The 69378-nt window shown below is 52.0% G+C and overlaps 7 protein-coding genes across 7 annotated transcripts; 5 read left to right on the top strand and 2 right to left on the bottom strand.

Moving 5' to 3' along the window:
• Positions 1 to 6618: 6618 nt before the first annotated feature.
• LOC129200693 (olfactory receptor 14J1-like) lies at positions 6619 to 7688 on the bottom strand (the record flags this gene model as incomplete). The annotated part of the gene is made up of 2 exons (XM_054811970.1): positions 6619 to 6678; positions 7227 to 7688. Coding segments are annotated over 2 exons (522 nt in total), but the record flags the coding sequence as incomplete, so codon positions are not given.
• Positions 7689 to 12386: 4698 nt separating this feature from the next.
• LOC129200694 (olfactory receptor 14J1-like) lies at positions 12387 to 14426 on the top strand. The gene is made up of 2 exons (XM_054811971.1): positions 12387 to 12884; positions 14403 to 14426. Exons 1-2 carry the CDS (start codon positions 12387 to 12389, stop codon positions 14424 to 14426), a joined length of 522 nt encoding a protein of 173 aa, XP_054667946.1.
• Positions 14427 to 21636: 7210 nt separating this feature from the next.
• On the top strand, positions 21637 to 22638 carry LOC129200695 (olfactory receptor 10AG1-like). Its single transcript, XM_054811972.1, has one exon. It carries the CDS (start codon positions 21637 to 21639, stop codon positions 22636 to 22638), a length of 1002 nt encoding a protein of 333 aa, XP_054667947.1.
• Positions 22639 to 32413: 9775 nt separating this feature from the next.
• On the top strand, positions 32414 to 33349 carry LOC129200696 (olfactory receptor 14A16-like). The gene has a single exon (XM_054811973.1). It carries the CDS (start codon positions 32414 to 32416, stop codon positions 33347 to 33349), a length of 936 nt encoding a protein of 311 aa, XP_054667948.1.
• A 7123-nt stretch (positions 33350 to 40472) lies between these two features.
• LOC129200690 (olfactory receptor 14C36-like) lies at positions 40473 to 47133 on the top strand. Its single transcript, XM_054811967.1, has 2 exons — positions 40473 to 41368; positions 47109 to 47133. The coding sequence occupies exons 1-2, from the start codon at positions 40473 to 40475 to the stop codon at positions 47131 to 47133; spliced, it is 921 nt and encodes a 306-aa protein (XP_054667942.1).
• Positions 47134 to 53758: 6625 nt separating this feature from the next.
• Positions 53759 to 54712, bottom strand: LOC129200697 (olfactory receptor 14A16-like). Its single transcript, XM_054811975.1, has one exon. It carries the CDS (start codon positions 54710 to 54712, stop codon positions 53759 to 53761), a length of 954 nt encoding a protein of 317 aa, XP_054667950.1.
• Positions 54713 to 65752: 11040 nt separating this feature from the next.
• Positions 65753 to 66685, top strand: LOC129200699 (olfactory receptor 14J1-like). Its single transcript, XM_054811977.1, has one exon. The coding sequence runs from the start codon at positions 65768 to 65770 to the stop codon at positions 66683 to 66685; it is 918 nt and encodes a 305-aa protein (XP_054667952.1). The 5' UTR covers positions 65753 to 65767.
• Positions 66686 to 69378: the final 2693 nt, after the last annotated feature.

The following is a 69378-nucleotide window of genomic DNA, read 5'->3' on the forward strand; positions in this document are numbered from 1 at the left end:
TATATTTTTTTTTCCTATTTGCAAGCAAAGAAAAGTCAAGCACGATAAAGTTTCGTCGACATTAAAACACACTCTGCACCATATGCTTACTACAAGCTGCCTCTAATGATGTTGCATTTCTCCAAGGGATAATCATATGAGGAATGTTTTAGACAGGTAGGTGCCAAAAGCTAGATATAAACACAGCTAAAGAGTTGCCTAAGAGCAAATTGGACTAGTGTCGTGATTTAATCTGGTCGGCACCTAAACAAACCCCACAGCTGTTCTCTAACTCCCCTTCCTGGGATGGGGGAGAGGACTGAAAATGGAAAAAAGGAAATCTCTATGGGTTGAGATAAAGACAGTTTAATAGGACAGAAAAGGATGATGATGATGTTAGTAATAACAACAATAATAATAATAGACTATACAAAACAAGTGATGAACAGCACAGTTTCTCACCACCTGAAGTCGATGCTCAGCAAGATCCCAACCTGCCCCGTCTCCTGGCAAGCCCCCAGTTCTATATGGAGAATGATGTCATAAGGTATGGAATATCCCTTTGGTCAGTTTGGGTCAGCTGTCCTGGCTGTCTCCCCTCCCAGCTTCTTGGTGCCCCCCAACTTCTCGTTGGCAGGCCATATGAGAAGATGAAAAGTCCTTGACTGCTTGGCAACAACTAAAACCATCAGTGTGTTATCAACAATACTCTCATCCTAAATCCAAAACACAGCACTATCCCAACTGCTAGGAAGAAAATTAACTCCATCCCTGCCGAAACCAGGACAGCTACTTAATCACAGGGCAAGCATTTAACTCCCTGATGTCAAAACAGCAGCTTGGGGTGGGTGACAGGAATGTGAAGGAACAAAGAGTAAGGGGAGGCGAAAACTGGAGCATAATGGAAAAGGCCTTTGTCTAGACAGTCTGCTGGAAAGATGACTTTAGAAATGGTTGTTGTTATCAGGAGAGGTGACAATATAGGAAAGATCAGGGAAATTAAAAACTCCATATAATGGGCAGAGTAGTGATGATGAAGGTACAGGGGAAGATCAATATTTCTTTTGAATATCCCTTTCCAAAGTTCACAGGCTTGGTAGAGGTCTCTTGTGAGTGAGGACGTGCAAAAACTGCACCCGTCTTGGAAAGTGGCCAACATTGCGACGCAGGGAACCCCAGGCTGCACCAGCTCACTTTGGTGAGGAGTGTGCCATCAGGTAGAGTCTTCTCAGGTGACATACCTGGGCACCCAGATGAGAAGAACGTGTCCACGAGCCGTCAGCATGGACTTCCCAGGGTATATCATGCCTCACCAACCTGGTTGCCTTCATGACAAACTAGCTGCAGTTATGCATGAGGCGAGAAGAGGGGCCATCGTTTACGTCAGCTTCAGCAAGACACATGGCATGATCTCCCTCACTATTCTTGCTCCCACGTTAGGCCATTACAGTCTGGAGGGGTAGACAAACAGATGGGCAAAAGACCAGCTGGATGATCAGGCTGGGAGCGCAGTGGTGAAGGGGTCATACCCTACGTGGAGGCCAGTGAGACATCCTGGGGCATCGTGGGGCAGCACAGGGGATGCTCCTGGGCCCTGTGCAGTTTATCACCTGCATCCATGACCTGGAGGAGGCAACTCTCACCACGTGTGTCAATGACACTAAATGGGGGGGGAGGATCGTTCCTGTGCCTTAGCGAAGCCGTTCAGGGGAAACGTGCCAGGCAGAAGGACTGTCCTGTCAGGAACTTCATGACAGAGAAGACAGACAAAGGCCAGGTCCTGCACCTGGGACAGACTGACACCAGCAGTGGCCGGGGCTGAGGAATGCTTGGCTGGGGATCAGCCCTGCCTCAAAGGCCCTGGTGGTGCTGGGGGACAAACGACAACGATCGATCCCACCGTGCGACCTGCTAGCAAAGGCCACTAGCGGTGTCCTGGAGTGTGTGAACTGGAGTGTCAGCAGGAGAGTGAGGGAAGCGACTGTGTCCCCCTGCTTATCGCTCTGTAGACCATCTGTACGCTGCTGTGTCAAGTTTGGGGCCCCCCCTGGGGAGGGGGAGGAGGAGGAGGGAGTGAGCAGCTGTGTGCCTGCTGGGCTGTTGGCCAGTCAAGCCACCCCATGGAGGAAGACGTTGATAACTGGGAGCGAGCGCAGTGGGAGGCCTCCGAGATGCTCAGGGGCTGGAGCACTTGCCTGGGAGGAGAAACTGAGGGGAAGAACCTTGTTCAGCCTGCAGAAGAGGCGGCCTCAGGAACCTCATAGCAGCCTGCCAGTCCCTACGGAGACTTTTTCAGGAAGATGGAGCCAGTCTGGTCACCATGGTGCTCGGCAGGGGGAAAACAGACAAAAGTTAGATGATGGAATAAGGCAGGTTCAGCACAGAGATAAGGAAAATCTTTTTCTCCATGAGGGCATCCAAGCATTGGAACTGGTTTCACAGCAACGTTGTGCCATCTCTGTCCTTGGGTGTTTTCCAGCCCCCAATGGATAAAGTCTTGAGCAACGCTGTCTGACTCCATACCTGATTCTGCTGCATGCAGAAGGCCACAGCAGAGACCTCCTGAAATCCCATTTAAGAGTCTGGAAACCAAAATGATGCAGCAGTTTCTTGTCCTCAAGGTCTGCATTTGATGACAGCAGGGAAAGTTCTCAGGTTCCCTGTGACCATGGAAGCAAGTCAGGTTCTTAGTTTAGTCAGAGCAGCTGCAGCTCTCATGCCTTGCTCCAGGCACTGCTGCTCAGGTGCAGGCCTGCTTGACAGGTATCCCCAAACTGTCCTGACCATTTCCTTTGCTTCACCATTCATTCCCTTGTCACTCCCTTCCCACCTCTCCAGTCCTACTCCTTATCCCCTCCCATGCAAAAAGACAACCCCTTTTATCCATTTCCTCGCAGGCCCTGCACATTCTCCCTTTGAACCCTTATTTGGTGTTTCTGAGGTGGTTAAACGTTGCTTTCTGCCTTGATTAGCAACTACACTACACTAGTACTCTTTTTCTCATCTGTAGTGTCCTGTAGCTACCTGAGTTATCACCTTGTTAGAGGCACCATGACTCAGGATGAACATCAGCACAGGTACTTTCAATGGTGGAGGTTCATTCCAGAGGGACCTCGATACACCTGGGGATTAGGCCAACAGAAACTTGAAGGTTTAGAATGAAAGGTCATCTCATGGTGCTTGACTGAACATGATGACCCTCAGCAGTGAGCATTCTCCAGCTCCTAGGCATGCACACAACATGGAAAAATCTTTTTCATCCCTGATTTGCAGAAGAGATGTCTTCCTTCCTGACATCTTCCCAGGACAAACCTCCTCCTCTTCCCCATACACAGGTACCAGCTGCTTTCATTTCTGGGCTCAGATATGGTTTCAGCATTTACTAAAATCATAAGCCGTCTCCTTGTTTCTCACTGACATCCCTTGACCTTCTCTCTGAGACCTACACATGGACAACCACTGCTGCTCAGGGTTTCTTGCTCTTCAGAAGAGGCCTTCACATTCCTGGTGCTTATTAACTATCTTTCTGGCTCCCTCCAGAGCTCATGGCAAACTTTTGTCTGTAACAGGGCCTTTATGAAATCGTTGTCCTTTTAAGAGCTTCTGTGCATAAAGAATAGCCACAGAAAAGCACCAAATACACCAAAACAGGTGTGGAATGAAGTGCCAGTGAGAAGGAGCTGAGCAACACCCAAGGCTGTGGCTTCCTGGCAAGGAATCTCTGCGGTTTGTCACTTTTTCTCATGAAAGAAACAGGGAAACAGTCTATCCCATAGAGCTCTGCAGAAGGAAGATGGAGCTGTACGTAGCGTGAGGTGATACGAGTGGGATCAGCAGGTAGAGAAGATTTTTGTAGGGAAGTCTTTACAAAGGAGTACCCTGACTTCACCCCAATAGAAAACAGAGACCAGTGCTGATGTGATGGGGAGAAGTGTTCTGGGGTAAGTGCGGATGAGAGAAGTTTGGAGACGTTTGGTTTGAAGAGATTTGAGGTAGTACTTTCCCGGTCTGAGCAGCCTGAGCTTTGGAGCCGAGGAAAAACAAAGAAGCTCTCAAGGATGTTTTGGACTTAGTGGTACTATCGCTGACAGCAGCAACAGGACAGTGCTGTAAGAGAACTCCTTCATATTGTTGCTGGTCAACCAATGCTCTTTAATTTAGGTTTTACTAAATTAGTTCGGAGTGGTTAGCCTCTGGCATGCAATTTTTAGAACAGTGCTTTAAGTTTGCACGGTGTGTTTGGTTTGCGTGGCAGGGTTTTGGTAGTGGGGGGGCTACAGGGGTGGCTTCTGTGAGAAGCTGCTAGAAGCTCCCCCTGTGTCTGATAGAGCCAATGCCAGCCGGCTCTAAGACAGGCCCGCCGCTGGCCAAGGCCAAGCCAATCAGCGCCTCTGTGATAACATATTTAAGAAGTAGAAAAACACTTAGAGAGAGAGAGCTTTTGCAGCCGGAGAGAGGAGTGAGAAGATGTAAGAAACTCTGCAGACACCAAGGTCAGTGCAGATGGAGGGGGAGGAGGAGCTCCAGGCGCCGGAGCAGAGATCCCCCTGCAGCCCGTGGTGAATGCCATGGTGAAGCAGGCTGTCCCCTGCAGCCCATGGAGGAAGGATGAGGGGGTGTAGAGATTCCACCTGCAGCCCATGGAGGACCCCACGCTGGAGCAGGTGGAGGCACCTGAAGGAGGCTGCGGCCTGTGGGAAGCCCACGCTGGAGCAAGTTCCAGGCCGGACCGGTGGACCCGTGAAGAGGGGAGCCCACGCCAGGGCAGGTTTGCTGGCAGGACTTGTGGCCCCGTGGGGGACCCCACGCTGGAGCAGTTTGCTCCTGAAGGTCTGCACCCCATGAGAGGGACTCCATGCTGGAGCAGGGGAACGATGAGAGGAGTCCTCCCCCTGAGGATGAAGAAGCGGCAGAAACACCGTGAGATGAACTGACCGTAACCCCCACTCCCCGTCCCCCTGTGCCGCTGAGGGGGGGAAGGTTGAAGCCGGGAGTGAAGTTGAGCCCGGGAAGATGGGAGGGGTGGGGGGAAGTGTTTTAAGAGTTGATTTTATTTTCTCATTCCTCTACTCTGTTTTGCCTAGTAATAAATTAGATGAATTCCCTCTCTAAGTTTGGTCTGTTTTGCTCGTGCCGATAATTAGTGAGTGATCTCTCCCTGTCCTTATCTCAACCTGTAAGCATTTCGTTATGCCTTTTCTCCCCTGTTTAGTGAATGGGGGGAGTGAGAGAGCGGCTTTGGTGGGCACCTGGCCCCCAGCCAGGCTCAACCCACCACACACGGCAAGGTTTTGGTAGCGGGGGGGCTACAGGGGTGGCTTCTGTGAGAAGCTGCTAGAAGCTTCCCCTCTGTCTAAGAGAGCCAATGCCAGCCGGCTCCGAGATGAACTCACTGCTGGCCAAGGCCAAGCCAATCAGTGACGATGGTAGCACCTCTGGGATTACATATTTAAGAAAGAAAAAAAAAACCCAAACCAACAAAAAACCCCCAAAAACCAAAACAGAAGCAATTTTTGCAGTGAGAGAGATTGCAAATACATAAAAAAAAAAGAACCCTGCAGACACCCGGGTCAGTGCAGAAGGAGGGGCAGGAGGTGCTCCAGGCACCAGAGCAGAGATTCCCCTGCAGCCCTTGTAGAAGACCATGGTGAGACAAGCTTTTCCCCTGCAGCCCATGGAGGTTGATGGTGGAGCAGATATCCACCTGCAGCCCCTGGAGGACCCCACAGTGGGGCAGGTGGAGACACCTGAAGGAGGCTGCGACCCCATGGGAAGCCCGCGCTGGCTCAAACTCCTTACAGGACCTGTGGCCTCGTGAGGAGAGGAGCCCATGCCGGAGCAGGTTTTCTGTCAGGACTTGTGACCCCGTGGGGGACCCACGCTGGAGCAGTCTGCTCCTGAAGGTCTGCACCCCATGGAAGGGACCCACGCTGGAGCAGTCTGCTCCTGAAGGTCTGCACCCCATGGAAGGGACCCACGCTGGAGCAGTTCGTGAAGAACTGAAGCTTGTGGGAAGGACTCCCATTGAAGAAGTTCACGGAGGACTGTCTGCTTCGAGAGGAACCGCACACCAGAGCAGGGGAAGAGTGTGAGGAGTCCTGCCCCTGAGGAGGAAGGAGCGGTAGAGACAACCTGTGATTAACTGATCATCAACCCCCATTCCTCGTACCTCTGTGCTGCACGCGGGGAGGAGATAGAGCAATCGGGAGTGAAGTTAAGCCTGGGAAGAAGGGAGAGGTGGGGGGAAGGTGTTTTTAAAATTAGGGTTTCTTTCTCATTCCTCGACTCTGGTTTGATTGGTCAAAAATTAGATTAATTTTCCCGAGTTGAGTCTGTTTTGCCCATTATGGTAATTCCTGAGTGATCTCTCCCTGTCCTTATCTCGACCCACGAGCCTTTCCATGTATTTTCTCTCCCCTGTCCATCTGAGGAAGGGAGTGACAGAGTGGCTTTTGGTGGGTACCTGATGTCCAGCCAGGGCCAACCCACCCCAGTCTCTCACTGCTAACTCCTCCTTTCTGCACTCTTCCCCATTCTTCCTACACTCAGCCCCAACCAGGTCCAATGTGTGGCTTCAGAGGCAGCCTTGCTCCAGGGTCTGCCAGGGTCTGGGCCAGAAGAGAGCCCAGGCAGAGCTGGTCATTTCCATGATACAGGCTCTGAGCCCAGCAGGATGGTGGAGATGGCCTCGTAGCAAGACTAACCCATAAACGTGGGGTGAGCAGCCAGTGCTGGAAATGGCTGATGAGAGAGGCTGGGGGGTGATGAATTCCCTGGGACACCTTCCTGTTCAATCCATGCCACCAAAGGCACAGACTGACCTCCTCTCTCCTGCGCCTGAATGTCTTAGCTCCCAACCATGAGTCCTGGCTCTGTACGATCCTGCAGATCCAAAAAGGTCTTGGAGGAAGAATCTCAAAAAAAAAGATAAAACAAGGAGCTGCAGGGCCCTTTTTATTTGTTTAAACACACAGAGAGCAGGGATCTTCATTTACACAGCCACTCAGAAAAGAAAAGAAAAGCAGACAGTAAATGAGAAAGGGGATGACAACATCATTACAAGTAAAACACTACCACCAGTAGCAAAAATTACAGCTTACAGGCTGGGTCGGTAATAAGTTACATAATAAATGCTATGCAGAAGAAGGTGGGCAGTTTATTGGATCGGAATAACATCCGGTCATCAGTTTCCACACTGCATCCCTGAGCTCCTGGTTCCTCATGCTGTAGATGAGGGGGTTCATGGCTGGAGGTACCACCGAGTACAGAACTGACACCACCAGGTCCAGAGAAGGGGAGGAGACAGACGGGGGCTTCAGGTCAGCAAACGTGCCAGAGCTGATAAACAGGGAGACCACGGCCAGGTGAGGGAGGCACGTGGAAAAGGCTTTGTGCCGTCCCTGCTCAGAGGGGATCCTCAGCACAGCCCTGAAGATCTGCACATAGGACACCACAATGAAAACAAAACACCCAAATGCTAAACAGGCACTAACCACAATTAGCCCAACTTCCCTGAGGTAGGCATCTGAGCAGGAGAGCTTGAGGATCTGGGGGATTTCACAGAAGAACTGGTCCACAGCATTGCCGTGGCAGAGGGGTAGGGAAAATGTATTGGCCGTGTGCAGCAGAGCAGTGAGAAACCCACTGCCCCAGGCAGCTGCTGCCATGTGGGCACAAGCTCTGCTGCCCAGGAGGGTCCCGTAGTGCAGGGGTTTGCAGATGGCAATGTAGCGGTCATAGGCCATGACGGTGAGAAGAAAATACTCTGCTGAAATGAAAAAAAGAAACAGAAAGAGCTGTGCAGCACATCCTGCACAGGAGATGGCCCTGGTGTCCCAGAGGGAATTGGCCATGGCTTTGGGGAGAGTGGTGGAGATGCAGCCCAAGTCAAGGAGGGAGAGGTTGAAGAGGAAGAAGTACATGGGGGTGTGGAGGTGGTGGTCACAGGCTATGGCGGTGATGATGAGGCCGTTTCCCAGGAGCGCAGCCAGGTAGATGCCCAGGAAGAGCCCGAAGTGCAAGAGCTGCAGCTCCCGTGTGTCTGCGAATGCCAGGAGGAGGAACTGGGTGATGGAGCTGCTGTTGGACATTTGTTCACTCTGGGCTTGGGGAACTGTTGAAAGACGACATTGACAAGTCAGGGCAGACTTCTTTGAGCCAGTCCTACGCTGTTTCTCAAAAAAATCCCCTCAAAATTGCTTCTCTTTTTTGGGAGGGAACTTTGTTCAATTCCTTTTTCTGAGCTCACCTTTGTGCTGCTGAGTGAGGGCACCTTCCCTGAAGGGGCAGAAATCCTCATCTTTCACCTTGTTCTCAGCCTGGACACTGGTGAGCCCTGAGGGACAAAAGGGCTCCCTGATCCCTAATGCAGCGTCAGGAGAGCTGGTCTGCCCACAAGTGACCTGATGGTCACCACGCAGGTGCCCTGTGCTAATTATACACCTCTCTCCGTTGGAGGATGATCTCACACACAATGGACTTGAAAGAGAAACTGGACTTGAGAGCTTGGAAGAGTCCCGTTTCAAAGTCCATTTCTCACAACTCTTCTCTCTTTCTCTAAGCAGCTGAGCAGAGAGTGATGCCGAGGGGTGGCCTGGCTCTCTGCTCCCTGGAGTTGTCCCTGCCGGGAGCCGTTTCTCTGTCTCCAAGTCTCCTCCCTGTCAGTGCTCACAGACCCCATCCCACCTGCTCTGTGCTCAGCTCTGCCCTGAAGACACCTCCTGGCAGCAGGGTTCTGCCCAGGGCACCTCCCTGTTAGCAGCTCCACAGGAGTAGGTCAGAGAAGCACTGATGCTGCAAGCAAAGGTGATGGTGGTGCTGTCTGCTGGTAGAGGAGTGGGTGAAGGCACTTAGGAGGCTTCTGGCAGCTGTGTTGATCCCTCAGTGTAAGGGTTCAGGAGTCTCGGTGACTTCTTCCAACTTGACAGCTCCTCTCCCCTTTCCCTTAGGAGACAGCTGAGAAGGTAGTCCCTGCCTTGACCTTCCTCTTGAAATGCTGCTTCTCCCGATGTCCAGAGTGTGATTTTGAGCAGCCCTGCCCACACAGCACCGTCTCACCACCAAAAGGACCCTACCCTGCCCTGTCTTTCCACCCACAGCTTCTCCCCACAGCACCATGGGGATCTCCCCAGGCAGGCTGAGTGCTGACCTTGGCAAGGACTCTGCTCTGAAGGACAGCCCTGGGCACCCCTGGCTGCACGCCCACCTTCACACCTCTGCAGCTCTCCCTCTCATGCCCTGTCCCTCTGATGGTGCAGCAGGGAAGCCCTGCTCTGGAGCACGTCCTCCTCCTCCTATAGAAGAGAGAGATCCCATAGGCTGTGGGCTATTTCAGCTTTAGGAGATCCCTCCACGAACTGCATCTGCATTTCTCTGCACCCAGAGCCTTACCTTGTCAAGGGCTGTGATGATTTCTCCTCTTCTGAGCTCTCAGCATCCTCCCAGCCCCTTCTGCCTTTAACCTCTCTCTCACTACACTTGACTGCCATCACTGTCTGCAGGCAGTGCCCTCAATCCTGCTGCTCTTTGCAGAGGAGCTGCTCCTGAGCAGAGCTGTCTCTCTGCAGCACTGCCTGCTCACCATGAGCTCCCTCCGTCCCAGGAGCCCAGCCCAGCTCAGCAGCAGAGCATCAGCCCAAGGTGGCATGTTCTCTGCCCTCCCAGGCTCCCTGGAGATGTCCCTGGGGCTCCCAGAGCTTACAGCTCTTGAAAGGCAGCAGGACCTCTCCTGGGGTAGACTCAGGCTGAAGTAATCACTATCTGGACTCTGAACACTGGAAAGACTGATTTTAGAAGTGGCATTTGTCCTGCCATGGATTTGACCTCTATGGCAGGTGTAAATGTTCCCCTCCCTTTACCCTTCTCCCTGTCCCATTGCCAGGCAGGACAGCGCAGCAGTGACAGGCAGGGATCATTCCCCCCTTCCACGGAGGGCAGGGATTCAGCTGAGTACATCAGGCTTCTCCTCTCTGCTGAGTAGCCTGGAGAGCGGAGTGGGGTTGAGCTCTCCCTCATGCACCCCACAGACTCACAGGAGGTAGGATTCCTCTTGCTTCAGCTCCGTGGGCACAAAATAGGTGCCTGCAGGCCAGCTCCTTCCCTGAGCTCCCACGGGGATCCATGGCGATGAAGGGTGGCAGGCAGCTGGTCACACACAAACAGCTGGTGGCATCTGAGGTGCCAGGGGTACTCCAAGACTCGTGGATGTGTTTGTGGGCTCTGATGGAGCACACCTGGGACACCCACACCTGCCTGAGCATCAGCTGTGGGGTCTTGGGGACGGGTCCCTTGGTCGCCTCAGCTTACACCAGATGTTTAGGGCATCTGAAAGCCTGCGTCATGGTTTAACCCACGCAGCTAAAGTAACCACACAGCTGGTTGCTCACTCTCCCCTAGTGGGATGGGGGAGAGAATCAAAAAGAGACAAAAAAGGTAAAATATGGGTGTTGAGAAAAAGACAGTTTTATAGGACAGAAAAGGAAGGGAAAAAAATACAATAACAAACAAACCAAGTGATGCACAGCACAATTGCTCACCAACCGAAGCCGATATTCAGTTAGTCCTCAAGCCGAACTCCCTCCTGGCTCACTCCTCAGTTATACATGGAGCATGATGTCATAGGGTATGGAATATCGTTTGGGTCAGCTGTCCTGGCTCTGTCCCTTCCCAGCTTGTTGGGCACCCCACCTTCTCGTTGGCAGGCCAGCATGAGAAGCTGAAAAGTCCTTGACTGCCTGGCAACAACTAAAACCATCCGTGTGTTACCAACATTGTTCTCATCCTAAATCCCAAACACAGCACTATCCCAGCTGCTACGAAGAAAATTAACTCTGTCTCAGCCAAAACCAGGACAGTCCATGGGACTCACATTTCCGTGGTGGCTGCTGCACTTTCAGCTGACCAAATGGAGGAGTGCGCCAGAAGGAGGGTCAGATCTTTCTGTAGGCGCTCTCCAGTGCACTCACTAGAGCTCAGCTCACTGCCAAACTCAGGCCCAAGCACATCCCTGCGTTGCAGGCACCTACATGATTTCAAGGAAATAATTGCAGTGGGGGATGGGCAGACACAGCATGGCCTCCCAAAGGGGTCGGGTGTGCCAGAACCTGAATGCCAGCATCACGGCAAGATTGCAAGGTCCACCTTGTCTATGCACCCAGGTGTGCCGCATGACTGGGAGGCACAACACACCAGGGTCTCCACTCATGTCGCTATGCTCTCAGCCCCTAATGGTCCTCCTCTCCATTGTCCTCTACCCCCCTCCCTGATGATATGAAGAAAAGCCATGCCACTGATGTCCACGGTCTGGCTGGATTGCAAGCTGACCTCACCCAGGGCCTTTCTCAGTGGTACCTTGTGTTCCTGGAGATTGGCACAAGGTGCTGCAGAGTCATCTCAGTCAGCAAATTCACAGATTCACAGATTCACAGATTGGTCGGGGTTGGAAGGGACCTCTGGAGATCAGCTAGTCCAACCCAACGGCTAAAGCAGGATCACTTAGAGCAGGTTGCACAGGATTGCGTCCAGGTGGGTTTTGAATTTCTCCAGAGAAGGAGACTCCACAACCTCTCTGGGCAGCCTCTTCCAGTGCTCGGTCACTCTCAAAGTGAAGATGTTTTTCCTCATATTCAGGTGGAACTTGCTGTGTTCCAGTTTGTGCCCGTTGCCCCTTGTCCTGGCACTGGGCACCATTGAAAAGAGACTGGCCCATCCTCTTGACATCCACCCTTTAGATATTTAGAAGCACTGATCAGATCCCCGGCAGCTCCCGGCAGCACCAGGCCGCACGCTGCTGCAGCGCCCCGGGGCAGCTCAGTCTGGGCAGTACAGGAGCAATTCCACCTCAAATGCACGACACGTTTTGCATTTGGGGTATCACATGTATTCTATCTGTTTCAACACTGTGAAACTGTCTCAGTGAAAGGCCTTTGGGGGCTCCGACTAGCAAACGATGACTTTGATATGTGGCTATATAGTTAATCCTTTAGACATAAACTGTTGGTCAAGTCTGGGCCTAAGACTGGACCCAGCTGAATAAGGGAAACTAATTAGTGTAGAACAATTTTAAAACAGAATATATAGTTTGGCAACACTTGAGTCAGGCCCCACAAACTCAGGCTTCGCCTGTCTCATGCTCCAGTACGAAAGAAAACAATTAGTAAAAGAGTTGGAATGTAGAAACAGGACAAGAGAAGCCGTAAATTAGGGAACAGTCCTTAGGTATGAACTAGAAAAAGACACAAAGTTTGAGGCATCCTCATAAAGGGGGCCCAATATGCCAACAAGCCTGGGACCATCTGGGCAGGACAGATAACAAGGTTGCTGAGCTTACAAAAAAGAGAAAAAGAAGGTCACCCAACTGTGTACACTGAAGAAGAGGAGAAGAGGGGAACTATTGTCCCCTCACCATCATGTCCTACAACCACTACGTTGCCATCTGCAAACCCCTGCACTACGGGACCCTCCTGGGCAGCAGAGCTTGTGCCCACATGGCAGCAGCTGCCTGGGGCAGTGGGTTTCTCACTGCTCTGCTGCACACGGCCAATACATTTTCCCTACCCCTCTGCCACGACAATGCTGTGGACCAGTTCTTCTGTGAAATCCCCCAGATCCTCAAGCTCTCCTGCTCAGATGCCTACCTCAGGGAAGCTGGGCTAATTGTGGTTAGTGCCTGTTTAGCATTTGGGTGTTTTGTTTTTATCGTGGTGTCCTATGTGCAGATCTTCAGGGCCGTGCTGAGGATCCCCTCTGAGCAGGGACGGCACAAAGCCTTTTCCACGTGCCTCCCTCACCTGGCCGTGGTCTCCCTGTTTATCAGCACTGGCATATTTGCCTACCTGAAGCCCCCCTCCATGTCCTCCCCATCCCTGGATCTGGTAATGGCAGTTCTTTACTCAGTGGTGCCTCCAGCCATGAACCCCCTCATCTACAGCATGAAGAACCAGGAGCTCAAGGATCCAGTGTGGAAACTGAGGACGGGATGATTTTCAGAAGCAATAAACTGTTCATCATCATCTCCATATCACTCATAATGTAACTCATTGCAGCCCCAACCTGTCTTCTGAAGTTTTTGTTGCTTTTGTTTTGGGGGGGATTTCGGTTTTTTTCTTTTGTTTTACTGATGATAATGTGGTCCACAAAGCAATGTCATTATTCATCCCTCTTCTGCATCAGGATCTACCTTTCCTGTGTGATCCAGAGAGTGTGTTAATGAGAAGCAAGACTGTCTGTACATTTAAAGAAATCAAAGGACCCTGCAGTGACTGGTTTGTTTGAGATCCTTCCTGAGAGACCTTTCTGGAGCTGCAGGTCAGTGCCTGTGTGCACAGGTGGAGGGGAAAAGAGTCCCAGCACAGGAGCACTGCCAAGCAGCACCAGCGCTTGGTCTTTCCTGAGCTGCTCTCTTTTCACTTCCACACTCTCTTTCTGAGCTCTTGTTTTGGTGCAAGGCCTGAGAGCACTGGCAGCTTGGTCAGAGTCCTGCTGCGTGGCAGTCCTGTGATCATAGGCAGGGACAGGCAATGGGCACTACTTTGACAGAGTTTGCCCCCATAACAGTGTTTCCGTCAGACAAGGGGACCTCCTGAGGCAGTGCCTGAAGGCGTAGGTCTTCCTTCAAAGTGGCTGTCCAGAACAAGCTCAAGAAAGTGCCCTGGTGAGGAAAACACCAGTGAACAGACCAAGTGTTTGAATGTGTGGGGTGGGGGAACGCACACAGCAGTGTCCTCGCACAGCCAGTCCTCCTGGGATAGCCTTGAAGGACCAGCAGAGCAGGGTCTGGTCTGTGCCTGTGGTCACTGGACACCCCAAGGAAAGTGCCCCAGGGCAATCATCACAGGCCAGCCCCTTGCAACCACCATTCCCAACACTGGCTTCTCACTCCAGCTCAGAGAGGTGGTTTGTCCCTCCTGTTCAGAAGGAGGACACTGCATGACTAGGTCAGAAGTTCACGTCTGCATTTTACAGACGAGATAGAAGCATGCACATCATGTGCATGTGGGGAGATGAACCTGAGTGAGCATGAATGCCATCAGCTCTCCCTTAGAGGTGCCATGAAGGCTTGTGGGACAGACAGTGTCTTGAGGTCACTTCACTGTGAGAGTAACTTCCCCTGGGAAACCACCTGAATGCAGCACTGGGATGGGCTTCCTTGGACCTAAGTCCCGGTGTCCATTCCTCATGCCGTGGGGCATCTCAGATGAGTGCAGGGCAGGGCGACACACTGCAGGGCTGAGGTGCCTCCCAGCCTCCTCCCGGAGTGGCAACAAGAGGCCAGAGAGACACTGTGACTGCTGCGATGCACTGCCTCTGTGTCTGCAAGGGAAGGACTCGTGGCTCTGAACACCCCTGTGTATATGAGGAGTCAATGAGGCCAACTCAGGTGCGGACATCTCACAGGGCCTTGACGTTTCTATTTGTGACTGCAGGAACAACCCCCAACTTCCCCTTGAGATTCCTCTCACCCGCCTTGGACAGGCTCATTGCAAATACTCCTGTCTGCTCGCGTCACCCTTTCTGGATTGTGCCCTCAAACGTGTCAGAGCAATCAGAGAGGTTTTGGGATCCTCAGAAAAGGCAGACATCAAACATTTCTTCAAGAAGGGCAAGGAGGAGGACTGGGAGAATTACAGGCTGGTCAACCTCACCTTAGTCCCTGAGAAGGTGATGGGCCAAATACACCTGCAGGGATTTACAGGCACTTGAAGGAGAAGGAAGGGACTGCTGAACCCATGTGGGTAGGGACAAGAAGGGCATGTTTCGTACCTGGACCTTAGCAAGGGCTTTGACATGGTCTCCATAGTCTCCATATAGTCAGATTGGCCCAAGCCTGTTGAATGTCTTTATTAACTCCCTGTATAATGTGACAGAGTGCATTTTCAGCTCCTTTGTGGATGATGCCAAACTGGGCAGAGCCTCTGAGCGACCTCATCAGGTTAACCCTGCCTTGAGCAGGATAGCCGGACAAGATGAACTTCAGGGCTCTCTTCCAACCTGAGTTATTTGATGATTCCATGAGTCTCTCCCTTGGAGAGCTTTTGGAGACAGAATCGACAAAACAAAGAGGCTGAAGTAGAGATATAAAATGCAGCGGTAGAAATACAGCAGTTCCTCTGAGGAACATTTCTCCACTCAAATTGTTGGTAGGAAATCTACTGGATAAATTTGATGAAAGCAGCTTACTTTTACCTGCTCAGGTACTGGGCCACAAAGAGGGTGATGGTTGGGTATGGTATGATGTGGTCAATTGTGTATAAGTACCTCATAATCCAGTAGGAAGCAAATGGGGAGGTGAGGTCAGTTCTGCCTCTGGAGGTGATAGGCCAGCAGCAGGAACGTGGCTGAGAAAGGGACTCTGAGGTCACTTCATTCTGAAATAGCTGATAGGCCAGACCTTGGCCCATGGCTGGGATATGTGCTTTAAAGCTCACATCTGACAGCGTCTCTGACAGGCCAGCAGAAGGCACCTGGTTGGCACATTGTCTGTGAGATCCCATCTGCCGAAGGACCTAGGCTTAGTCCAGGAAGGGGGCTTATATCTTGGTGGTCATGTCTGTTCTGCCTGAGAACATGATGGGACAGCAGCAGGCACACGGCTTGGTCATGTCTATCATCTGAGAAGCTGAAAGGCTAGCAGCCTTGGGAGATCATGGTGAGGTTACTTCTGCCTGGTCAGGTGAAAGGCCTCAAGAAGACTGGTGGGTTGGGATGCCTGCCTGAAGGGTTGTTTCTCAGATGGTGGAGCTTTCCTTGGAGGTAGGAAACAACAGGAGAGAGAAACGCTGCCACACAGTGCAGCGTGGAAGGTGGAGACTGGACATGAGGAGGAAGAACTGTCACTCCAAGGGTAGTGCTGTGGTACAAGAAGTCATCCCGAAGGAGTGTGAGATCAGTCCATCTCTTTGTGTTTCAAGGAACAGAGCGTGAGGGTGGACAGACTTCCGTGAATGCATGGAAATGCCAGGGTGAGAGCAAGGTGAGGAAGTGAGATGGGTGTCTACGGTGTGCAGGGAAAAGAAGCAGCTGTGGGACAGCGTAGGACAACGTGTGGTGGAGATGGCAAAGGGCGCTGGCAAGGCTGGAAGTCACCAAGAGAACCCAAGTCTGTGTCCCCTTGGCAATCGTCTCTGCCACCAAGGCCTGTGAGGAGACATGTTGTCCTAAGGCACTGGGGGGGCCTCGTTGCCTCCTTGCACACCCCCAGTAAGGCTGGGAACTGCCATCCCGTTGTCCTTCACTCAGCACGACACCCCCCACATCCCACTGCCCCAGGAAGAACCCTAAGCAAGGCGTGAAGGACAGGATCTGCCTTCCCAGGGGCTGGGGGTCAGGCCTTGGCCCTTCTGCTTCATCAAACAAAAGCAGGGCTTCCTCTGCATCTCAGCTGCCTGTACATTACCTTTGCCTGCCTGCAATCATGGCCTCCAATTATCCCTTCTAATGAGTCCTCGGGGAGCCTTTGCTGGTCATGGTGCTCAGTGGGACTCAATGCTTCAAGGTACTCTGGGTTTTTTCCTTTTACACTGAGTCTTTGAGAGGTTTGTGCAATCTCCTCTCAGTACCTGGGGTTTGTTACTCAGCACCAAATACACCATGGGACTCATTAAAATCAAGCAAGCCCTAACGAGCCATCTCTCTCCCTGTGATTTTCTTCAAGTCTTCAAGAGTTGTACAGATAATTGGAGCTGTTTCCTAGTGTAGTTGTGGAGAAAGATTTCAAAGAACTTCTAACAAAGAGGAGGTTTTATTTCCAAGGGTGTATTTTACTACTTTTCAGTTTAGAGAAGAGGTGATGGCAGCATTCCCCAGTAGATCTTGCTCCAGGGTCTCTCCTAAGGACGCCTGGACAGGAGGAAAAGCAGTCCCTTGAGGTCTGACACAGCATGGACAACCTTCACCTCAGCTCCCCAGCCCCACCATTTCTCTCATTGGCCACCAGGGACTTTCCCTTACATCAGACTTCTCCACTGAATTCTGCAGCTGGATGTTACAGCTCCTTTGTACCAACCCGCACTTGCTTTCCTTAGAGAAATGGCTGCACATATTATTTTTTTTGCCTATTTGCAAGCAAAGAAAAGTCAAGCACGATAAAGTTTCATCGACATTAAAACACACTGTGCACCATATGCTTACTACAAGCTGCCTCTAATGATGTTGCATTTCTCCAAGGGATAATCATATGAGGAATGTTTTAGACAGGTAGGTGCCAAAAGCTAGATATAAACACAGCTAAAGAGTTGGCTAAAGAGCAAATTGGACTAGTGTCGTGATTTAATCTGGTCGGCACCTAAACCAACCCCACAGCTGTTCTCTAACTCCCCTTCCTGGGATGGGGGAGAGGACTGAAAATGGAAAAAAAGTAAATCTCTATGGGTTGAGATATAGACACTTTGATAGGACAGAAAGGGATGATGACGATGTTAATAATAACAACAATAATAACAGACTATACAAAACAAGTGATGAACAGCACAATTTCTCACCACCTGAAGTCGATGCTCAGCAAGATCCCAACCTGCCCCGTCTCCTGGCAAGCCCCCAGTTCTATACGGAGAATGATGTCATAAGGTATGGAATATCCCTTTGGTCAGTTTGGGTCAGCTGTCCTGGCTGTCTCCCCTCCCAGCTTCTTGGTGCCCCCCAACTTCTCGTTGGCAGGCCATATGAGAAGATGAAAAGTCCTTGACTGCTTGGCAACAACTAAAACCATCAGTGTGTTATCAACAATACTCTCCAAAACACAGCACTATCCCAACTGCTAGGAAGAAAATTAACTCTATCCCTGCTGAAACCAGGACAGCTACTTAATCACAGGGCAAGCATTTAACTCCCTGATGTCAAAACAGCAGCTTGGGGTGGGTGACAGGAATGTGAAGGAACAAAGAGTAAGGGGAGGCGAAAACTGGAGCATAATGGAAAAGGCCTTTGTCTAGACAGTCTGCTGGAAAGATGACTTTAGAAATGGTTGTTGTTATCAGGAGAGGTGACAATATAGGAAAGATCAGGGAAATTAAAAACTCCATATAATGGGCAGAGTAGTGATGATGAAGGTACAGGGGAAGATCAATATTTCTTTTGAATATGCCTTTTCAAAGTTCACAGGCTTGGTAGAGGTCTCTTGTGAGTGAGGACGTGCAAAAACTGCACCCGTCTTGGAAAGTGGCCAACATTGCGACGCAGGGAACCCCAGGCTGCACCAGCTCACTTTGGTGAGGAGTGTGCCATCAGGTAGAGTCTTCTCAGGTGACATACCTGGGCACCCAGATGAGAAGAACGTGTCCACGAGCCGTCAGCATGGACTTCCCAAGGGTATATCATGCCTCACCAACCTGGTTGCCTTCATGACAAACTAGCTGCAGTTATGCATGAGGCGAGAAGAGGGGCCATCGTTTACGTCAGCTTCAGCAAGACACATGGCATGATCTCCCTCACTATTGTCGCACCCACGTTAGGCCATTACAGTCTGGAGGGGCAGACAAAAGATGGGTAAAACACCAGCTGGATGATCAGGCTGAGAGCGCAGTGGTGAAGGGGTCATACCCTACGTGGAGGCCAGTGAGACATCCTGGGGCATCGTGGGGCAGCACAGGGGATGCTCCTGGGCCCTGTGCAGTTTATCACCTATATCCATGACCTGGAGGAGGCAACTCTCACCACGTGTGTCAATGACACTAAATGGGGGGGGGGGGATCGTTCCTGTGCCTTAGCGAAGCCGTTCAGGGGAAACGTGCCAGGCAGGACTGTCCTGTCAGGAACTTCATGACAGAGAAGACAGACAAAGGCCAGGTCCTGCACCTGGGACAGACTGACACCAGCAGTGGCCGGGGCTGAGGAATGCCTGGCTGGGGATCAGCCCTGCCTCAAAGGCCCTGGTGGTGCTGGGGGACAAACGACAACGATCAATCCCACCGTGCGACCTGCTAGCAAAGGTCACCAGCGGTGTCCTGGAGTGTGTGAACTGGAGTGTCAGCAGGAGAGTGAGGGAAGCGACTGTGTCCCCCTGCTTATCGCTCTGTAGACCACCTGTACGCTGCTGTGTCAAGTTTGGGGCCCCCCCTGGGGAGGGGGAGGAGGAGGAGGGAGTGAGCAGCTGTGTGCCTGCTGGGCTGTTGGCCAGTCAAGCCACCCCATGGAGGAAGATGTTGATAACTGGGAGCGAGCACAGTGGGAGGCCTCTGAGATGCTCAGGGGCTGGAGCACATGCCTGGGAGGAGAAACTGAGGGGAAGAACCTTGTTCAGCCTGCAGAAGAGGCGGCCTCAGGAACCTCGTAGCAGCCTGCCAGTCCCTACGGAGACTTCTTCGGGAAGATGGAGCCAGTCTGGTCACCATGGTGCTCGGCAGGGGGAAAACAGACAAGAGTTAGATGATGGAATAAGGCAGGTTCAGCGCAGAGATAAGGAAAATCTTTTTCTCCACGAGGGTATCCAAGCATTGGAACTGGTTTCACACCTTGGGTGTTTTCCAGCCCCAACTGGATAAAGCCTTGAGCAACGCTGTCTGACTCCATACCTGATTCTGTTGTGAGCAGGACGCCAGAGCAGAGACCTCCTGAAATCCCAGGTGGTTTCCAGGGCAATGACGGAGAGAAAAAGAGGTCACCGCTGCCTCCTGCAGCATCAGGGACTGAGGAGTGTGCTCCTGCCTCTTGGCTCCTGACAACGGTAAGTGCCTTTTGGCCTGCCCTGAAATGCGGAGATAGTGTGGCAGCACAGACACCGCCAGCAGCAGCTGCAGGCATCTGTCCAGCTTGGCCGGGCTCACTGGAACGGGCTTCCTTCAGCTCTGAGAAATGCCGCCTGTGAGACAGTCACCGTATGAGAAGTTCTCTGGCAGTTTCCCGTCAGCAAAGCTGGCCGGAACTCTGCTCTACCTGTGATCTTGCGAAGCGCTGAGACATCGGAGAGTTACAAAGAATAGGCTGTATGTCTGAGGGCATTTTGAAATGACCAGGAAATGCTGGCATGTGGATAACCTGCATACAAATGGGTGCTTTGAGTTAAAGCCTTAATTTAACATACATGTGGGTATCTCACAGTTTTTTCAGAAAACAAAGGTATTTCTTTTTTTCGGTACACTTACATGAATCAGTAGGTAGATTAGAAAACAATCATGGTGACTTTTCCCTCACACCAACCCCAATGTTGTCTTGGAAACAAAGGTAACAAAGGAACAAACCTCTGTGAGATACATAAAACTCACAGGAAAAAGGCAGGAATGCCTTGGAAAAAGAATCAAACTACTAGGACCACATGTTTTTGTGAATCCAGATTTTTCTCGTGAGAAAACCCTTCTGTGTTTTTCATTTGGCTAATCTGAATGCTTTAATTCCATGTTTTATGACCTGCTGTTCTCCTCAGTAATGCATCAGAGTTTAAGAAGACTTTTCAAAGGGAGTTAGCGATGGCTGGGGAGACACCGCCAGCATCCTCAGTCCTCTGCCTGGAAGAGCATATTCCTTCCCCATGTCAAACTGAGCTTCTTAAACATCTTTCAGCTGAGTCTCTTCTTCATAGGAAGACACCTGCTACTGCAGTGCTGCTTGCTTGGAGCTCACATCCTGCAAATGCGCCCCGCAAGAAGTCTTGATGCTCTGGGAAGGTGGGAAATGCAAAGGGAAGGCTCAGTTCCCCAGGCAGCAAGAGCATTGCTCTGCTTCTGCCAGGGCTTGCAGGGGAGAGGGAAGCATTGCAGGGCTGGGATCAGAGCGAATGGGCCCTCGGCTGGATTTGTAAGCTGTCAGAAATCCAAGTGACAGAGCAGGAAACTTAGGAAAGCTGAATAATTCAGGACTCATGGAGAAGTTACAAAAGTCTGACCTGTTCAGAAAAAGTGGGTATTGTCAGGACATGACCCAATTTTAATCACCTTCTTCTCTGTATGACTGAAAACTGCATGAAGCCATTTGATTGCTTGCATAAACATGTCTTTTAGCACCCTGAAATCTTGTGGTTGATGCAGAGACTGCTGCTCATCTGTCTTGTTAAGAAGTCCCATGGATGCATCAGTATTACTCGATTCCTTGACGGACAGAAGCCTGTTTTAATTTTGATGGGATTCACCCTTCGCCATGTAAAAATGAATGATTCGGATCTAAATATATTCTCCCAGATCTTTTGTGTGGACACAGTATCAAGAGATGAGCTCTTACACATGAGGAAAGCTGGGATTAATGTCTCTCACTAAGGTCTAAGAATCAAGCCATGCCTTGCCTTGCTTTGTTTTGATTGCCTCTCCGTGCCCAGCCCAGCCTTGCTTTCTCTTCCCCTTTTTCGTCCCTCTCCTCCTTTTCACCCAATGTCTTCTTAATGTTCTTACATTCAATGCAGCTCCTACAAGATCTGGACAAGGAACGTAAGCAAGACTGTTCTTAAAGGGGCTAGTATTGATCCATTCTCTTCCTTTTCTCTCATCTCTCACCAGATATTCTAGGTAATAAAATCACCTCTAAAAAAAGAAAGTCAAGTTTCTGTTATCCATGTGACAAAACCCAGACATTCAGGCTCAAGGATTCTGTTCTTTCCTCCCTTTACAAACCTCCCTGCAGCAAGCAACCCATGTTAGATTGCCAAACGTTCATGCATATCTTGGTCAAGCTTGCCTAACCCTGCAATCACGTGTCTGCTGATGTTTGTAATCTTTCTCCAGGCTTGGAGTGTACGTGATGGTGGACGGGCCATCAGCATCCTCTAAGAGGCTGTGGTTTGGCTTGCTCTGCATAGGGAAAATGCCCCAAAGAAAAGGCTTGGAGAACCACACCGTTGGATCTGGATTCATTCTCCTGGGATTTTCTGAGCACTCCAGCCTGCAGGGCCTGTGCTTCACCATATTCCTGCTCATCTACCTCGTGGCTCTCACAGGGAACAGCCTGATTGCACTCATCACAGTGCTGGACTCAAGCCTCCACAGCCCCATGTATTTCTTCCTGAGGAACCTATCCTTCCTGGAGATCTGCTCCACGTCAGTCACTCTGCCAAAAATGCTGGTGGGTTTCCTGACGGAAGACGGCAGGATCTCCTTCCTTGGCTGTGCTGCCCAGCTCTATTTCCTGGTTTTGCTGGGCAGCATCGAATGCCTTCTCCTGGCTGCCATGGCCTACGACCGCTACATAGCCATCTGTGACCCCCTGCACTACACCCTCATCATGAGCAGGGGTGTCTGCATCAGACTGCTGGTGGGGTCGTGGGTGGTCGTCGTACCAGTGCAAGTAGGACAGACCTACCAGGTGTTCACTTTGCCCTTCTGTGCATCCCGGGACCTTCGCCACTTTTTCTGGGATGTCCCCCCTCTGCCGGAACTGGCCTGTGCAGACACTTTCTGGAACCAAGTGATGCTGTACACCATCATCCTGGTCTTTGCGATCCTTCCCTTCTCCTTCATAGTTATTTCTTACATTAAAATTATCAGGGCAATTCTGAGAATACCTTCAGTTCTGGGCAGACACAAAGCCTTTTCCACCTGCTCTTCACACCTCGGGGTGGTGACACTCTTCTATGGCTCAGCCACAGTTGTCTACTTAAAGCGACGGTCAAGGGATTCTGTAGACCCTGACAAGTACCTTGCCCTGTTCTACACAATTGTGACCCCCATGTTTAACCCTGTCATCTATAGCCTGAGGAACAAGGAAGTGAGAATTGCCTTGAAGAGACTCCTATGGACAAAGTGATACTACAGAGTATGTAAAATAGCCCCAAATAGTCCCAAATGCCCCACTGGGGTACGTGGTTGCCTGAAAAAAGGCATCCCACATTTGCCCCAAAAAACCCCACATGTCCAGCCTGGCTTCCATCCTCCTCAAGAAGGGGGAAGGTGGCCTGAGGCATTCCTGGTATGTCATGCCCCACCATGATTAATGCAAACAGCTCCTTCAAGCTCTGTCTGACCAGTGTAAAGTTAAAGGGAAATAGTCGAATCGTGGTCAGTAGTCAAGGAGGCCCAAAGGTGACACAACCGATGAAGAGATGACTACCCTCAGGTTTGAGAAATCACTTGCTAGACCCCATGGACTGTCTAGAGTGTCACCGCATGGAATCAACCTAAAAACATTAAAAGTCATGAAGGTCATCTTCCCCTGCTATGATGTCTTGCACTGAGTTGTGTAATGCTTCACTAACTTGACAGAAAGAATAAACAAAAAAAGTCACCGGGGGGAAAGTCCAGCACTGGGATAGAGTCCCAGGGACCCATGGAGTGTCTTTTTGCCATGGTTTAATACCAGTCGGCAAGTAAGCACCACACAGCAGCTTGCTCACTCCCCACCCTGGTGGGACAGGAGAGACTCGGAAGGGTAAAAGTGAGAAAACTGGGGGGCTGAGATAAAGGCAGTTTATTAGGTAAAGCAAAAGCCGTGCACACAAGCAAAGCAAAACAAGGAATTCCTCCATCACTTCCCATCAGCAGGCAGGTGTTCAGCCATCTCCAGGAAAGCAGGGCTCCATCACGCGCAATGGTTACTTGGGAAGACACACACCGTCACTCCCAATGCCCTCTCCTTCCTTCTTTTTCCACCAGCTTTTATGGCTCAACACGATGTCATATGGTATGGAATATCCCTTGGTCAGGTGAGGTCAGCTGTCCCAGCTGTGTCCCCTCCAAACTTCTCGCTGGTGGGATGGTGCGAGAAGCAGAAAAGGCCTTGACATCGTGCAAGCACTGCTCAGCAGTAACTAAACCATCCCTGTGTTATCAACACTGTTGTCAGCACACATCCAAAACTCAGCCCCATGCAAGCTACTATGGAGAAAATTAACTCTGTCCCAGCCAAAACCAGCACACGCATTTATGTGCTGAATCTGCTTTGCCAGTCTGAAACTGTCTCTTTAAAAAATGAGCCAGTGGGGGGTTGTAGCCCAAATGCCTGTGCAGCATGAAGTGGGTTTCCCCAAATGGAGCAGCTTTGCACAATGTCTGCTCCACGAGGGGAAATATCTCAGCCTGCAATTGCAAATGGCTGATGCTGTGGAGGACAAATGTGTTTCCTGAGACAATATTCGATAAGCAAACAATACAAAAAGATTGGGAAGGTGAATGGGTAGGACAGAAACAGGAAAATTGCCCATCCACTGGAGCTCTGCAGAAGGAGGCTGGAGTGGTGCCCAGCATGAGGTGCTACAGTGGGATCAGCACCTAGACAAGACTTTTGTAGGGAAGGCTTTGCAAAGGAATAGCCTGACCTCACCCACCTGAAAAATAGACCCCGGGCAGCGTATTGAAGTGATGGTGAGATATGTCCCGGGGTAAAAGACCTTTGATGAGAGAAGGCTGGAGAGCTTTGGGTTGCAGAGATTGGAGGTAGTCCTCTGGCAATCTGAGTAGACTAAGCTTTGGAAATGAGGAAAATAAAGAAGCTCTCAAGGACGTTTAAGGAATTAGTGGTACTGTCACTAATAACACGAACTGCACAGTGCTGTAAGGGAATTCCTTCTTTTTCTTCATTAGGATTAATCAAAGCACTTCAATTTCATTCCCAACATTCATTTCTACTTTACAAAAGAGCCATAAGTTCTCAGCAGTTAGCCTCTGGCATGAAGTTCTTAAAACGCAGTGCTGCTTCTCTCACTGTTACCATTTCAATATTACACTTCTTAGACAGTATTGCCCTTAAATTATCCCTGCTTCATCTCTCTCCTCCCTGTTGTGTGGAGGAGAGGGAGGTGGAAGAGGGGAGCTGTTGCTTTTTTAGCCACAGGCGGCCAAGGGACAGACCCCAGCTTATGCAAAAGCACAAAGGAAGACAACATTTCCACGTGGTGTACGCTAAAACAACACCGCTACCTGCATTTCCAGTCTCTGATGTGCTAACTGTGCGGCAGGGAGCCTGGAAGCTCTGAGCTCCCTTCATCTGCCCTGCAATTCAGCATGTAAATTGAAACTAACCTCCTCAAAGAGATTCTTCTGGTTCTCTTCAGAACCTACAGCACCACATTTGCCGGGAGACTGGCCAGGACAGGGAAAGTGGACTCGCATTCCTCTGCACAGAAAGCTTAGGTGTTCCTGGGAATCTCGGGAGGCATGGCATACCGATTCCTGGGTTCAAGGAGCCGCTCAAAGGCTTTGTGTCCATTTCCATAATGGACAGCTCCGACCTCCGAGCTGGCCCTGCTTGGAACCAAAGGTAGAACTAGAGACCTCCTGAGTACAGGAGCATTCCACCCTGAATCGTCCTATGACCCTGTGCTGCAGAGACCCCCACCTCCAGCTGAATCCTTTCTCCTGGGGCACACTGCAAGGCACGGGCTTATGGAAAGGTTGTTGGGAAAGGGAGCGCTGGGATCTCTGGTCCAGCCTCCCAGCAAAGGGTGGGGTATCGCCAGTCCCACAGTCAGCTTGGCTGGAAACTGAAGACCTCCAAAGATGGAGATCACAGAGAGTTCTGGGTGTCCTGCTGCCGTCAGCAGCACCCTCTGTTCACTTTTTCTGAAGGCCCAGTGTGAAGGTCCCAGGAGGAAACTTGTGGCTGTTGCCTCTGCCAGGATTCAGCTGCCTTTGAGTGTCCTGCTCCTCACCTTCAGCAGACTAAAGAGACCCAGTTCCTTCTGCCTCTCCACACGGCTCGTGCTTTAGGCCCCAACTCTCATCATGACAAACTGCCTCTGGACATTCTCCAGTTTCTCCATCCACCTTTCAAAATGGGAAACCCACTGGCTCATATGGCATCCATCATAACTCCCATGCCCTTCTCCTCAGGACACTCCTCAGCCAGGCACGTCATGGTCCTCATGCATGCGGTTTATTCTGCTCCAGATGCAGACCTTGCCTTTCTGTTGGCCAAAGGCGCGAGGGTGTGAAGGTCCCTCTGGCCTGAAACTCCCACATGTCAGCATTCGAGATTTGTGGGTCAATGCCTCCAGCAGCATAGCAATATGGGGATTTCTCTCCTGCCAAGTATCAATAATTGTTCCCTATTCCTCTGCCAGGGCAATGCCCTGGACCTGTTCCGACATGAAATCACCCAGGTCCTCAGGCTCCCCTGCTCAGATGTCCACCTCAGTGAGGCTGGGTTTATTGTGCTTAGTGCCTGTTTAGCATTTGGTGTTTTGTTTTCATCGTGGTGTCCTGTGTGCAGATCTTCAGGGCCGTGCTGAGGATCCCCTCTGAGCAGGGACGGCACAAAGCCTTTTCCACGTGCCTCCCTCACCTGGCCGTGGTCTCCCTGTTTAGCAGCAGTACCGTGTTTGCCCACCTGAAGTCCCCCCAATCTCCTCCCCGTCTCTGGATCTGGTGGTAGCTGTTCTGTACTCTGTGGTACCTCCAGTAGTGACACACTATTTACAGCATGAGGAACCGGGAGCTCAAGGATGCCCTTGAGAAAATGATTCCAAGGACATTTTGCTGTAGTGACAGAATTACCACCTCTGTCCACAAATGATTCCCAGTGTATCTGATTCCAGCTTTTGTTTGTTTGTTTGTTGTGAGGTTGGGTTTTTTTGGTTTGGTTTCCTTTGGTTTAAACTGTAATTATCATTATTGCTGTTGATATTTTTCATTCACGGTTTTTATGTTTCTTTCTTCACAAATATTTGCATTTACGTCACTGTATCTGAGTCATGTACCAACTTTGCATGTATAAGTGAGCCTGGCTGCCTTTATAAAAGTATGTTCAACACTGCTCAGAGTTAGCGTGACTCGTAGCATCTCGATAATACAGTGGGATCTCCCCGGTGCAGTGCTTTCTGTCTGGGCTCTTTCTCCAAAGAGGCATGAGGAACTGCCCCACTGAAATTCCTCTTCCTCCATGTGTTTGGGAGCAAAAAGCTCAGCGTCTGTTTGTGACCTTTTAGAGACAAGACGTAGGACTGGATTTATGCGTCATCAGTCGGTGTCTGATGACAGGTAAGATGGTGAGTGTAACTGAGGGGTGTGCCCAGGGCTCTCACACAGGTGACATTAAGGACACCCATCGTCTAGGAGAGGAATCTGGAGCTGCCTGGAGGGCGCAGTGGTTCTCCAGGAGCGGCATGTTCCCAGGGTTGAGTGGGTATGGAAGAGGTCGGCAAAGATGGGGTTGAGGCCTAAAGTACAGGACATGTGCAGACCTCCTCGGGGCACTCTCCAGTTCCTCCCCACCTCTCTACAGCAGCAATTCTCACAGAGGGACACACCGGTCCAGATGTCACCACACCACGGCTCACTGCAGGGGGATGAAAACTCAAGATGTCTGGGGTGGCAGAGCTTCTCCTACCACGGCCTCAGATGCAGTTGACCTTGTTCACGCTGAGCACGCACCACTGCCTTGTATGGTGTCCCTTGTAGTGCCTACAGCACAGAGGACCCAAATCCTTGCCTGCTAGCCAAATCATTGTATTCCCTTCCCTGCATGCAGTAGTCATGCCACTCTCCTCGAGCTGCATTTCCCTCTGGACACCTATCAGACAACTTAATGCAATTTCTGGTGCAATGATTGTGAGGCTTTTGGGGAGTCAGCAGTCCTAGGATGAAAGCAAGCACACATTCAAAATTCACCAGGATTCACACGATTTTGAAGGCTTTTGGAAGATGCGGGTATGAACATGTATCACAGTTTCTGCAGGGGCTATGGGAAAGCCCATACGTACAGTAGTGATGTCTCCAGGAGCTGATCTTAAACTCTCCATCTATCCAGGAGCTGGCCCTGGGATTCCCTCATCCCTCCAGTTACCCCATGGAGAAACACATACACACAGACAAACACACACACACACACACACACAGACAAACACACACACACACACAGAGTCATGTATTTGCTAGCGGGGGCAGGGGGGGGGCTACAGGGGGTGGCTTCTGCGAGAAGCTGCTAGAAGCTTCCCCTGTGTCCGATAGAGCTGATGCCATCCGGCTCCAAGACGGACCCAATGCTGGCCAAGGCCAAGCCTATCAGCAACTGTGGCAGTGCCTCTGTGATAACATATTTAAGAAGGAAGAAAAAGAGAGCGACTGAGACTATTTGAGAGGAACAACTCTGCAGACACCAAGGTCAGTGCAGAAGGAGGGGGAGGAGGTGCTCCAGGCGCCAGAGCAGATTCCTTTGCAGCCCATGGAGGTTGATGGTGGAGCAGATATCCACCTGCAGCCCACGGACGACCCCACACTGGGACAGGTGGAGACACCTGAAGGAGGCTGTGACCCTGTGGGAAGCCAGCGCTGGAGCAGGCTCCTGGCAGGACCTGTGGACCCATGAAGAGAGGAGCCAACGCTGGAGCAGTTTTTCTGTCAGGACTTGTGACTCCGCTGGGGGACCCATGCTGGAGCAGTCTGTTCCTGAAGGATTGTACCTTGTGGAAGGGACCCACGCTGGAGCAGGTCATGAAGAAATGTAGCCTGTGGGATGGACTCAAGCTGGAGAAGTTCATGGAGGACTGTCTCCCTAGGAGAGGGACCTCACACTGGAGCAGGGGAAGCATGAGGAGTCCTCCGTGAGGAGGAAGGAGGGGCAGAGACAATGTGTGATGAACTGACCACAACCCCCATTCTCCGTCCCCCCATTCTGCTGAGGGGGAGGAGGTAGAGAAATCGGGAGCGAAATTGAGCCCGGGAAGAAGGGAGGTGTGGGGGAAAGGTGTTTTGAGATTTGGTTTTATTTCTTATCACTCTGTTTCACTTGGTAATAAATTGGATTATTTTTTTCTAAGCTGCGTCTGTTTTGCCCATGATGGTAAATGGTGAACGATCTCTCCCTGTCCTTATCTCAACCCACAAGCCTTTTGTTATCTTTTCTCTCCCCTGTGCAGTTGAGGAGGGGGAGTGATAGAGAGGCTTTGGTGGGAACTCGGCATCCAGCTGGGGTCAACCCACCACAACGGCTCTCTCCATCGCCAAATCACAGAACCATTGAGGCTGGAAGGCAGCCAGCTTCCACCTTCTCTGGGCTTCCTCTTCATGCTTGATTTTTATCAGGGGCTCCTTTCTCACCCAGTCCAGCCTCCTGCAATGTTGCTTGACTTCCTGCATGTCTGGGTGTATTGTTATGAAGCTTGAAGAGGAGATCCTTGTCTAGCAAACAGCTCTTCCCTCTTCTCTGCAGGACCCTAAACCATGGGATTCTTCCAAGCAGGTTCCTCAGCACGCCAAAGCTGTCTCTCCTGAAGTCCTGCTCTTTGCCTTGTTCCCTTCCCTCAGGAACCTCAACTCTACTTTCCCACCCCGGATATTCCATCCCTGACCAGCTCTTCCTTGTTTCGACGGATGACGTCCTGAAGGACAGCCCCCCTCACTGGCTCCTCAGTCACCGTTCTCAGGAAGGCGTTGTCAGTGAACTCCAGAAACCTCCTGGATGGCTTTCACCTTGCTGTTTTGCCCGTTCAGTCAATACTGGGATACTGCAGGTCTGTCATGAGGACCAGGGCCTGCAAACATGAGGCTTCTTCCAGGTCTCTGAAGAAGGCCTCATCTACTTCCTCTGCCTCATCAGGAGGTCCACAGCAGACATCCACCAACCACAGTGTTGCATTAGGGGCATTGCTGCGTCACGGGGCTGCATTAGGAGGAACATGGGCCCCTCAACCAACCTGCCTTATCATCCCCCTCAACTCACATTGGTGTGGCCTACACACATGGGTGTGTCCCAGGGTGTGGCTCCCCGTTTTGGAGAAGTAGGGAGGAAGTGGAGAGTGTCAAGTGGAGGTCTGCCAAGGTGAGGCTTAGGATCTAGTGCACATGACCTGTGTGGGGTGGTCAAGGGACTGGGCGTTCTTTGGCCCAGCAGTGTGGAGGCTCCAGGCAGTACAGGAGTGGCCTGAGAGTGCTTGAAGAGTTGCTTCAGAGATGATAGAGCTTCCCTTTGTAGTGAGATAGAGCATGAGAAAGAAGTAATGCCACAAAGTGCAGCTGAGGAGTCCTAGTCTGGACATGAAGAAACGTCACTCAAAGGGTAGGGCCGTGGTGTATGAAGTCACCCAGAGGGAAACTGGATCAGCCCAAGGCTTTGTGTTTCAAGGAACAGCCAGGGAGGGTGGAGAGATATCAGTAAAGGAAGGGAGATGCTGAGGTGAGAGCAAGGTGTGGTAGCAGGGTGGATGTCTACAGCCTGCAGAGAAAGAGGCAGCAGGTACCTCCGTGCCTGGCAAGATCATGGAGCAGATCCTCCTGAATGGATGCCCCATCCCTGGAAGTGTTTAAGACCAGGTTGGATGAGGCTTTGGGCAACGTGGTCTAGTGGAGGGTGTCCCTGCCCGCAGCAGGGCGGGTTGTAACTAGATGATCTTTGAGCTCCCTCCCAACCCAAACCATTCTATGATGATTCGATGATGATGAGGAGGTACAGGTGTGGGACACCATAGGACGATGGCCTGCAGTGAAGAGGACAGAGGGATGACAAAAGTCTGAAAAGCCCCCAACAGAGATGAGCTCTTTCTCCCCTTGGCAATGGCTGTTGTCTCTGCCACTGGTGCCTATGAGGGAGCACCTTATCCTTACAGCACTAGAGTCTCATGGCCTCCCCTTCCCCACCCGGGAGACTGGGAGGTGTTGGACCCTGGTCCTGCCCTTGACATTGCCCATCCTCACATCAGACTGCCCCAGGAAGAGCCCTGAGCAATGTGTGAGGGACAGGATCTCCCTTCCCAGGGGCTGGGGGGTCCAGCTTGTCCCTTTGACTTGATACAAGACATCCAGGATTACTCAGAATCTGTTCCACCTTTACATTGCCTTTGTCTACCTGTCATCTCTGCCTCCAGCTTTCTGCTCTAACCAGCCCCTGGGGAGGCTTCGTCAGTAATGGTCCTCGGTGGGACCTGTTAACACTCCAAGAAACTTTGGAGTTTGCATCTGACTTGGACTTCTGGAGAGGTTCTTCAATTTCCTCTCAGTGTCTGAGGTTGAGGGACCAAACCTTCCCTCAGAGGGGTCATTAAAGTGCCTTGGGCTGGTCCTCTGCTGCTGATCTGAGCTGGGCTCCTGGGATGGAGGGAGCTCATGGCAAGCGGGCAGCGCTGCAGAGAGACAGCTCTGTCCAGGAGCAGCTCCTCTGCAAAGCGCAGCAGGGCTGAGGGCACTGCCTGCAGGCAGCGAGGGGAAGAGAACGACTAAAGGCAGATGGGACTGGGAGGATGCTGAGAGCTCAAAAGAGGAGAAATCTTCACGGCCCTTGACACAGTAAGTCTCTGGGTGCAGGACAACGCAGCTGCAGTTCATGGAGGGATCTCCTAAAGCTGGCATAACCCACAGCCTATGGGATCTCTCTCTTCTATAGAGGAGGAGGACGTGCTCCAGAGCAGGGTTTTCCTGCTGCACCATCAGAGGGACAGGGCATGAGAGGGACAGGGACGGCTGCAGGGTGTGAAGGTGGGTGTACAGCCCAGGGGTGCCCAGGACTGTTCTTCAGAGCAGGGTCTCTGTGCCCCAGGGGTCTCATGTGCCATGACAGGGACTCTGCCACCTGCCAGGGTCAGCACTCAGCCTGACCAGGGAGCTCCCCACGGCGTTACACACCATGGAGAAGGAGTGGGTAGAAGAAGTGACCCCCCCAACAGGGTAGGAGCCTTCTGATATTGATTGAGAGGGTGCTGTGTAGGCAGGGCTGGTTAGTGCTCCAGATCACCACGAGGAAAATGGCGGAGGCAGCATTTCAAGAGGAAGGTCAAGGCAGGGACTACCTTCTCAGCTGTCTCCTAAGGGAAAGGGGAGAGGAGCTGTCAAGTTTGAAGAAGTCACTGAGACTCCTGAACCCTTACACTGAGGGATCAACACAGCTGCCAGAAGCCTCCTAAGTGCCTTCACCCACTCCTCTACCAGCAGACAGCACCACCATCTCCTTTGCTTGCAGCATCAGTGCTTCTCTGACCTACTCCTGCGGAGCTGCTAACAGGGAGATGCCCTGGGCAGAGCCCTGCTGCCAGGAGGTGTCTTCAGGGCAGAGCTGAGCACAGAGCAGGTGGGATGGGGTCTGTGAGCACTGACAGGGAGGAGACTTGGAGACAGAGAAACGGCTCCCGGCAGGGACATTCCAGGGAGCAGAGAGCCAGGCCACCCCTCGGCATCACTCTCTGCTCAGCTGCTTAGAGAAAGAGAGAAGAGTTGTGAGAAATGGACTTTGAAACTGAATTCTTCTGAGCTGAAAAACATCCAGTTTCTTCTTCAAGTATATTGTGTGTGAGATCACCTCTGATGAAGAAAGGTGCAATAACTACAGGGCACCTCTGTGGTGACCATCAGGTCACTCGTGGGCAGACCAGCTCTCCTGACTCTGCATTAGGGATCAGGGAGCCCTTTTGTCCCTGAGGGCTCACCAGTGTCCAGGCTGAGAGCAAGGTGAAAGATGAGGATTTCTGCCCCTTCAAGGAAAGTGCCCTCACTCAGCAGCACAAACCTGAGCTCATAAAGAGGATTTAAATAAAGATCCCTCCCAAAAAAGAGAAGTAATTTTGAGGGGATTTTTTGAGAAACAGCATAGGACTGGCTCAAAGAAGTCTGCCCTGACTTGTCAATGTCGTCTTTCAACAGTTCCCCAAGCCCAGAGTGAACAAATGTCCAACAGCAGCTCCATCACCCAGTTCCTCCTCCTGGCATTCGCAGACACACGGGAGCTGCAGCTCTTGCACTTCGGGCTCTTCCTGGGCATCTACCTGGCTGCCCTCCTGGGAAACAGCCTCATCATCACTGCCATAGCCTGTGACCACCACCTCCACACCCCCATGTACTTCTTCCTCCTCAACCTCTCCCTCCTCGACCTTGGCTCCATCTCCACCACTCTCCCCAAAGCCATGGCCAATTCCCTCTGGGACAGCAGGGCCATCTCCTACGCAGGATGTGCTGCACAGCTCTTTCTGTTTGTTTTTTTCGTTTCAGCAGAGTATTGTCTTCTCACCGTCATGGCCTATGACCGCTACGTGGCCATCTGCAAACCCCTGCACTACGGGACCCTCCTGGGCAGCAGAGCTTGTGCCCACATGGCAGCAGCTGCCTGGGGCAGTGGGTTTCTCACTGCTCTGCTGCACACGGCCAATACATTTTCCCTACCCCTCTGCCACGGCAACGCTGTGGACCAGTTCTTCTGTGAAATCCCCCAGATCCTCAAGCTCTCCTGCTCAGATGCCTACCTCAGGGAAGCTGGGCTTCTTGTGGTTAGTGTCTGTTTAGGATTTGGGTGTTTTGTTTTCATTGTGGTGTCCTATGTGCAGATCTTCAGGGCCGTGCTGAGGATCCCCTCTGAGCAGGGACGGCACAAAGCCTTTTCCACGTGCCTCCCTCACCTGGCCGTGGTTTCCCTGTTTCTCACAACTGGCACGTTTGCCTACCTGAAGCCCCCCTCCATCTCCTTCCCATCGTTGGACCTGGTGGTGGCACTTCTGTACTCGGTTGTACCTCCAGCTGTGAACCCCCTCATCTACAGCATGAGGAACAAGGAACTAAAGGATGCCTTGAGGAATCTGTTTGAATACATGCTCCTTCAGCATCCATAAGGTGCCCATCGTCTTCATAGGACTTCCAGGCTATCTCAAGGAAAGCCATGACTATATTTTCTTCATATCTGTAGTTTTTTGCTGTGGATTTTTTTCCTTTGTTTGTACTCCTGATAATATTGTTTCCTTTTCAAGACTTCCATTCCTGGCCTCCTACTTCTTTTCTTCTGACCCAAAGACATCATGTACATGTGGTGTCAGGCTCCCTGTGAAGGCAAACTCAATAAAGAAATCAGCAGAACAATGATTTGTCTCAGCTCCCATCTCTTTTATCTCCTCTGGAGCTGGGGGTGCAGCGCCAATATGCAGGAGGGCTTTTGGAGCCAGGAGCTCAGCTGCTTCATGGAAGAGCAGCCCCAGTGGCCCTTGGGGTTGCTCCTCCCTGCCTCAGTGCACAGACCCTTTCTGCCAGGTGCCAGTCAGGGCTGCTGCTTCCCTGGAGCCACAGCCATGGACAACAGCAGGATGTGATCTTTTCAGTGCGGATCTCTCCTCACTGCCACGTTGTCCTGCTGTGCCCTTGTATTTGTGTTAGCCCTAGAGTCTTGTGTAAGGAGAGACAGTCCTGTTGTCTCCTCAGGGGCATCCCTGTGGCTGCAGGCAGGAGCAGGTAATGTGCACCACTGTGTCAGAGCTGGCGTCCCTACTATCCCCACCGTGACCAGAGGGGCTCCTCAGGGCAGGGTCGGAAGAGCAGGTTCCAAAGCTGGTTCCAGGAATACACCCAAGGAGCTGTTCCCTGAAAAGGCCTCTTCATGTTCTGGGTTTCTTGACAGATACACAAGGACAAACTCAGAGTCCCAGGATGATCTGTTAGGGACCAAGGGCTGGACCCAGAGTTCCCTTCTTGGTGGCACATTGTGCTGGTTTCGCCTGGGGTAGAGTTAATTTTCTCCATAGTAGCTAGGATGGGGCTGTGGTTTGGATTTGTGCTGAAGACAGTGTTGATAATACAGGGATGGTTTTGTTATTGCTAAGCAGGGCTTACATGGAGTCAAGGCCTTTTCTGCTTCTCACACCAGCCCACCAGCGAGTAGGTTGGGGTGCATAAGATGTTGGGAGGGAAGACAGCCGGGACAACTGACCCCGACTGACCAAAGGAATATTCCATATCGTATGACACCATGCTCAGCATGTAAACTGGGGGAAGAAGAAGGAGGAAGGGGACATTTGGAGTGATAGTGTTTGTCTTTCCAAGTAACCATTCTGTGTGATGGGGCTCTGCTTTCCTGGAGATGGCTGACCACCTGCCTGCTGATGGGAAGCGGTGAATTAATTCCTTGTTTTGCTTTTCTGGATTGTGCAGCTTTTGCTTTACCTACTAAACTGTCTTTATCTCAACCCACGAGTTTTCTCTTTTACTCTTCATATTGTCTCCCCCATCCCGCCGGGGGAGGTGGGGAGGGAGCAAGCATCTGTATGGGGCTCAGTTGCCGGACAGGGTTAAACCATGGCACACATGCCTAAGCAGACAACAACTGGTCTTTGACTTATCTGCCGGGCACTGTCCCACCTGCAGCGGGGCTGATGGCAGATGCCATCCTGGAGAGGAATCGGGAGCTGCCAGAAGTCAGGGGATCTCCAGGGACAGTGCGTGAGCCTGGGTGGGCAACTCATAAAATGAGTGACCATCCAAGGTAATGTGTCCCACTGGAAAAGGTGAGCCTGAGGAGACCATGGGATGACAAGGGCCCTGCAATGCCAGGAGAGGCTGTGAGGAGCTTGCAGCCAAAGGGACATGGGACTGGAGAGTGGTTCAGGACACTCTCTTGGAAAGCCCATGGGATGGATCTAGTGCAGCCCTCCCCCGCCCTTTGTGCCATTGGAGACACCCACTGGTCCTGCCATCACTTTGGTCAGTTGGGGTCAGCTGTCCCGGCTGTGTCCCCTCCCAAATTCCTCTGCACCCCTAGCCTACCCTCTGGTGGTTTGGTGTGAGAAGCAGAAAAGTCCTTGAATTAATTGCAGAAGAAGAAATCTTGATCTTCCCCTGTACTTGGACTGCCAGTACTTTGTCCGTGATCCTGTGTATTTACTCTCCTGAATCTTGCCACCTCTCCTGACAAAATGACTAGGTCTAAAGGCATTTCTCAGCAGGCTATCTGGACCTATGCCCTTCCTGTTGCTCTCCAGTCTCCCCCTCTCCTTACTCCTTGCTCAGTCAGATCCCTCTCAACTACCCAGGTGCTGCTTTGAGCTTCAGGGAGTTAGAGGCCTGCCCTTGTCTTTCGGCAGTCTAGTTATCTCTTCAGCCCACTCCTTCATTCTCTTTATATCTCTCATTTCGCATCTATCTCTCTAAAATATTTCTCGGGAGGTTACCCCTTTTGGATGATGACCCTCACTGGAGGAGGTTCACCAGGTTGAAGAAACCCACATCCCTCAGCCTCGCCACACAGGGCACATGCTTTAGCCCTGAACCGCAGAAAAGGTTAGGAAAGCCAAAGGCCTGATAGAAATTAGTCTGGCCAGGGACGTCAAGGACAACAAGAAAAGCTTCTATAGGTATGTCAGTGATAAGAGGAGGACGAGGGAAAATGTGGGTCCCCTCCAGAATGAAATGGGTGAACTGGTTACCCAGGATATGGAGAAGGCTGAGGTACTCAACGACTTCTCTGCCTCAGTCTTCACTAGCAAATGCTTGAGCCACACTGCCCAGGTCACAGAAGGCAGGGACTGGGAGAATGAAGAACCACCCACTGTAGGAGAAGATCAGGTTCGAGAATATCTAAGGAACCTGAAGGTGCACAAGTCCATGGGACCTGATGACTTGCATCTTGAGGGAACCGGCGGGTGAAGTGGCCAGGCCACTCTCCCTCATGTTTGAGAAGTCCTGGCAGTCTGGCGAAGTTCCCGCCAACTGGAAGAGGGGAAACATAACCCCCATTTTTAAGAAGGGTAAAGAGGAAGACCCAGAGAACTACAGGCTGGTCAGTCTCACCTCCGTGCCTGGCAAGATCATGGAGCAGACCCTCCTGGAGACGATGCTCAGGCACATGGAAAACAAGGAGGTGATTGGTGACAGCCAACATGGCCTTACTAGGGGCAAATTGTGCCTGACAAACTTGGTGACCTTCTATGATGGGGTTACAGCGTCCGTGGATAAGGGAAGGGCAACTGACGTCATCTGCCTGGACTTGGGCAAGGCATTTGACACTGTCCCACACGACATCCTTGTCTCTACATTGGAGAGACACGGATTCGATGGATGGACCACTCGGTGGATAAGGAATTGGCTGGATGGTTGCACTCAAAGAGTTGTGGTCAACGGCTCAATGTCCAAGTGGAGAACGGTGATGAGTGGTGTTCCTCAGGGGTCGGTACTTGGACCGGCACTGTTCAACATCTTTGTCGGTGACATGGACGGTGGGATCGAGTGCACCCTCAACAAGTTTGCCGACGACACCAAGCTGTGTGGTGTGGTCGACACGCTGGAGGGAAGGGATGCCATCCAGAGGGACCTTGACAGGCTGGAGAGATGGGCCCGTGTGAACCGCATGAAGTTCAACAAGGCCAAGTGCAAGGTCCTGCACGTGGGTTGGTGCAATCCCAAGCATGACTATAGGCTGGGCGAGGAATGGATTGAGAGCAGCCCTGAGGAGAAGGACTTGGGGTTGTTGATTGATGAGAAGCTCAACATGAGCCGGCAGTGTGCGCTTGCAGCCCAGAAAGCCAACCGTGTCCTGGGCTGCATCACCAGCAGCGTGACCAGCAGGTCAAGGGAGGTGATCCTGCCCTTCTACTCCGCTCTTGTGAGACCCCACCTGGAGTACTGCGTCCAGCTCTGGGGGCCCCAGTACAGGAGAGACATTGAGCTGTTGGAGTGAGTCCAGAGGAGGCCATGAAGCTGATCAGAGGGCTGGAGCACCTCTCCTATGAGGACAGGCTGAGAGAGTTGGGATTGTTCAGCCTGGAGAAAAGGCGGCTCCGGGGAGATCTAATTGTGGCTTACCAGGTTCTGAAGGGAGCCTACAGGAAGGATGGTGAGGGACTGTTTATGAGGGAGTGTAGTGACAGGACAAGGGGTAATGGGTTTAAGCTGAAGGAGGGTCGATTTAGATTAGATATTAGAAAGAAATTCTTTACTGTTAGAGTGGTGAGGCACTGGAACAGGTTGCCCAGAGAGGTTGTGGATACCCCATCCCTGGAAGTGTTTAAGGCCAGGTTGGATGATGCTTTGGGCAATGTGGTCTAGTGGAGGGTGTCCCTGCCTGCAGCAGAGGGGGTGGAACTAGATGATCTTTGAGGTTCCTTCCAACCCAAACCATGCTATGATTCTATGATTATACTCAGTGGAGATCTAGTAAAGCTGGCTGATGAAAAGGCAGAGAGGAACTTGGCTCTCCCTATGCTACATGACTCCATCTCATCAGAGGAATCCCTGCGTAGGCTGCCCAGGACATAACAAATAGAAACACGTTCTATCATCCTAAACGTGGGCATCTGATGTCATTTCCATTGGCCAAAGAGATTCCCCTCCAGCCTCCATGATGATGACCCGAGATGTTGCCCTGTCTCTCAGCATGGCCCCACTAGATCTTCCAGCCAGCTCCACGTGTCTTGCACCACCTCTGGCACTTCAAGTGTCACCAGGTCTTTGCCTCTGAACACGTCAGTCCTGGCCTCCGTCCCCATTAATTAGCACGGGAGCTGAGACAAGGAGCTCGCAAGCAGGTGCCTATTGTGTGCACTCCTGAACTGAGGCCAGAGGAATCCCACCTCCGGTGGGTTTGTGCTGTGCGTGGGGGGCACCTGGGTCCACTTCTAGCCCCAGGACTAGAAACATGGAATGGGGACTGAATCCCTTCCCTCGGCAGTGGTGAACGAGATCATTCCCTGTCCCTGCCTGGATGTCCTGTCCAAAGATGGGACAACGAACAGGTGATGCTTGGACATCACTCTTTTTCAGATGGCAGAAATGACACTGCTGGAATGAAGTCTCTCTCCCCAGCTGCAGGAGAGAACATCAGAGATTGCTTCAGCCTGTTTCACAGCAGGTTCCCCCGGAGCCCCAGGGACATTCTCTGAGGGAGCCCAGAGGGGGCAGAGAAAGTGCTGCCTTGGGCTGGTCCTCTGCTGCTGAGCTGGGCTGGGCTCCTGGGATGGAGGGAGCTCATGGCAAGCAGGCAGCGCTGCAGAGAGACAGCTCTGCCCAGGAGCAGGGCTGAGGGCACTGCCTGCAGGCCCCAAGAGGAGACCTGCGAGGCAGAGAGAGCTTCAAGGCAGTTGGGAGCAGGAGGATGCTGAGAGCTCACTGAGGGAGAAATCTTCACAGCCCTCTACGTGGTAAGTCTCTGGCTGCAGGGCAACGCAGCTTCAGTTCCTGGAGGGATCTCCTACAACTGGTACATCTGACAGTTTATGGGCTCTGTCAGGAGGACTCTGTCAGTTTCTCTAATGTAGAGGAGGAGGCTGTGCTCCAGAGCAGGGCTTCCCTGCTGCACCATCGGAGAGACAGGGGGTAATTGCTGCCTTCTCCTAGGGATGGCTGCAGGGGTGTGAAGCCAGATGTGCAGCCACGGGTGCCCAGGGCTTGGTAGCCTGGTTGGGCAGCAGGAGCCTGGAATTATTTCTCTGTTCTAGAGAGGGCACTGAGACCCCACTTCTTGTTAGCATTTCCTGAGCTGCTCTTTAACAACTGCACACACAGGGATGCTCCTGGGCAGTGCCTGGCTACCAGGAGGTGTCTGCAGGGCAGAGCTGAGCACACAGCCGGTGGCATGGGGACTGTGAGCACTGACAGGGAGAAGCATGGAGGCAGAGAAGCAGCTCCCAGCAGGGACTACTCCAGGCAGCAGAGAAATGGGCAGGGAGGGAGAGGGAGCTGCTCCCAGAAACGCCGTGGGAGGGAGGATTCTGGCACTTCCCTGCCATCCGCTGCAGTGCAGAAGCCTTCACCAGAGAAAACCCTTGCTCTTCTCTCCCACCCAGCATAGCCTCTGCCCTCAATGACCTCAGCCCTGAAGAGGAGAAATTATCACATACCCGACCGTCTGTCCCTGTCCTGCCTCCGTCGGCAGCAGCACTGTGGCATTTGTCCATTTTCCCCCTCCATTCTCTGCTCCTCTTGTTCCTATCACTGGACTGGGATGGGGGGTGGCATTCAGATGCACCTCAGAGACCAGCCCTGGGGGTCTTGGCACACGGATTTGTCCATGGGAGTAAAGTGTCCCAATCCCCTCCTAATCCCCTGGCTCCCAGTGATACAAAAGGGAAAACTCTCCCTTCAGGACACCCCAGCTTCAGGGTTTGTTTCCCTCCTTGTTTCCCTGCTGGGTGGTATCCTGCGCTTGAACAAGGGCACAGCTCTCCTGTGGCAGGTGTGTGTTATGAAGGAGCCCCATGGAGAAGACACCTCAGTGCTAAGGCCATGGGAATGCTGCTGGGCGGTTGTGCACGGGCAGCTGCACTGAGCCCTCTGTGTCCCTGGCTGGGAGGGCAGAGCTGAGATCCTCCTCAGGTACGATGAGACAGGGTGAGGGGTTTGGAGATTGCACTTGGGAACTGGATTCCTCTGCTCTCAGCAACGTCCAGTTCCTTCTCCAGGGAACATCTGGGGGCAATCATCCCCCAGCTCAAAGAACTGCCCGCACATGGCAGCAGAGACCAGGGCTGATGGACAGACTGACTCTCCTCACTCTGCACAAAGGCACTGTCCCTTTGCCTGCCAGGACCCACAAGATTGCACCTGGAGTGCAGCAGAAGTGGCAGTGCTCACAGGTGCTCCTCAGGTGTGGTGGGGCAACTAGAACAAAATACACAAAGCAAAATCCCCTCAACTCTGCTCTGCGGTCAGGTGAATTGGGAGGGACAATACTGAAAAGTCCATTGATATCACGAGGGGATTTGATCTTATGTGACCCCGAGTTCCTGTTTAGCTATTGCTGTAGGGATGAACTGATTCCTGCAGAGACCCCAGAAGAGCCCCCAGCTACCTGCGGCACCCTCAGCCAGCACCAACCACAGCTGATGAGAGGGACCTGCCAAAGGTCTTCCTGAAGGAGGGGAGGCAGTTTCAGTGGAGTTTCTGTGAGAAATGCACTAGGTTTTGCTCAGAGAAGAATGCTCTAACTTGTCACTGCCTTATCCTCCTTGAAAAGGTCCCCATGCCCAGATGAAGGAAATGTCCAACAGGAGCTCCATCACCCAGTTCCTCCTCCTGGCGTTCACAGACACACGGGAGCTGCAGCTCTTGCACTTCTGGCTCTTCCTGGGCATCTACCTGGCTGCCCTCCTGGGAAACGGCCTCATCATCACTGCCATAGCCTGTGACCACCACCTCCACACCCCCATGTACTTCTTCCTCCTCAACCTCTCCCTCCTCGACCTTGGCTGCATCTCCACCACTCTCCCCAAAGCCATGGCCAATTCCCTCTGGGACTCCAGGGCCATCTCCTACGCAGGATGTGCTGTACAGCTCTTTTTCTTTCTCTTTTTGATGTCAGCAGAGTATTGTCTTCTCACCATCATGGCCTACGACCGCTACGTGGCCATCTGCAAACCCCTGCACTACGGGACCCTCCTGGGCAGCAGAGCTTGTGCCCACATGGCAGCAGCTGCCTGGGGCAGTGGGTTTCTCTATGCTCTGCTGCACACGGCCAATACATTTTCCCTACCCCTCTGCCACGGCAATGCTGTGGACCAGTTCTTCTGTGAAATCCCCCAGATCCTCAAGCTCTCCTGCTCAGATGCCTACCTCAGGGAAGTTGGGCTAATTGTGGTTAGTGTCTGTTTAGGATTTGGGTGTTTTGTTTTCATTGTGGTGTCCTATGTGCAGATCTTCAGGGCCGTGCTGAGGATCCCCTCTGAGCAGGGACGGCACAAAGCCTTTTCCACGTGCCTCCCTCACCTGGCCGTGGTCTCCCTGTTTGTCAGCACTGCCATGTTTGCCCACCTGAAGCCCTCCTCTGTCTCCTCCGCAACCCTGGATCTGGTGGTGTCACTTCTGTACTCGGTGGGACCTCCAGCTGTCAACCCCCTCATCTACAGCATGAGGAACAAGGAGCTCAAGGAAGCCGTGTGGAAACTGATGACTCAATTTTGTCCAGAAGCTGTAAAGTGTCCACCTTCTTCAGCATGTGACTCATAATGTAACTCATTACAGGCCCAGTCTTTCTGCATTAGTTTTTGTTGTTGTCATTGTTGTTGGGTCAGTTGTTTTCTTTTCTTGCTTTTTTTACTGTGATCATGTTGTCCACAAAGAAACGTGGACACCCCACTTCTACTTATCTACCTCACTCGTGGGACCCAGCAACTGTCTGAACAAGGAGCTATACTCCTTCTTTAATTATACAAAATACATGTACTTGCAGGGATTTGTCTGTTTGAGACCCAAGCAATGAAAACCAAACCAAATGATCTTCCTTGCAAGTTCCCTACAAAGTTAGAGAGCAAATGAAGGACCAAAAACCCTCCACAGAGAAAGGGCAATGGGGCAGTCATGGAGTCCCTCATACCTATGGAATGGGGAATGTTCCCAGCCCTTAGACAACTGTCTTCCTCCTCTCTCTCATGACCTGCGTGGTGTTTGTGCCTGGGAAAACCCTCATCATCATGCGGATGGTGGCAAAGCAGCATCTGCACACCCCCATGGGCTTCTTTTTGAGGCATCTGTCTTCCCTGGAGACCTGCTACTGCACCACCCCCCTGCCCCAGCTGATAGCCAGCTTCATGACTGGGGACAGCACCATCTCTGCTCATCACGGTGTTAGTGTACTGTTTTCTGCACCTTTTGCATGTACAGAGTGTTTACTACTGGTGAGCACATCCTACCATCAGTACTGGGCTGTGTGCCACCCCCTGCTCTCTACAAGACTCATGAACTGGCAGGTCTGTCTGCAGAGGGCAGCTGCCCCTTCGCTAGGGTGACTTCTGTCATCTACAGCAAGCAGCTCAGTTGTGTGCCAGATGTAGTTCTGTGGCTGCAGTGGCGCGGACCACTTCTGCTGTGATTTCACCCCCTTGCTGGAGCTCTCACGCAGTGACACTGCGACACTCATGCTCTTTGCTTTCATCGCCTGCTTTTTCGATCCCATCCTTCCCTTCCCGTGTGCATCAGAGCTGCCACCCTGGGGCAGCTCTCCCATCCAACGTGGGCAGCCAGAAAGCCTTCTCCACCTGTTCCTCTCACCTCAATAGTGCCACTGCTTTCTACAACACTCACTTTCTTGGGTGTGTGATGCCCAGAACAGCCCTCCTGAGACAGTTTGACAAAGCCCTTTTTCTACACCATCCTCACATCCCTGGTCAATCTCTTCATCTACAGCCTGTGGACCAGAGAAGTTGCAGGAGGGAAACACTGAGAAAAACGCTCAGGAAAGCTGTCAGCAGCAGAGAGAACCCATTGGAGTGGTGGGCCTTTAGGAAGAAATCACTTCTGGTTCTCTTTTGAACCCATCCAGAGGACCTGGACTGGTGTGTGCCATGTCCTGGGAGCTCCTATGGACATGTTGGCTATGAAGAAGGCTTTCGGTGTGAGAAGGAGCAGAGAGGTGCTGGTGCAACTGGCTGGTGTCATCACGAGGCCTCTCAAGCATCTCGGAAGGTGCAGAGAGATCAGGGAGGTTCCAAGGTCCTCAGAAAAGGCAAATATCAAACCCATCTTCAAGAAGGGCAAGAAGGAGGACTGGGAGTGTTGCAAGTTGGTCAGCTTCACCTCACTTCCTGGGAAGGTGACAGGGCACATGCACTTGCAGCCACCTCCATCACTTGTTGGACAGAAGAGTATTGCTGAGCCCATGTGGGAGGGGAACAAAGGGCATGCTGTGTGCCTGGACTTTTGCACCTCCTTGGATGTGCTTTCCCATAGTCTCCTTAGAGCAGGTTGTTAACATCTGGACTGAAGAAGTGGACGATGTTGTGGGTGGGAAGTTGACTGGCCAGGATCAGGAACAAATTCTGTCAGTGGTACAAAGTCTGAGGAGGAGCCAGATACTAGCAGCATTGGTCAGCGATCAGTAAAATTTCATAACAAATCATTAAAAGCTGGAAATGAAGACTTTGTCAGCTGTTACATAGATTTCTTTTTCTGCATAACCTTCAACTTTTGTCTAACATTTACATTCTGCACTTAATGCAGTTGTCCGCACAGAGGAGGCCACTGCATCCAAGAAGCCCTGTGGTAACTGAAGCACCCCTGTGGGAAAAGTGACGCAGGAACCCTTCGGATGCATGAGCGGGTTTGCAGGCAGGGAACCTCTGGGATGGTGCAGGGCATCACCTTCCCCCAGTGCTGCTGGGTGGGCAGTGAAGAGGCCTCTCAAGCGCAGCAGCACAATGTGCCCCCTTGGATGCTGGCTGTGAGGTCACTTCTGGCTGGTCAGCAGCGGGGAGAGAGATACTCTGAGCTCATGGGTTTCATCAGAAAGAGGCCCCCAACAAGATGACGCATTTGGGGAGGACAGGAGGAGCCTGGGCAAAAGAAATGGGAGACTTGGGGGAAGGAAGACATGCTTGGCCAGTAGATGCTAAAGAATTAAAATAGGTTATGGAGATGTTGCTGTGAAAACATTGACGGTGAAGACATTCATGTTAAGCCCTTCCACTGTGTCTAACCAGTAACCTTAAGCCCTAACTCTACCCCTAAAGGCTAATCCTCACCCTGATAGTAAACCACTCTTACTGACCTAACTGAGCTTAGGCTATCCCTAACCTCAAACCTAACATCTAAGCCAAATCCAAACCCCATAACTCCTTACCCTTACCCTATTGCTTCCCCTAGCCCCTAGCCTCCACCCTTAGCATTTAAACGCTGGCCTTAACCCTGGCCCTCACCCCAGCCCTACACAAAACCCTAACCCACAAAGCCAGCCCACAGCCTTCACGCGAACCAGGCACCTTCAGCAGAACACCAAACCCTCTCCCTAAGCCTTTGCCTAATCCCCAGGACTGAAAGGTGAGCTCTAATCCCTAAGCCCGAACCTCAACACCTGACTCCCACAGCCCTCGCTCCTGTGCTCTAAGCCCCTCACCTTCAGCCCCTCCTCACCCTAACTTGCTCTGACTGGCCCCTTGGACAGGGCAGGGATTGAGAGGTCCCAGAAGAGTCGCCTGGTGTTGGAGGAGGAATGCGAGGTGACCTGTATCTGATGAGCTCATGGGCCACAAAGAGGAGATGGGTGGGAATGCTATGGTGAGGCCAGCTGTGCTCCAGGATCTCAGGGGCCAGCAGGAGGCACAAGGCTGTGAAGGTGGCTGTGAGGTCACAGCTGGGAGGTCACTTCTGTCTCTGGAGTTGATAGGGCAGCAGCAGGAGCATTGCTGGGAAAGGGACCGTGAGGTCACTTCTTTCTGCAGTAGCTGATAGGTCAGCCCCTGACTCATGGCTGGGTTATCTGCTTTTAGGCTCACATCTGCTGGCATCCCCAGCAGGCCAGCAGAAGGCACGTGGTTGGCAAGTTGATTGTGGAAATCCCTTTCCCTAAGTTGCTGGTAGGCCCATCCAGGAGGAGGGCTTGGATATGGGTTGTCATGTCCTTTCCACCTGAGTACCTGATGGGCCAGCAGCAGGTACATGGCTTGGCTGCATTTACTGGAGAAGCTGAAAGGCCAGCATCAGGCATGTGGCTTGGAAGATAATGGTGAGGTTCCTTTTGTCTGGTCAGTTGTTAGGCCAAGAGAAGGCTGATGGGTTGGCTATCATTATGACATCAATTATGTCTGAGAAGCTCATATGCCAGCAGGACACACATGGTCATGGAGGTGAGTGTGAGGTCACTGGAACCTCCAGTCACTTGCGGTGACTGGCCATCAGCGGACACATGGCTGTGGTGGTGCCTATGACATCACTTCTGCCTGAGAATCTGACAGCCAGCAGCAGGCATATGACTTGGTCGTTGTTTTGTACCTGGAGGTTCTGGTTTGTTACGTCCCCCATAAGAAAGGCACGCAGACTCGGTGAAGTATCATTTAAAATGCCATTTGATGGAGCAAACACTATAAACAGTGACTGAGGCCAGCTGAACACAGGGCTGTATTAGGAGGACTGTGGCCACCCAGGCAAGGGTGTTATCACCCCCCTTGACGCAGCGCTGGTGTAGCCACATCTGGACTCGTGTGCCTGGGCATGGGGTTGCCAGCCTGGAGGAGTGGGCAAGAACTGGAGCAGCCCCAGAGGACATCTGCCAGGAAAGGGGGTTGGGGCCTCCGTGGAGAAACTGAGAGACTTGGGTGGAGTGGAGGTTCAGGGCACTACAGTAGCAGCTGAAAACTGCTGGAAGGGTGGTTTCAGAGATGATGGAGCTTTTCTTGGTAGTGGGAAGAGAAGCAAACCGTCACAAAGTGCAGCTTGGAAGGTTCAGACTTGTTGTGTTGAAAAAGAAATGTCACTCAAAGGGTAGCCTTGGGGTGCAAGAGATCACCCAGAGGGTGTCTGGATCAGCCCATGGCTTTGTCTTTCAAGGAAAAGCCAGCAAGAGTAGAGCGACATCAGTGAAGGTAACAGAAATGCTGAGGTGAGACCTTGGTGGGAAATAAAGATGGGTGTCTTCAGCCTGAAGGGAAAGAGGTGCAGGCATGGAACGTGTAGGACAGACTGCATTAGGGATGGCCAAGGACTCTGGCACGGCTGAAAGGCCCAACAGGACCGAGGTATTTGCCCTCCTGGCTGTGGCAGCTCGCTCTGTCACCAGGGCCTACCAGGTAAAACGTTATTTTGATGCTCTGGACTTTGTCTCTTCCTCACCCCTGCCTGGGGAGGCCTGGGGGTGTTGCACAGTTTTCCTACACTGGGCATTGCTCACCCTTGTAACCGTGGGATAGGGGCCGTGAAACAGAAACTATAGGATCAGGTTGAGATAATTAGTTTGTAACCAAGGTGATAGGTAATGAAGCTAACTGACCATGGCAAGGTACAATGCTGCTATGTTCCATGCACAGTCCCTACCAAACCAAACAATAGGTTTGGAGATATTAATCTTATGAAGTAAGTTGCTATGGACAGGTGCACCTACAACAAGGATACTGCGCATGCCTGCAAGTAGAGGGTCACCCAGCGGACACGGGTGCGAGACCACTGATGACCACCAGGGACCCTTGAGGACCACCGACTCAAATCACTGAGCATGCGTGACGGGGAGGAGAATATGGAAATGGATTCTAAGAAATGATTATCACAGGACTGCCTTTTCTTGGAAAAATAATGAATATGTATATTTTGATTCTATACGACTTGTGTGTTGGTGATCACCTGGCATGCACGTTGGGTGGAGCTATCCCCCGTGCATCCAGCGCTGCGATAAAGAATGCCTGCCTTTTAACACTACATTGGTGTTACGAGGTTTATTCCTGGATTTCGGTGACACCCTCACACCCAAATGCCCCCAGGAAGAGCCCTGAGCCACGTGTGAGGGACAGGATCTGCCTTCCCTGGGCCTGGGGGTCAGGCCTTGGCCCTTCTGCTTCATGAAACAAACCAAGGGTTTCCTCAGCATTACAGCCACCTGCACTCTGCCTTTGCCTACCTGCAGTCATGGCCTCCAATTATCTGCTCTAACGAGTCCACGGGGAGGCTTTGTCAGTAATGGCCCTCAGTGGGGACCATTAATGCTTCAAGGTACCTTGGGTTTCGCTTCTGACTTTGACTTCTTGAGCAGTCTCTTCAATCTCCTCTCAGTATCTGAGGTTCACAGACTCAACCCCAAATACACCATGGACTCATTAAAATACAGAAAGTCCTAGCAAGCCAATAATCTTCCTGTAATTTTCTTCAAGTCTTCAAGACTTGTACAGGTAATTGGAGTCATTTCATTGTGTAGTTAAGGAGGAAGATTCTAAAGCACTCCTAATAAAAAATACATTTTGTTTTAAAGATTGTATTTTATAACTTTTCCATTTAGAGAAGAGGTGATAGAAGCATTCTGCAATTGATATTGATCCAGATGGTGTCCTCATAAGGTCTGGACACGTAAGATAATCAGTCCCTTGAGGTCTGACACTGTATGGACAGCCTTGTTCCTCATCTCCCCAACCCCACCGCTTCTCTCATTGTCCCCCTGGGATTTGTGTGACTTTTCCTTACATCAGACTTCTACAGTGCAGTCTCTGCAGCTGGGTGTTACAGCTCCTTTGCACCATCTCCCACCTGTTTTCCTTGGAGAACTGGCCCAGAAGGATTTTTCCTGTTTGCAAGCAAAGTCAAGCGTGAGAAACGTTCATAAACAGAACACGCTCTGCAAGCATATGCTACGTACAAGTTCTTCTAACGAGGTTGCCTTTCCACAAGGGATAATCTTATGAGAAATGTTGTAGATAGATCCAAAAAATGTAGATATAAACATAATTAAAGAGTTGGCCAAGGAGACAATTAGACTACTGGAAGACAGGCAAACTTTTAACTCCCTGATGACAAAACAGCAACTGCATAGGTGACAGGAATCTGAATGAACAAAATGTAAGGGGAAAAGAAACGGGAGAATGGAGGGAAGAGCCAAGCAAAGCAAAGCATGAGAAACGTTCATAAACAGAACATGCTCTGCAAGCATATGCTACTGACGTGGTTTAGCCCCAGCCAGCAGCTGAGCACCATGCCTCACCCCTCCCTCGGCGGGATGGGGAGGAGAATGGAAAAACAAAGGCAAAGCTTGGTGGGTTGGGATAAGGACAGTTTACTGGGATGGCAAGGGAGAGGGAAACAATCAACAACAGTACTGATAACAGATATTCACAATGGGTGATAACAGATATTCACAATGGGTGATAACAGAAAGCAATTTACTGATCCAACGACCCAACCAACCAGAGCTCAGCGGGTCCCAGAGCCACACAAACCTGCCCCTCCCTGACTAGCCCCTTTTTATGGTGAGCATGATGTCACACGGTATGGAATAGCCCCTGGCCAGCTTGGCTCACCTGTCCTGGCTCCTTGTGAAATTAACTCTATCCTCGCCAGAACCAGGACATTATCCACCCCTTATTCCATACCATCTACGTCATGCCCAGATTATTTCACAGATCTCATTCCCTTACTCTACGGGCCATTGCTCTAAAATATCTGTCGAGTTCATTTAGTCCATGGCTTTGGGTTCCATCTGTCATTACAGTCTCTCAGGGCAGGAGCAATGGTGTGTGCTGCTGGATTGTTGCACACTGCATCCGGAGTTTTCACGGCTGGTGTATCTGGTATGGTCCATGCTCGCAGTCTGGATGTCAAAGATGTGATTTTCAATGAAGTTCCTGGGCACCAGTTGAAGTCAGTGCTAGTTCCATCATCGTGGCACTTTGTTCAGTTTCAAAGTCCACCCTTCATTACTTTTGGGTGATTCTTATGGTCATACCATTGATACACTATATAGCTATTAACATCATGCAATTTAATTCATTGGCTATTTTCACCCCAAATCGAATCCCCTTGGGGCACACATCGGACTTCCCCATCCTTTCTCATCACCCACCAAGTGCACCCTGGTCCCTGAGCAAAAGCAATCCCGCAGATGGGCTTGCCTTTGCCTGAAGCAGGGATAACCCAAACTGTCTTTCCCAACATATTTTTCATAGGCACTACAGGAACTTTATCCCCTTCCACTGGGCGTGGAAATTTTGATTGGGCAGGGCCAGCTCGATTGGCAGATCCCCTAGTGTTAACCAACCAGGTGGCCTTTGCTAGATGTATGTCCCAGTGTTTGAGGGTCCCACCACCCATTGCTCTCAGGATAGTTTTTAGCAGTCATAGAATCATAGAATGGTTTGGGTTGGAAGGGACCCTAAAGATCATCTAGTTCCAACCCCCCTGCTGCGGGCAGTCCATTGTACCTTTCCGTTTTCTTGGAGGCTGGTGCATGGCAGGGGATGTGATACACCCACTCAATGCCATGCTCTTTGTGGCATGGGGCACAGGATATGTTTCCAGCCATCCAGTGGTTGCTTCCACCATTGTAAGAATGTAACGCTTGCCTTGGCGGGTTTGTGGGGGTGTGATGTAGTCGATTTGCCATGCTTCCCCATATTTATATTTCAATCATTGTCCTCCATACCACAGAGGCTTTACCCACTTGGTTTACCTGATTGCAGCACATGCTTCACATTGATGGATGACCTGTGAGATGGCGTCCATGCTCAAGTCCACCCCTTGATCACGGGCCCATCTATATGTCGCATCTCTTCCTTGATGGCCTGAGGTGTCATGGGCCCACCGAGCTATAAATAATTCACCCTTACGCTGCCAGTCCAAATCCACCTGAGCCACTTCAGTCTTGGCAGCCTGATCCACCTGCTGGCTGTTCTGATGTTCCTCAGTGGCCCGACTCTTGGGTACATGGGCATCTACATGACGTACCTTTACAACCAGCTTCTCTAGCCGGGCAGCGATATCTTGCCACAATGGGGCAGCCCAGATGGGTTTGCCTCTGCGTTGCCAGTTGTTTCACTTCCACTGCTGTACCCACCCCCACAGGGCATTGGCCACCATCCATGAGTCAGTATAGAGGTACGGTGTTGGCCACTTTTCTCTTTCAGCAATATCTAAAGCCAGCTGGATGGCTTTCACCTCTGCAAACTGGCTCGACTCACCTTCTCCTTCAGCAGCTTCTGCAACTCCCCGTGTAGGACTCCATACAGCGGCCTTCCACCTTCGATGCTTTCCCACAATGCGACAGGACCCATCAGTGAAGAGGGCATATGGCTTCTCATCTTCTGTTAGTTTATTATACGGTGGGGCTTCTTCAGCACGTGTCACCTCCTCCTCTGGCGACATTCCAAAATCTTTCCCTTCTGGCCAGTCCCTGATCACTTCCAGAATTCCTGCACAATTGGGGTTTCCTGTTCGAGCCCGCTGTGTAATCAGTGCGACCCACTTACTCCACATAGCATTGGTTGCATGGTGTGTAGAGGGGGCCCTCTCTTTGAACATCCAGCCCGGCACTGGCAGTTGGGGTGCCAAGAGGAGCTGTGCTTCAGTGCCAATGACCTCTGAAGCAGCTTGAACCCCTTCATAGGCTGCCAATATCTCCTTTTCCGTTGGAGTGTAGCGGGCCTCAGATCCTCTGTATCCCCGACTCCAAAACCCCAGGGGTCGACCTCGAGTCTCCCCTGGTGCTTTCTGCCAGAGACTCCAGGTAGGGCCATTCTCCCCGGCTGCGGTGTACAGCACATTTTTGACATCTGGTCCTGCCCGGACTGGCCCAAGAGCTACGGCATGAACTAGTTCTTGTTTAATTTGTTCAAAAGCTTGTCGTTGCTCAGGGCCCCATTTGAAATCATTCTTCTTCCAGGTTACGTGGTAGAGAGGGCTTACACTCAGACTGTAATTCGGAATGTGCATTCTCCAGAAACCCACAACACCTAAGAAGGCCTGTGTCTCCTTTTTGTTGGTTGGTGGAGACATGGCTGCTATTTTGTTGATAATATCCATTGGGATCTGGCGCCGCCCATCGTGCCACCTTATTCCTAAAAACTGGATTTCCTGCGCAGGCCCCTTCACCTTACTTCGTTTTACGGCAAAGCCAGCCTGCAGCAGGATTTGGATTATTTTCTTCCCTTTCTCAGAAACTTCCTCTGCTGAGCTGCCCCATACAATGATGTCATCAATGTATTGCAGGTGCTCTGGGGCTTCACCCTTTTCCAGTGCAGTCTGGATCCGTCCATGGCAAATGGTGGGGCTGTGTTTCCACCCCTGGGGCAGTCGATTCCAGGTGTACTGGACACCCCTCCAAGTGAAGGCAAACTGTGGCCTGCACTCTGCTGCCAAAGGGATCGAGAAAAATGCATTAGCTATATCAATTGTGGCATACCATTTGGCTGCCTTTGACTCCAGTTCGTATTGGAGTTCCAACATGTCTGGCACGGCAGCACTCATCAGCGGTGTGACTTCATTCAGGCCACGATAGTCTACCGTCAGCCTCCACTCTCCATTGGACTTCCGCACTGGCCATATGGGACTGTTAAAGGGTGAGCGGGTTCTGCTGATCATTCCCTGACCCTCCAGTTGACGAATTAGCTCATGGATGGGAACCAGGGAGTCTCTGTTGGTGCGGTATTGCCGCCGGTGCACAGTTGTGGTAGCAATTTGCACCTGTTGCTCTTCAACCCTCAGCAACCCTACAACAGAAGGTTCCTCCGAGAGGCCGGGCAAACTAGACAATGGTTCAATTTCCTCCGCTTCCAAAGCAGCTATTCCAAAAGCCCACCGGTAGCATTTTGGATCTTTGAAATACCCTTTCCGGAGGTAATCTATGCCCAGGATGCATGGAGCCTCTGGCCCAGTCACAATGGGGTGCTTTTGCCACTCATTCCCAGTTAGACTTACTTCAGCCTCCAACAGAGTCAACTGTTGGGATCCCCCCGTCACACCAGAAATAGATATCGGTTCCACCCCTTCCTAGCTCGATGGCATTAGGGTACACTGTGCACCAGTGTCCACTAGGGCTTTGTACTCCTGTGGGTCCGATGTGCCAGGCCATCGGATCCACACAGTCCAATAAACCCTATTGTCCCTTTCCTCCACCTGGCTGGAGGCAGGGCCCCTCTAATCCTGCTCATCATAGTCACTATTCACCTCTTGCAAAAAGGACTCAGAAGTCCCTTCAAGAGGATCATAAGTATGATCGGGCCTTTCACTTGGTCTGGGGGGCTGTCGGGTGGAAACTGGAGCGGCATTCTTTCTGGAAGAGTCCCTTTGTACAGCTGTCTTGCCTTGTAGCTCATGTACTCGTGCCCGCAGGGTTGAGGTAGGCTTCCCATCCCATTTCCTCATGTCTTCTAAGTGGTCACGCAGATAAAACCACAGGATACCTCATGGTGTGTATGCTCCATATCCCCTCTCTGGAGCAGAAAAATGCTTACTCCTAACAGCTGCAATACGGGTCTGCGCAGGTGGGGAGTAAGATATATCCTCTTTGAGTTGCCGGACGTCCTGGGACAGTTTCTCCACAGCCGAGACGAGGGAGGAAGAAAGGCTCTCTTCATATTGCCGGAGTCGGCCAGCCACTTCGTCCACTGTGGGTGCCTCTTCACTTTTCCAGTCGATGACTGCCAGTGAGTTGGCGTACGATGATGGTGCACTTCGTACAAATTTTCGCCACATGGGTCGGGTACACTGGACTTCATCGGGGTCTGTGGGCAACTGTGCATTGTCCGGATCATAATAAACCATCTCCCGCACAGCTAATTCCCTCAGATATTGGATACCTCTCTCCATAGTGGTCCACTTGCCTGGCCGACATACAACATCTTCGCTGAAAGGATACCTTTCCCTCACACTTGACAGGAGTCGCCTCCAGAGGCTGAAGGCCTGCGCCTTCTTCCCAATTGCCTTGTCAATTCCCCCTTCCCTAGACAAGGAACCTAGCTGCTTGGCCTCCCTGCCCTCCAGTTCCAGGCTACTGGCCCCGTTATCCCAGCAGCGGAGCAGCCAGGTAATAATGTGCTCCCCTGGAAGGCGGCTGAAATCTTTCCGCATATCTCGCACGTTCATCGCACTTTCTCTCTGCTGCTCCATCCTCCTCACCATAAGCCTGACTCGGACTTCCTGGGAATGGTGCAATGCTTCTGCAAGAACTTCCCTTCTCCAGGCAGGACAAGTCCAGCTCCCTCAACCTCTCCTCATAGGCAGCGTCCTGACATTCTTGAGGGCCCTTTGCTCAACCTGCTACAGCTTGCCAACATCCTTCCTCTACTGGGGATCTGAAATCGGGATGCAGTAACCTGGAAAATCCCTTCCCCCAATTTCCTGGCCGTGCTCCTGCTCTGACAGCCCAGGATGCTGGTGGCCTCCCTTGCTGCCAGGGCACACGGCCGCCTCCTGTCCAGCTCCCTGCCCACCGAGACCTTTCCCACAGGGCTGCTCCCAGCCAGGCAGCCCCCAGGCTGTGCCATTGCCAGGGTGAGTCCCCTGCAGGGGCAGAAACTGCCACTTGCCCTTGCTGGAGTTCAGGAGGTTCTTGCCCATAGATGCTCTTCTCCTCCTTGAACCATTTCCCTGAGCACAGAGGCCTGGAGACCTTTTCAGTAAAGACTCAGGCACAGAAGGCATTGAGTCCCTCAGCCCCACCTGTGCCTGCTGTTATTAAATCACCCTCCCTGTTCAGCAGCAGCAGCAGGCTGGCATTTCAGTTGTTCAGCCTAAAGGTCATCTCTAACGGGTCTCTAACAGGTGATCAAAGCTCATCTTTTCACTCTTGACTTTCCCAGGTGACCTTTGCCTTTCCCGAAATCCTACCTGCACAATGATGTTATGGCTCAAAATTTTCTCGTTTGTGGAAGGATCTCAGAAAGGCACTGCAGGGACCTTTTATTTATTTTTTATTGTAACACAGAGAGAGCAAGGCTCTCCATATACACAGCCACTCAGTCAGAAAAGAAAGCAGACAGTGAATGAGAGAGGGGATGACAACATCATTACAAGTAAAACACCATGCCAAAAACCAAAAAATGCAGACAACAGACTGGACCTGTAATAAGTTACATCATAAATAAATGCTATGCAGAAGAGGGGCAGTTTTTTGCTTCTGAATAACATCCGGTCATCAGTTTCCACACTGCATCCTTGAGCTCCTTGTTCCTCATGCTGTAGATGAGGGGGTTCATGGCTGGAGGTACCACCGAGTACAGAAGTGACACCACAAGATCCAGGGATGTGGAGGAGACAGACAGGGGCTTCAGGTGGGCAAATGATCCAGTGCTGAGAAACAGGGAGACCACGGCCAGGTGAGGGAGGCACGTGGAAAAGGCTTTGTGCCGTCCCTGCTCAGAGGGGATCCTCAGCACGGCCCTGAAGATCTGCACATAGGACACCACAATGAAAACAAAACACCCAAAGGCTAAACAGACACTAACCACAAGAAGCCCAACTTCCCTGAGGTAGGCATCTGAGCAGGAGAGCTTGAGGATCTGGGGGATTTCACAGAAGAACTGGTCCACAGCATTGCCGTGGCAGAGGGGTAGGGAAAATGTATTGGCCGTGTGCAGCAGGGCATGGAGAAACCCACTGCCCCAGGCAGCTGCTGCCATGTGGGCACAAGCTCTGCTGCCCAGGAGGGTCCCGTAGTGCAGGGGTTTGCAGATGGCAACGTAGCGGTCGTAGGCCATGATGGTGAGGAGAAAATACTCTCCTGAAATGAAAAAAACAAACAGAAAGAGCTGTGCAGCACATCCTGAGAAGGAGATCTCCCTGGTGTCCCAGAGGGAATTGGCCATGGCTTTGGGGAGAGTGGTGGAGATGGAGCCCAGGTCGAGGAGGGAGAGGTTGAGGAGGAAGAAGTACATGGAGGTGCGGAGGCGGTGGTCACAGGCTATGGCGGTGATGATGAGGCTGTTTCCCAGGAGGGCAGCCAGGTAGATGCCCAGGAAGAGCCCGAAGTGCAAGAGCTGCAGCTCCCGTGTGTCTGCGAATGCCAGGAGGAGGAACTCAGTGATGGAGCTGCTGTTGGACATTTGTTCACTCTGGGCTTGGGGAACTGTTCAAGGAGGAAAACACAGTCAGTTAGCGGAGACTTCTCTGAGCAAAATGAAATCCATTACCCATAGACTCTGCCCCTACTGCATACAGCCCTTCTCATTTCCCAGGAGACCTCCTACACTTCCATGGGTGCAGCTCTGGTTGGTGCTGGCTGATTTTGCTGTGAGGAGCAGAGCCTCTGCCCGCTGGCTGCCGAGGAGTCAGCCCTGCTCTGCAGCAGTGGGTTCATGGGAACGGTGGGGACAGGGGCCAGTCCTGGTGTTTGGCTTTGTCAGGTGAATCCGCTCCTAACGAAAAAGGGCCTGTCAGCATCTGCACTCTGCGGACTAAGGAACTAGGATGGCAGAAGGCAGTTTGAGACATTCGGGAGGTGTTCTTGGATGTCAGAAACCCTCAGCATTTCTGCTGCACTCAGGGAGCACAGAGTGAGTCGTGCGAGGCAAGAGGATTGCCTGTGGCTTAGAGCAGAGTGAGGGGAGCTGGTCTGTCCCTCCGTCTTGTTCCCAGCTTGCACCTTCATGAGGTGGAGAGTGACCACACTCTTAGGTTATGTCATACAACCAGACACTGCTGAGAGCAGAGGCATCCAGCGCAGACCACAAATTGTCTCACCCTTTCTCAAGGTCTCAGCACCCCACTTCTAGACAAGAAGAAACGCGGCTCATTTCACCAACCCAACAGCTTTTCCTTGGTTGTAGCATCTCGGCATTTCTCCATGGGGCTTTCAGATAACACAAAGGTGCTATGGGGCAGGCTTGCATCCTGGAGGGCAGCTCACACCTTGGAGGGACCCCCCAAGGACTTAGCCAAGTGTCCTAACGACAGCACCTGATTAAGGGAAATCCAGCTCATTCTCCAGCCCCACAGACTCCATTGCCCACAGCCCCACACGTCAGAGGAAAGCTGGGACACTTGTTCCCAAGGACATGCCCACATGAATGGATGAACAAGATCAGCCCGTGACTCTGCAGCTGAACCTCCCACCCCCAGGGAGTCTGACCACAATAAAAAGATAACTTTAATAAAACTTAATAAGATAACTTTAATAAAAAGATACTCCCCTACAATAAAGAAGAGAAAGAAAAAGAGCTGGGCAGCACATCCTGAGTAGGAGATGGCCCTGGTGTCCCAGAGGGAATTGGCCATGGCTTTGGGGAGAGTGGTGGAGATGGAGCCCAGGTCGAGGAGGGAGAGGTTGAGGAGGAAGAAGTACATGGGGGTGTGGAGGTGGTGGTCACAGGCTATGGCAGTGATGATGAGGCCGTTTCCCAGGAGGGCAGCCAGGTAGATGCCCAGGAAGAGCCCGAAGTGCAAGAGCTGCAGCTCCCGTGTGTCTGCGAATGCCAGGAGGAGGAACTGGGTGATGGAGCTGCCGTTGGACATTTGTTCACTCTGGGCTTGGGGGGCTGTTGAAAGAAGAGAATACATTGACAAGTCAGGGCAGACTTCTTTGAGCCTGTCCTATGCTGTTTCTCAAAAAAATCCCCTCAAAATTACTTTTCATTTTTGGGAGGGAACTTTGTTCAATTCCTTTTTCTGAGCTCACCTTTGTGCTGCTGAGTGAGGGCACTTTCCTTGAAGGGGCAGAAATCCTCATCTTTCACCTTGCTCTCAGCCTGGACACTGGTGAGCCCTGAGGGACTAAAGGGCTCCCTGATCCCTAATCCAGAGTCAGGAGAGCTGGTCTGCCCACAAGTGACCTGATGTTCACCATGCAGGTGCCCTGTGGTTATTGCACCTTTCTTCATCAGAGGTGATCTCACGCACAATATACTTGAAGAAGAAACTGGATGTTTTTGAGCTCGGAAGAATTCAGTTTCAAAGTCCATTTCTCCAAGCACTTCAGAGCAGAGAGTGATGCCGAGGGGTGGCCTGGCTATCTGCTCCCTGGAGTTGTCCCTGCCAGGAGCCGTTTCTCTGTCTCCAAGTCTCCTCCCTGTCAGTGCTCACAGACCCCATCCCACCTACTCTGTGCTCAGCTCTGCCCTGAAGACACCTCCTGGCAGCAGGGCTCTGCCCAGGGCATCTCCCTGTTAGCAGCTCCGCAGGAGTAGGTCAGAGAAGCACTGATACTGCAAGCAAAGGTGATGGTGGTGCTGTCTGCTGGTAGAGGAGTGGGTGAAGGCACTTAGGAGGCTTCTGGCAGCTGTGTTGATCCCTCAGTGTAAGGGTTCAGGAGTCTCAGTGACTTCTTCAAACTTGACAGCTCCTCTCCCCTCTCCCTTAGAAGAAAGCTGAGAAGGTAGTCCCTGCCTTGGCCTTCCTCTTGAAATGCTGCTTCTCCCAATGTCCAGAGTGTAATCTTTGAACAGCCCTGCCCACACAGCACCGTCTCACCACCAAAAGGACCCTACCCTGCCCTGTCTTTCCACCCACAGCTTCTCCCCACAGCACCATGGGGATCTCCCCAGGCAGGCTGAGTGCTGACCTTGGCAAGGACTCTGCTCTGAAGGACAGCCCTGGGCACCCCTGGCTGACCACCCACCTTCACACCTCTGCCGCTCTCCCTCTCATGCCCTGTCCCTCTGATGGTGCAGCAGGGAAGCCCTGCTCTGGAGCACAGCCTCCTCCTCCTCTATAGAAGAGAGAGATCCCATAGGCTGTGGGCTATTTCAGCTTTAGGAGATCCCTCCACGAACTGCATCTGCATTTCTCTGCACTCAGAGCCTTACCTTGTCAAGGGCTGTGTTGATTTCTCCTCTTCTGAGATCTCAGCATCCTCCCAGCCCCATCTGCCTTTAACCCCTCTCTCACTACACTTGATGCCGTCACTGTCTGCAGGCAGTGCCCTCAGCCCTGCTGCTCTTTGCAGAGGAGCTGCTCCTGAGCAGAGCTGTCTCTCTGCAGCACTGCCTGCTCACCATGAGCTCCCTCCGTCCCAGGAGCCCAGCCCAGCTCAGCAGCAGAGCATCAGCCCAAGGTGGCACGTTCTCTGCCCTCCCAGGCTCCCTGGAGATGTCCCTGGGGCTCCCAGAGCTTACAGCTCTTGAAAGGCAGCAGGACCTCTCCTGGGGTAGACTCAGGCTGAAGTAATCACTAACTGGATGCTGAACACTGGAAAGACTGATTTTAGAAGTGGCATTTGTCCTGCCATGGATTTGACCTCTACGGCAGGTGTAAATGTTCCCCTCCCTTTACCCTTCTCCCTGTCCCATTGCCAGGCAGGACAGCGCAGCAGTGAAAGGCAGGGATCATTCCCCCCTTCCACGGAGGGCAGGGATTCAGCTGAGTACATCAGGCTTCTCCTCTCTGCTGAGTAGCCTGGAGAGCGGAGTGGGGTTGAGCTCTCCCTCATGCACCCCACAGACTCACAGGAGGTAGGATTCCTCTTGCTTCAGCTCCGTGGGCACAAAATAGGTGCCTGCAGGCCAGCTCCTTCCCTGAGCTCCCACGGGGATCCATGGCGATGAAGGGTGGCAGGCAGCTGGTCACACACAAACAGCTGGTGGCATTTGAGGTGCTGGGGTACTCCAAGACTCGTGGATGTGTTTGTGGGCTCTGATGGAGCATACCTGGGACACCCACACCTGCCTGAGCATCAGCAGTGGGGTCTTGGGGACGGGTGCCTTGGTCGCCTCAGCTTACACCAGATGTTTAGGGCATCTGAAAGCCTGCGTCATGGTTTAACCCACGCAGCTAAAGTAACCACACAGCTGGTTGCTCACTCTCCCCTAGTGGGATGGGGGAGAGAATCAAAAAGAGACAAAAAAGGTAAAATATGGGCATTGAGAAAATGTTTTATAGGACAGAAAAGGAAGAATATAACAATAATGATAATAATAATAGAATAATATACAAACCAAGTGATGCACAGCACAATTGCTCACCAACCGAAGCCGATATTCAGTTAGTCCTCAAGCCGAACTCCCTCCTGGCCCACTCCTCAGTTATACATGGAGCATGATGTCATAGGGTATGGAATATTGTTTGGGTCAGCTGTCCTGGCTCTGTCCCTTCCCAGCTTGTTGGGCACCCCCGCCTTCTCGTTGGCAGGCCAGCATGAGAAGCTGAAAAGTCCTTGACTGCCTGGCAACAACTAAAACCATCCGTGTGTTACCAACATTGTTCTCATCCTAAATCCCAAACACAGCACTATCCCAGCTGCTACGAAGAAAATTAACTCTGTCTCAGCCAAAACCAGGACAGTCCGTGGGACTCACATTTCCGTGGTGGCTGCTGCACTTTCAGCTGACCAAATGGAGGAGTGCGCCAGAAGGAGGGTCAGATCTTTCTGTAGGCGCTCTCCAGTGCACTCACTAGAGCTCAGCTCACTGCCAAACTCAGGCCCAAGCCCATCCCTGCGTTGCAGGCACCTACATGATTTCAAGGAAATAATTGCAGTGGGGGATGGGCAGACACAGCATGGCCTCCCAAAGGGGTCGGGTGTGCCAGAACCTGAATGCCAGCATCACGGCAAGATGGCAAGGTCCACCTTGTCTATGCACCCAGGTGTGCCGCATGACTGGGAGGCACAACACACCAGGGTCTCCACTCATGTCGCTATGCTCTCAGCCCCTAATGGTCCTCCTCTCCATTGTCCTCTACCCACCTCCCTGATGATATGAAGAAAAGCCATGCCACTGATGTCCACAGTCTGGCTGGATTGCAAGCTGACCTCACCCAGGGCCTTTCTCAGTGGTACCTTGTGTTCCTGGAGATTGGCACAAGGTGCTGCAGAGTCATCTCAGTCAGCAAATTCACAGATTCACAGATTGGTCGGGGTTGGAAGGGACCTCTGGAGATCAGCTAGTCCAACCCAACGGCTAAAGCAGGATCACTTAGAGCAGGTTGCACAGGATTCCGTCCAGGTTGCACAGGATTCCGTCCAGGTGGGTTTTGAATTTCTCCAGAGAAGGAGACTCCACAACCTCTCTGGGCAGCCTCTTCCAGTGCTCGGTCACTCTCAAAGTGAAGATGTTTTTCCTCATATTCAGGTGGAACTTGCTGTGTTCCAGTTTGTGCCCGTTGCCCCTTGCACGGGCACTGGGCACCATTGAAAAGAGACTGGCCCATCCTCTTGACATCCACCCTTTAGATATTTAGAAGTACTGATCAGATCCCCGGCAGCTCCCGGCAGCACCAGGCCGCACGCTGCTGCAGCGCCCCGGGGCAGCTCAGTCTGGGCAGTACAGGAGCAATTCCACCTCAAATGCACGACACATTTTGCATTTGGGGTATCACCTGTATTCTATCTGTTTCAACATCGTGAAACTGTCTCAGTGAAAGGCCTTTGGGGGCTCCGACTAGCAAACGTTGACTCTGACATGTGGCTATATAGTTAATCCTTTAGACATAAACCGTTGGTCAAGTCTGAGCCTAAGACTGGACCCAGCTGAATAAGGGAAACTGATTAGTGTAGAACAATTTTAAAACAGAATATATAATTTGGCAACACTTGAGTCAGGCCCCACAAACTCAGGCTTCGCCTGTCTCATGCTCCAGTACGAAAGAAAACAATTAGTAAAATAGTTGGAATGTAGAAACAGGACAAGAGAAGCCATATATTAGGGAACAGTTCTTGGGTATGAACTAGAAAAAGACACAAAGTTTGAGGCATCCTGATAAAGGGGGCCCAATATGCCAACAAGCCTGGGACCATCTGGGCAGGACAGATAACAAGGTTGCTGAGCTTGCAAAACGGAGATAATGAAGAAGAGGTCACCGAACTGTGTACACTGAAGAGGAGAAAAAGGGGACTATTGTCTCCTCACCATCATGGCCTACGACCGCTACGTTGCCATCTGCAAACCCCTGCACTACAGGACCCTCCTGGGCAGCAGAGCTTGTGCCCACATGGCAGCAGCTGCCTGGGGCAGTGGGTTTCTCAATGCTCTGCTGCACACGGCCAATACATTTTCCCTACCCCTCTGCCACGGCAATGCTGTGGACCAGTTCTTCTGTGAAATCCCCCAGATCCTCAAGCTCTCCTGCTCAGATGCCTACCTCAGGGAAGTTGGGCTTCTTGTGGTTAGTGCCTGTTTAGCATTTGGGTGTTTTTTGTTTTCATTGTGGTGTCCTATGTGCAGATCTTCAGGGCCGTGCTGAGGATCCCCTCTGAGCAGGGACGGCACAAAGCCTTTTCCACGTGCCTCCCTCACCTGGCCGTGGTCTCAATGTTTATCAGCACTTGCATATTTGCCTGCCTGGAGACCCCCTCCATGTCCTCTCCATCCCTGGATCTGGTAATGGCAGTTCTGTACTCGGTGGTACCTCCAGCCATGAACCCCCTCATCTACAGCATGAGGAACCAGGAGCTCAAGGATGCAGTGTGGAAACTAATGACTGGATGATTTTCAGAAGCAATAAACTCTTCGTCATCCTCTGCATATCTGATAGAATCATAGAATCATAGAATGGTTAGGGTTCGAAGGGACCTTAAAGATCATCTAGTTCCAACCCCCCTGCCATGGGCAGGGACACCCTCCACTAGGCCACGTTGCCCAAAACCTCATCCAACCTGGCCTTAAACACTTCCAGGGATGGGGCATCCACAGCCTCTCTGGGCAACCTGTTCCAGTGCCTCACCACTCTAACAGGAAAGAATTTCCTTCTAACATCTAATTGTCCTGGTTCTGGCAAGGACAGAGTTAATTTCACAAGGAGCCAGGACAGGTGAGCCAAGCTGGCCGGGGGCTATTCCATACCATGTGACATCATGCTCATCATAAAAGGGGGGCTAGTCGGGCAGGGGAGGGGTGGCGCGGTTTTCGGCGTGGTTCCGGGACAGCCTGAGTGTCTGGTCGGTCGGTGGGTCGGTCGTCGGATCGGTAAATTGTTCACCCATTGTTAATATCTGTTATCAGCACTGTTGTTGATTGTTTCCCTCTCCCTTGCTGTCCCAGTAAACTGCCCTTTTCCCAACCCTCGAGGCTTTGCCGTTGTTTTTCCGTTCTCCTCCCCAGCCCGCCAGGGGAGGGGTGATTGAGCGGCGCGTGGCACTCAGCTGCCGGCTGGGGCCGAACCACGTCACCATATCTTCTTGGAGATCAGGAAGAAAATGGAGCCAGGTCCTTCACAGTTGTGTATGATGGGAGGATGAGGGACAATTGGCATCAGCTGAAACAAGAGAGGAAAAACTGTCTCCCCATCAAGACAGTCAAGCACTGGAGCACATTTCCCAGAGAGTTTGTCTCATCTGCATTCTTGCAGCTTTTCAAGCCCCACATGAAGAAAGGCCTGAGCAATCTGCTCTGACCCAATCTGATCTGACCCTGCTGTGATCAGGAGGTTGGCCTCCAGACCTCCTGAAGTCCTCTCCAGCATGAATGATTCTGCATTTCCATCCACAACGGATCTTCCCTTCATGATGGGAGGCAAAGCACTCAGGTTTCTGGTGACCACTCAAGTCAGACAGATAGAAGTTTGGTCAGATGGTCTGTGGCTTTCTTGTCCCACTCCAGGCATTGTTGCTCAGACACAGGACTGCTTGGCAGCTACCCCCAAACAGCCCTGATCCTTTCCTTTCCTTCACCTTTTCTTTCCTTTCCCCCTCTTTTCCCTCTCACAATTTCTTCCCCTTGACCATGCTTGTACCTTGCCATGCAAACAGCACATCTCTGTTGACCCTTTCCTCCCTGGCCCTACTTTGGCTTCCTTTGTACCTTCATTTGGTGTTTCTGAGCTTGTCACCATGGGAGTTCCTACCTTGGGTAGCAATTCCATGAAACTAGTACCTCCATCCGTTGTCTGTAGTGTCCTGCAATTTCTCATGCTGTTATGTTGGCAGAGGCACCACAAATCCAGTGGGCCATCTGTACGCACACACGAACAGCTGTCCAAACAGAGCTTCACTCCAGAGGGACCTTGAGCAACTCTGGGATTTGGCAAGAGAAACCTCATGAAGTTTTGCAAGGAGAAGTTGCATGTTCTTTTTGGGGGGGCACGATAACCCCAAACATGAGGGCAGGCTGGGACCTGAACAGCCCAGGAGTGACCCTGAGGAGAAAGGCCTGGATGTTCCAGGAAAAAGGCCTGGATGTTCCAGGATATGGTTGGCTTTCTGGGCCGCAAGTGCTCATTGCCAGCTCATGTCGAGCTCATCACTCAACAGCCCCAAGTCCTTCTCCTCAGGACTGCTTTCAATCCATTCTCCACCCAGCCTGGAGTTGTGCTTGGGATTGCAGCACCTTGCACTTGGCCTTGTTGAACTTCATGTGGTTTGCATGGGCCCACCACTCAAGCCTGTCAAGATGGAGGAAAAGAGGACACAGAGGATCTCAGACCTGTCTACACCTGCTCTGACTAAATTCAGCAGTGGCCACCGAGTATCTTTGTTTCTTCTTTAACTGTTCCTGCAGTAGTAAACACTCACTATGGTGCCCTTGAATTGCCTTACAGGTTTAGATTGCGTTTTGATCTGGACCACTGCTGAGCTTGGAGGATGCTGTCCTTGAACACCAGCAGTATCGAGCTCTTCCACCATGCTTTAGCAGTGTATCCCATCAGTGTCACGGCTTGTTCTTCAACCGTTCCTGCTCCAGATCATCCTTTCTGTGCCCCTGCCTGAGGACCTTACTGCACATTTGGGCTGAAACACCCCATCTGTGGCACCAGGCAAGCTCTGACTTGCCATTAGGAAACCTGGTACCAAGTGTCCAAGACCTCATGTGTGCAAAGGCTTTGCTTCAGAGCAGAGACATGGTATTTACAAAAGAGAGCTGGACGTCTTTCTAGCCCTAGGACTACACACCCAGAATGAAACGCCTGAATTCACTCAACTGAAGACATCCCTCCAGCTTGGAGAACTTGGATCCTTTGCTGTAACCTTCCTCGTGTCCTGTCTAGTGATGAGACAAGAAAATGGGATTGTCATGCCCAAATCTTTTTGAATAGGAGAAATGCTACTGCTGGAACTAAGTGTGTCTGCAGAGGTGAGGGAGGGAACATCAGTGATTGCTTCAGCCTGTTTCTCAGCAGGTTCCTCCAGAGCCCCAGGGACACCTGGAGGGAGCCCAGAGGGGGCAGAGAAAGTGCTGCCTTGGGCTGGTCCTCTGCTGCTGAGCTGGGCTGGGCTCCTGGGATGGAGGGAGCTCCTGGCAAGCGGGCAGCGCTGCAGAGAGACAGCTCTGCCCAGGAGCAGCTCCTCTGCAAAGCGCAGCAGGGCTGAGGGCACTGCCTGCAGGCAGCGAGGGCAGAGGGGGAAACGGCAGAGATATTACAGGCACTGTGGAGTGGGCTAATGCTGAGAGTTCGCTGTTGGAGAAATCTACACAGGCCTTGACACGGTAAGTGTCTGGCTCCAGGTCGATACACAAATGTCCTGGAGGGGCTTCCTAGAGCTCACACATCTTGCTGCAGCTAAGATCTGGCAGGATGGCAATCAGGGTTTCTTTACTGTGGAGAAGGACATGCTCCAGAGCAGGGCTTCTGCGTAGCACCATCAGAGGGACAGCACACGAAGTTTCCCTTCTCCTGGGGCTGGCTGCAAGGGTGTGCAGCCAGGTGTGCAGCCAGGGGTGCCCAGGGCTGTCCTTCAGAGCAGGGTCCCTGCACCCCAGGGGCTGTGTGCTGGAGCAGGGACTCTGCTGCCTGCCAGGGTCAGCACTCAGCCTGCCTGGGGAGCTCCCCACAGCACCTGGGGATAAGCTCTGGGTGGAAGGGGTGATGCCTGGCAGGGCAGAGGCCTTCTGGAGTCAAGAGGGTGTTGCATGGGTCAGAGGTGCTCACAGGTTCAGATCCCCCGCCAGGGCATTTGCAGAGGGTCCTTTTGAAGTAGGACATCAAGGCAACATGTACCTGAAAATGCAGGAACCTGTGCTTTCAGTTTTCCGCTCTTCATTGGCTGGGGGGCAGTGGGAGATGGGAATTTATTTTTCTGCTCTGGTGAAGGCACGGAGACCCCAGTTCTAATTCAGACTTCTCTGAACTGCTGCTGAGCCCCCGCACACACAGAGATGTCCCTGCTTCCAGGAGGGGTCTGCAGGGCAGAGCTGAGCACACAGTGGGTGCGATGGGGTCTGTGAGCACTGACAGGGAGGAGATGTGGGGACAGAGAAACAAATCCCAGCAGGAACAGCTCCAGGCTGCAGAGATATGGGCAGGGAGTGAGAAGAAGCTGCTGCCAGAAATGCCAGGGGAGGGGGGGGAATTCAGGCACCTCTGTGCCATTTGCTACAGCGCCGACGCCTTCCCCGGAGCAAGCCCCTGATCTCTTCTGCCACACAGCAGAGCCTTCACCTTGAAGGCCATGTGCTCCACGGCATGAGTTGCCTCCTCGGCAGATGGACCGCTGATGAGGGGAATCTCCCAAGTGCTCATCCGTTTGTCCCCGTACTGCCTCCATCAACAGGGGCACTGGGGAATTTCTCCAGTTCCCCCCTCCTCTTCATGCTGCCTTTCTTCCCACCTAAGGTGGGAGCTCCGGGCAATGCTGCTTGCAGGGCTCAGTGAGCCAACTCACTGTTCCGGACAGGTGATCTTGAGGACATTCGGTTATTTCCCTGGGCCATCCTGCTGTGCTGCAGGCTGTCTTCCAGAAGGGCACAGCCTTCCCGTTCCGTCTGTGTGTTACGTAGCAGCCCCTCAGTACTAAGGCCATGGAAATGCTGCTGGCAGGGTGTATGCAAGCACCTGTGATGAGCCCCCTGCGTCCCTGGCTGGGAGGGGAGGGCTGAGCTGAGACAATGTGAGGAGTTTGGAGATGGGCACTTGGGAACTGCATTCACCCCATTGTCCATTTTCTTCTCAGGGGGGTCTGGGTGCAATCGCCCTCCAGCTCAAGGAGGTGACAGCCTAGGGTAACTAAGACCAGGTCTGACGGACAGACTGTCCCTCGGCACAAAGGGACAGTCCCTTTGCCACACAGGACCCACAAGGTTTCTCTCAGCGACAAGCAGAAGTGCCACTTGGGGGATCCTCAGCCAGCTCCCACCCGAATTCACTAAATGGACCAGCAAAAGGTCTTTCTGAAAGGAAAGAGGCGGTTTGGGGGGTTTCCATGAGAACTGGAAGAAATACTTCTCTGAGATGTCTACCCTAACTTGTCACTACTTCTTCCTCCTTTGACAGGTCCCAATGCCCAGAGACAGCAAATGTCCAATGACAGCTCCATCACCCAGTTCCTCCTCCTGGCATTCGCAGACACACGGGAGCTGCAGCTCTTGCACTTCTGGCTCTTCCTGGGCATCTACCTGGCTGCCCTCCTGGGAAACGGCCTCATCATCACTGTCATAGCCTGTGACCACCACCTCCACACCCCCATGTACTTCTTCCTCCTCAACCTCTCCCTTCTAGACCTGGGCTTCATCTCCACCACTCTCCCCAAAGCCATGGCCAGCTCACTCTGGGACAACAGATCCATCTCCTACCGAGGATGTGCTGCCCAGCTCTTTTTCTTTCTCTTCTTTATTGTAGGGGACTATTATCTTCTCACCATCATGGCCTACGACCGCTACATTGCCATCTGCAAACCCCTGCACTACGGGACCCTCCTGGGCAGCAGAGCTTGTGCCCACATGGCAGCAGCTGCCTGGGGCAGTGGGTTTCTCACTGCTCTGCTGCACACGGCCAATACATTTTCCCTACCCCTCTGCCACGGCAATGCTGTGGACCAGTTCTTCTGTGAAATCCCCCAGATCCTCAAGCTCTCCTGCTCAGATGCCTACCTCAGGGAAGTTGGGCTAATTGTGGTTAGTGTCTGTTTAGCATTTGGGTGTTTTGTTTTCATTGTGGTGTCCTATGTGCAGATCTTCAGGGCCGTGCTGAGGATCCCCTCTGAGCAGGGACAGCACAAAGCCTTTTCCACATGCCTCCCTCACCTGGCCGTGGTCTCAATGTTTATCAGCACTTGCATATTTGCCTACCTGAAGACCCCCTCCATGTCCTCCCCATCCCTGGATCTGGTAATGGCAGTTCTTTACTCAGTGGTGCCTCCAGCCATGAATCCTCTCATCTACAGCATGAGGAACCAGGAGCTCAAGGATGCAGTGTGGAAACTGAGGACGGGATGATTTTCAGAAGCAATAAACTGTTCATCATCATCTCCATATCACTCATAATATAACTCATTGCAGCCCCAACCTGTCTTCTGAAGTTTTTGTTGCTTTTGTTTTGGGGGGGATTTTGTTTTTTTTCTTTTGTTTTACTGATGATAATTTGGTCCACAAAGCAATGTCATTATTTATCCCTCTTCTGCATCAGGATCTACCTTTCCTGTGTGATCCAGAGAGTGTGTTAATGAGAAGCAAGACTGTCTGTACATTTAAAGAAATCAAAGGACCCTGCAGTGACTGGTTTGTTTGAGATCCTTCCTGAGAGACCTTTCTGGAGCTGCAGGGCAGTGCCTGTGTGCACAGGTGGAGGGGAAAAGAGTCCCAGCACAGGAGCACTGCCAAGCAGCACCAGCGCTTGGTCTTTCCTGAGCTGCTCTCTTTTCACTTCCACACTCTCTTTCTGAGCTCTTGTTTTGGTGCAAGGCCTGAGAGCACTGGCAGCTTGGTCAGAGTCCTGCTGCGTGGCAGTCCTGTGATCATAGGCAGGGACAGGCAATGGGCACTACTATGACAGAGTTTGCCCCCATAACAGTGTTTCTGTCAGACAAGGGGACCTCCTGAGGCAGTGCCTGAAGGCGTAGGTCTTCCTTCAAAGTGGCTGTCCAGAACAAGCGCAAGAAAGTGCCCTGGTGAGGAAAACACCAGCGAACAGACCAAGTGTTTGAATGTGCAGGGTGGGGGAACGCACGCAGCAGTGTCCTCGCACAGCCAGTCCTCCTGGGATAGCCTTGAAGGACCAGCAGAGCAGGGTCTGGCCTGTGCCTGTGGTCACTGGACACCCCAAGGAAAGTGCCCCAGGGCAATCATCACAGGCCAGCCCCTTGCAACCACCATTCCCAACACTGGCTTCTCACTCCAGCTCAGAGAGGTGGTTTGTCCCTCCTGTTCAGAAGGAGGACACTGCATGACTAGGTCAGAAGTCCACGTCTGCATTTTACAGACGAGATAGAAGCATGCACATCATGTGCATGTGGGGAGATGAACCTGAGTGAGCATGAATGCCATCAGCTGTTCCTCAGAGGTGCCATGAAGGCTCGAGGGACAGACAGTGTCTTGAGGTCACTTCACTGGGAGAGTAACTTCCCCTGGGAAACCACCTGAATGCAGCACTGGGATGGGCTTCCTTGGACCTAAGTCCCGGTGTCCATTCCTCATGCAGTGGGGCATCTCAGATGAGTGCAGGGCAGGGCGACACACTGCAGGGCTGAGGTGCCTCCCAGCCTCCTCCCGGAGTGGCAACAAGAGGCCAGAGAGACACTGTGACTGCTGCGATGCACTGCCTCTGTGTCTGCAAGGGAAGGACTCGTGGCTCTGAACACCCCTGTGTATATGAGGAGTCAATGAGGCCAGCTCAGGTGCGGACATCTCACAGGGCCTTGACGTTTCTATTTGTGACTGCAGGAACAACCCCCAACTTCCCCTTGAGATTCCTCTCAGCCGCCTTGGACAGGCTCATTGCAAATACTCCTGTCTGCTCGCGTCACCCTTTCTGGATTGTGCCCTCAAACGTGTCAGAGCAATCAGAGAGGTTCTGGGCTCCTCAGAAAGGGCAGACATCAAACATTTCTTCAAGAAGGGCAAGGAGGAGGATTGGGAGAATTACAGGCTGGTCAACCTCACCTTAGTCTGTGAGAAGGTGATGGGCCAAATACACCTGCAGGGATTCACAGGCACTTGAAGGAGAAGGAAGGGACTGCCGAACCCACATGGGTAGGGGCAAGAAGGAGATGTTTCATACCTGGACCTTAGCAAGGGCTTTGACATGGTCTCCATAGTCTCTGTATAGTCGGATTGGGCCAACCCTGTTGAATGTCTTTATTAACTCCCTGTACAATGTGACAGAGGGCATTTTCAGCTCCTTTGTGGATGATGCCAAACTGGGCAGAGCCTCTGAGCGACCTCATCAGGTTAACCCTGCCTTGAGCAGGATAGCCGGACAAGATGAACTTCAGGGCTCTCTTCCAACCTGAGTTATTTGATGATTCCATGAGTCTCTCCCTTGGAGAGCTTTTGGAGACAGAATCGACAGAGGAAGAAGACAAAACAAAGAGGCCGAAGTAGAGATAGAAAATGCAGCAGTAGAAATACAGCAGTTCCTCTGAGGAACATTTCTCCACTCAAATTGTTGGTAGGAAATCTACTGGATAAATTTGATGAAAGCAGCTTACTTTTACCTGCTCAGGTACTGGGCCACAAAGAGGGTGATGGTTGGGTATGGTATGATGTGGTCAATTGTGTATAAGTACCTCATAATCCAGTAGGAAGCAAATGGGGAGGTGAGGTCAGTTCTGCCTCTGGAGGTGATAGGCCAGCAGCAGGAATGTGGCTGAGAAAGGGACTCTGAGGTCACTTCATTCTGAAATAGCTGACAGGCCAGACCTTGGCCCATGGCTGGGATATGCGCTTTAAAGCTCACATCTGACAGCGTCTCTGACAGGCCAGCAGAAGGCACCTGGTTGGCACATTGTCTGTGAGATCCCATCTGCCGAAGGACCTAGGCTTAGTCCAGGAAGGGGGCTTATATCTTGGTGGTCATGCCTGTTCTGCCTGAGAACATGATGGGACAGCAGCAGGCACACGGCTTGGTCGTGTCTATCTGAGAAGCTGAAAGGCTAGCAGCCTTGGGAGATCATGGTGAGGTTACTTCTGTC

The sequence above is a fragment of the Grus americana genome, unplaced genomic scaffold (assembly GCF_028858705.1).
Source record: "Grus americana isolate bGruAme1 unplaced genomic scaffold, bGruAme1.mat scaffold_419, whole genome shotgun sequence".
Classification (NCBI taxonomy): Eukaryota; Metazoa; Chordata; class Aves; order Gruiformes; family Gruidae; genus Grus; species Grus americana.

Excerpts from the sequence above, each read along its gene's own strand:
- LOC129200694 (XM_054811971.1), top strand. The coding sequence starts at position 12,387 with ATGTCCTACAACCACTACGTTGCCATCTGCAAACCCCTGCACTACGGG. Across the intron at positions 12,885-14,402 it reads TTTACTCAGTGGTGCCTCCA|GAACAACCCCCAACTTCCCC; the intron begins GCCATGAACCCC and ends TTGTGACTGCAG.
- LOC129200695 (XM_054811972.1), top strand. The coding sequence starts at position 21,637 with ATGGTGGACGGGCCATCAGCATCCTCTAAGAGGCTGTGGTTTGGCTTG.
- LOC129200696 (XM_054811973.1), top strand. The coding sequence starts at position 32,414 with ATGTCCAACAGCAGCTCCATCACCCAGTTCCTCCTCCTGGCATTCGCA.
- LOC129200690 (XM_054811967.1), top strand. The coding sequence starts at position 40,473 with ATGTCCAACAGGAGCTCCATCACCCAGTTCCTCCTCCTGGCGTTCACA. Across the intron at positions 41,369-47,108 it reads AAGGAGCTCAAGGAAGCCGT|GAGGAAGATTCTAAAGCACT; the intron begins GTGGAAACTGAT and ends TGTGTAGTTAAG.
- LOC129200697 (XM_054811975.1), bottom strand. The coding sequence starts at position 54,712 with ATGTCCAACAGCAGCTCCATCACTGAGTTCCTCCTCCTGGCATTCGCA.
- LOC129200699 (XM_054811977.1), top strand. The coding sequence starts at position 65,768 with ATGTCCAATGACAGCTCCATCACCCAGTTCCTCCTCCTGGCATTCGCA.